The 68,380-nt window shown below is 49.8% G+C and overlaps 3 protein-coding genes and 2 long non-coding RNA genes across 15 annotated transcripts; 2 read left to right on the top strand and 3 right to left on the bottom strand.

Moving 5' to 3' along the window:
- Positions 1 to 7,865: 7,865 nt before the first annotated feature.
- LOC111941995 (maestro heat-like repeat-containing protein family member 6) lies at positions 7,866 to 15,208 on the bottom strand. Of its 2 annotated transcripts, none has more exons than XM_086898093.1 (16): positions 13,107 to 15,208; positions 12,790 to 12,854; positions 12,520 to 12,672; positions 12,242 to 12,349; positions 12,017 to 12,165; positions 11,612 to 11,759; positions 11,218 to 11,405; positions 10,998 to 11,135; positions 10,595 to 10,709; positions 10,285 to 10,422; positions 9,876 to 10,052; positions 9,588 to 9,743; positions 9,335 to 9,436; positions 8,906 to 9,008; positions 8,565 to 8,625; positions 7,866 to 8,253 (listed from the first exon to the last, which is right to left on the bottom strand). In XM_086898093.1, the coding sequence occupies exons 1-15, from the start codon at positions 13,222 to 13,224 to the stop codon at positions 8,567 to 8,569; spliced, it is 1,917 nt and encodes a 638-aa protein (XP_086754219.1). In that variant the 5' UTR covers positions 13,225 to 15,208; the 3' UTR covers positions 7,866 to 8,253; positions 8,565 to 8,566. The 2 variants fall into 2 exon arrangements, with proteins under 2 accessions (XP_086754219.1, XP_086754218.1); XM_086898092.1 differs by having other exon boundaries at positions 12,242 to 12,352; positions 13,107 to 13,498.
- Positions 15,209 to 20,033: 4,825 nt separating this feature from the next.
- Positions 20,034 to 28,113, bottom strand: LOC147652152 (maestro heat-like repeat-containing protein family member 7). Of its 2 annotated transcripts, none has more exons than XM_086898091.1 (16): positions 25,340 to 28,113; positions 24,963 to 25,027; positions 24,693 to 24,845; positions 24,415 to 24,522; positions 24,190 to 24,338; positions 23,785 to 23,932; positions 23,391 to 23,578; positions 23,171 to 23,308; positions 22,763 to 22,877; positions 22,453 to 22,590; positions 22,044 to 22,220; positions 21,756 to 21,911; positions 21,503 to 21,604; positions 21,074 to 21,176; positions 20,733 to 20,793; positions 20,034 to 20,421 (listed from the first exon to the last, which is right to left on the bottom strand). In XM_086898091.1, the coding sequence occupies exons 1-15, from the start codon at positions 25,455 to 25,457 to the stop codon at positions 20,735 to 20,737; spliced, it is 1,917 nt and encodes a 638-aa protein (XP_086754217.1). In that variant the 5' UTR covers positions 25,458 to 28,113; the 3' UTR covers positions 20,034 to 20,421; positions 20,733 to 20,734. The 2 variants fall into 2 exon arrangements, with proteins under 2 accessions (XP_086754217.1, XP_086754216.1); XM_086898090.1 differs by having other exon boundaries at positions 24,415 to 24,525; positions 25,340 to 27,783.
- A 299-nt stretch (positions 28,114 to 28,412) lies between these two features.
- On the top strand, positions 28,413 to 35,156 carry LOC111922511 (uncharacterized). The gene is made up of 4 exons (XR_015289351.1): positions 28,413 to 29,116; positions 30,594 to 31,651; positions 32,513 to 32,568; positions 34,487 to 35,156. It is a non-coding gene; the product is annotated as an uncharacterized LOC111922511 (long non-coding RNA).
- Positions 35,157 to 38,840: 3,684 nt separating this feature from the next.
- On the bottom strand, positions 38,841 to 45,291 carry LOC111945374 (maestro heat-like repeat-containing protein family member 7). Of its 9 annotated transcripts, none has more exons than XM_086896599.1 (17): positions 44,776 to 45,291; positions 44,441 to 44,611; positions 44,053 to 44,117; positions 43,663 to 43,935; positions 43,465 to 43,572; positions 43,240 to 43,388; positions 42,835 to 42,982; positions 42,438 to 42,628; positions 42,218 to 42,355; positions 41,834 to 41,948; positions 41,525 to 41,662; positions 41,116 to 41,292; positions 40,827 to 40,982; positions 40,566 to 40,667; positions 40,067 to 40,169; positions 39,730 to 39,786; positions 38,841 to 39,412 (listed from the first exon to the last, which is right to left on the bottom strand). In XM_086896599.1, the coding sequence occupies exons 2-16, from the start codon at positions 44,556 to 44,558 to the stop codon at positions 39,758 to 39,760; spliced, it is 2,010 nt and encodes a 669-aa protein (XP_086752725.1). In that variant the 5' UTR covers positions 44,559 to 44,611; positions 44,776 to 45,291; the 3' UTR covers positions 38,841 to 39,412; positions 39,730 to 39,757. The 9 variants fall into 9 exon arrangements, with proteins under 9 accessions (XP_086752725.1, XP_086752720.1, XP_086752721.1 ...); XM_086896594.1 differs by having other exon boundaries at positions 43,465 to 43,575; positions 44,776 to 45,213; XM_086896595.1 differs by having other exon boundaries at positions 43,465 to 43,575; positions 44,441 to 44,649; positions 44,776 to 45,208.
- A 4,241-nt stretch (positions 45,292 to 49,532) lies between these two features.
- Positions 49,533 to 50,475, top strand: LOC111945434 (uncharacterized). The gene is made up of 2 exons (XR_002871653.2): positions 49,533 to 49,607; positions 49,904 to 50,475. It is a non-coding gene; the product is annotated as an uncharacterized LOC111945434 (long non-coding RNA).
- The last annotated feature ends 17,905 nt before the right edge of the window (positions 50,476 to 68,380 follow it).

Below are 68,380 nucleotides of genomic sequence, written 5' to 3'. Positions count from 1 at the left end.
AGACTAAAGCTATTATTTCAGCTTTCTGTGCAGAGGTGTTTGTTGGGAATGATCCAGACTCTATTCCCTCTCGGCTTGTGGTAACTGCATACCCAGCGTGCCTCTTTCCATTGATAATGTAACTGCTTCCATCAGTGAACCAGGTCTCAGCATTCTCAAGAGGAGTATCCCTCAGCTCAGGGTGACTGGAGTAGGTGGCTTCAGTGGTCTCCAGGCAGTCGTGGATCACCGGTTCTCCCATGCTCCCGCTGAGGAATGAAGCTGGGTTCACAGTGTTAGTTACCACAATCTCAACATCATCCTGTTCTACCAATATGGCTTGATATTTCAGGAACCCCTGTGGGGAAAGCCAATGTCCCCCTTTTGCCTCCAGTACTGCAGATACTGTGTGGGACACTGGCACAGTCATCTTCTGGCCCAGGGTGAACTTGCGTGTCTCTTGAAGATTGACTGCCACTGCTGCGACGGCTCGGAGGCATCCCGGCCACCCTTTGGCTGCCGTGGCCAGCTGCTTGGAGAGGTAGGCGACTGCTCTCCCGTATGGGCCTAGGCTCTGTGCCAGTATTCCCAGGGCCATCTCTTGTTTTTTGTGAGAAAACAGAAAGAATGGTTAACTCACTTCTGGAAGTCCCAGGGCCGGAGCTGACACGAGGGCCTTTTTCAGCTCATCAAAGGCTCGCCTTGTTTCTTTTGTCCATTGAAGATCCTTGACCCCCTCCGTAATCAAAGCATACAGAGGTTTAACAAGCAACCCATAGTTATAAATCCACAGCCTGCACCACCCTGTCATACCAAAAAAGGTTCTCAATTCCTTCACCATCTGGGGCTTCGGGGTTTGGCATATTGCTTCTTTGCCATCTTGCCCCAAAGGTCTTTGTCCAGCACTCACTTCATATCCGAGATAAATAACTCTTTGTTTTACCATTTGGGCTTTCTTCTGGGATACTCCATGCCCTTGCTGGACCAAGAAATTCAGAAGGCTTACTGTCCAGTCCACACATGCCTCTTGGCTCCTGGTGGCTATTAAGAGATTGTCCACGTCCTGGAGTAGCTGTCCTTCTCCCGATGGGGGGTCCCATTCGTGAGCCGACCTCCAAAAATAGTAGGGGAATTCTTGTACCCTTGTGGCAGCACTGTCCATGTGAGCTGAGTTTTTCACCCAGTCTTGGGGTTTTCTCATTCAAATGCAAAAATTTTCTGGCTGGCTTCATGGAGAGGGAGGCAAAAGAGCGCATCCTTTAAATCGAATCATAAACCAGGATAATTCAGATGTGAAATGGGTTAACAAGGTATAGGGATTGGCAAGCACCGGATACAGATCCTCAGTTATCTTGTTAACAGCCCTCCAATCTTGTACTAACCTGTACGACCCATCTGGCTTCTTCTTCACTGGCAGAATAGGAGTGTTAAAATCAGATTGACACTCCTTCAATAGCCCTATTTGTGAAAAGGTTTCAATAATTGGGCTAGTTCCTTCTTTATCCTCCATCCTCAGGGGATATTGTTTGACCCTCACTGGATATATTTTCTCTTTCAACTTATTTTGGACCGGTGGTGCGTTCTTTGCTCTTCCTGGTGCATTAGAAGCCCATACCCCAGGAAATACTTCATCCATTATTTTTCTAAAATTTTCCTCTTCATTATCCCCTTTAATTTCTTTAGTTATTAGCATTAAACTTAGCAATCCCACATACTGTCGGTCTTTTACCTGCAAGCTAATTTCTCCATTTTGAAAAACTATTCTTGCTTCCAACTGCTTCAACAAATCTCTGCCTAAGATGGTAGATGGAGCATTTGGCATATATAGAAACTGATGACTTGCCCATTGTTTTCCCAATTTATACTTCAAAGGTTTACAAAAATATGCTTTTTCAGATTGACCAGTTGTCCCCCTTACCATCACATAATCTTTTGTTACAAGTGTTAGGGTTCAGGAACACACATAATCACAGAATGATTATATGAAGGTGCTTTATTGAAGAGCTCTGGGTGTCAGGGGTACACATACCCAAATCTGACCCAACTTGGTTTTGAAATTAACATGTTTTATACTCTATCATTATATAACTTACATCTTAATTATTAAACTTCCATTGTTCTATTGTATGCATTGTTTTTACCCAAGCAAGGATTACTCATGATAACCCCCAGCCCCCTAACATTGTTTCTTATGTTCTATAAACAATAATAATTTCTAATCACATCTAACAATTGTATCATTTATCATATATTGATTACACTGGTGCAGTTTGACATGATCTTTAGCAAGCACAAGGCCTAACATTTCCCAGGGCCTACTTTTCCCGAGGCTTGCCAAGCCTAACTTTCTTTCCAAGTCCCTGAATTTTCTAAGATTTTAAAACCTTTTACTATCACAGGTATTAGAGCCTTATTCAACACTGAAAATGTTGCTCCTGTATCTCTTAGAAATCCCACTTCTTTTTCTTTATTCCCTCAATTGGGAGCTATAACCAGAGGGTCCCCTAGGGTAGGGCACTCTGGTCCTCTTCAGTCTTCTTTTACATGAGCAACCTCCCCCTTTCCTTTCCCATCATTTCTCCTCTGTTCATCACTTTTTCTTACTTCTGGGCACTGATTTTTGCAGTGTCCAGATTTCTTGCAAAATGCACATTGATCCCTTCCCAGTTGGGGTGGTCCTCTGTCGTGGTTTTAAAACAGTAACTAAAAAATTACTTATTTCTTGCTGTGAGATATGGATTAGAGTAAGAGCAAAACAGGCTTAAAACTTTAAAAGGAATAAAGAAAGTTTATTAACAAACTACAAGAATAAGAACACCAGAATAAACTTCCAAAAACCCCTTTTTATCCCCTGCTATCCACCATTCTTTTGTTCACATGACAACATTGAGACAAAAACTTTGGAACTTTGGTGTTTAAAACAGTCCCAATTCCTGCTAGAGTCTTTTCATCAGTCTTTGTAGAGAAACAGAAGTCTTCTTCTGCTAATCTATGGAGTTTCCCACAAGAAGCTATTTCTGTTATAGCTTTCTATTTTTCTGATGCCGGCTGCCCAGAAATCTTGTCAACAGTTCACTCCTCCCATTTCACATCACTCTGATGTGTGTATGGGCCATGAGTCTAGGGATGTCATTTTAAGGATGAGTTATTCAAAGGCAAAAGTTCTCTTCATCTCTCTCTGTGAGCTTCTCTGGAAACAGTTTTCTCATTGTCTCTCAAGGCCTCAAATCTTCAACTATTACTCTATCTCACTCTGTTCCAGCACCTTGCTGTATCACAATTACTCCACCTTTTGCTCAAAATCCAAACTTTGAACACTCTATTCCTCTCTATATACTCTGTCATGAATTAAAGGAGTTTTTTCAAGACCCTATTGTCTATCTCCATAGCTTTAACAGAAAAATATTTCAGCTAATAAAGCATCTCCTTATTCTCTACCTTTTCTGAAGCTTAATTCTTTTCTTTACTGTCTCTGATAGTATATAAAGTCTATTTACATGTTGATTACTCTCTTTTTCTCTCTCTGGATAAAAGGATTAATCTGCAAGTCTCATCTGGGTAATGAAAGGGTTAAAATCTTGCCCAGGCTTTGTAGATGGTTCTGTGCTCTCTGACCGAGCAGGAGCTGGAGTTGTCTGCAATGGAAGATTCTTCATGGCTGCTCTGGAGAGTGTGGTCACTGTCTCAGCTTGCTGCAGGTCCAGAGCTTTTTTTCTTTTTTACTTGGCAGTCTCTGGTGAATTCAGTCACAGCAAAAACTGCAGCCGAGCCAGGGACCAGCCTGGCCCGGCCAGAGCCCGGGGCAAACCCCGCAGGCCCCATCTCCCGGCCGGGAGCCGCGGCAGGCCCAGCCCGGCCCCTGCCCGGACTGCATGGTCTGGGCAGGGAACGGGAGGCCAGCTGGAGCTCTGGTACCTTTCACAGCCAGGAAACAAAGAGAACAAGAGAGCTCTGGCTTTACATCTTAAGGGGATGTTCACAGGTTGACTTAACTTTTTAATGGTCAAAACTGCAGTCAATTCTTAGAAATGACTGATAATTGGTCAGGAGAAAAGACTCCCATCAGCCACCAGCAGTTTCAACTTCCTTAGCTCCCAAAGCTATCTTAAAGGTAAAGCCACCCCATGACCTCCGCATTTTGGTGGACCTTGCTGACGTTTTTCTTTCTCCCCCTCCTTCACTAATGCCACCAATTTTCTCATCCCCTGTTTATATCCTTCTTCTCAATTGCTAAAGACCCTCCAGGCGCCATCCACCAGGGTTTCCAGATTCTGGCTCTCTGGGACTCTGATCTTCTGGAGCTTCCTCCTGATATCTTCTGTGGATTGTCCTAAAAACAAATTTATTAGCTACTGCATTCCTTCACTCCATCCTGGGTCCAGGCTGGTATGTTTCCACATTGCATCGCGCAGTTGATCTAAAAATTCAGAAGGTGTTTGAGAAGGACTTTGTTTAATAGCATATAGAGCTGATTAATTGATAGTTCTGGGAATTGCTCTTTCCAGCCCTTTCACTGTAATTCCTGATAACCTTGTAACTGTCTTAGTCCCCCTTGTTCATTGGGATTCCAGCCAGGATCTTGAAGGGGAAATACATCCTTAACATCCTCCTGTGTTGTCCTACAATCATCCTCAGCTAGGTCTTTAGCTACCTTTAATACTAATGGTTTTTCTGTCTCTGTCAGGGCATCAAGCAGTGGCTGTAAATCTGCCCAATCTGCTGAATGCTGCTCAACCATAAACCTCAGTTTCTTAGCAACGCCTACTGGATCACTCCGATAACTCTTAGCAATCTTTTCCCAAACCTCCAAATCCATTGTAGAAATGGACTAATGGACTAATTGACTAATCTTGTTGTTCCCTCAGGGGTCATTGCTTCTCTCAGAGGTGCTTGTATAATCTCTTTAGCCTGCTTTTGGGTCCTGGATGCTACAGGGCTTGGTGGGGGAGACTTAGAAGTTTTGGTACTTGATGAGGAAGGCCCAGGCTCCTCATCCTCACTGTCACTGCTCAGCAATGGTGGTTCTGAGCCTGCTTCCTCTTCCACCTCCCCCCTCTCTCTAACATTCTAAGAGGTGGTCTTAGTAAGTTTGCTGTTTCCCATTCCAAAACCTCTGTTTGGTATACTTTATCAGGGTGAGGGCATCTTTGATTAATTGAGCATGTTCTACAACACCATTTACGCTTTCCCCCTTTAGCTTTGTTACCTTTCTCCAGGGCCAATACCAAGGGATCAGACGGTGGGGTCTAATCCCACAATCTCTCTGCCACTCGGGGTGGCCACAGAGGGTAAAAACCATATCAGCAGAAGTCACTTCCAGCCACCTGTGTTCATGCTGGAGGAAAAGCATTAACTGCAATAAGGTTTCATAGTCCAGCCTACCATTTACTGGCCACCTCACACGCCATCCAGCCTATATAGTGGCTACCATTGTGTACAGAACTTAACAAGCTCCCTCTTGCTTTCTGCATCAGCATATCCCACTAGTTCTTTCCAATGTGTTAAAAGCCATCCCAAAGGACTACTCCTAGGAATTCCTTTACTCCCATTTGCTCCCATCCTGGAAGTTCTTTGTCTCACAATGTTTCTTTATCCCAGCTTCGGAGTTTCATTTTTTAATATTCAGGTACCCAATTATCTTGGGCACACTCAGCCCTAAGAATGTCAGTTGGTTCCTTTAGGGTCTCTGAAACTCCGTTCTCTAATAACTCAAATATCTCACTGCTGCCATGGGTTACTTTACCAGTTCCTAGTAAGATTTTTATCGCTATCTGGGTGGCTTTATTTTCTTTATTCTCTTTTGTGTTACAAAGGAAACAGACTCCCCACTTGGGGATCCTCCACCTAAATACCCGTCGGAGCCAAGGCTTTTGACAGACTACACAACAAAACACAATCCAAGGGTTACAATCACAACCTTTCTTTAAAAAGAGAAATTCTTTCTCCATGGCTCTCCAATGCCCCTGATTCCTAGGCATGTAAGCTTAATTAAGAAACGGTAACATTCAGCAGTTTAACTCCTGTCACTAGATGGTGGCATCTCCTCAAAAATGCTTATCACAACCCAACCACGGGGAGACGGGGAGATTTTATTAAAGGGGTTTCATACAATCAAACACACACCCCAATCACCCTGTCCTTTTCTAGCTGCTTGCAGTCGCCCAGAGCGAATCCACAGATTGGGATTCCCCACTCGCCCTGTGCTGATAGCACGTCTCAAACACGCACTTCCTCTGGCCTTACAGGGCACGCACACACACACGCAATTTATGTCTCATGCTACGCACATTACTGGCTCTGCCACTCAAGCCTCTCCTGGTTCCAAGCCTCTCCCATTTCAGAATGTTACAAATGAAATTCAGCCTCATTTTATCAATAAGGATTTTATTGAAAAATCTGTAAAATCGAATTATGGAAACAACCACAATCACTGTCAGCGTCGAACCCGGGATCGGCAATGGGTGAACTTTGAATCAGCCTGTGCCACACTGATTCCCACAAGTTCACAACTTGTCTTTGGGAGAGCGGTGTTTTATACAGGTTTTTTCAGCTTGAGGCTATGCAGTTTCAGTTTCTTTCTTTTTCTTGTGTTGTTACATATTCCTATTTCTGCTGCTGGACTGCTGATGAGTTTTCTGAGAAGGAGATGATGTTTGAGTGGTTTTTCAGGAAGAAGGCTTTGAGATGTAGAATCGTGGAGAGCTTTTTTTTTTAGTCTGTGTAGTTTTTTTTGGGAAACCGACACAGAGATGTATGGTCCTGGAGAATCACATCAGGTCGGTATCAGGCGTTAATCACCAGGTCCTTAGAGCACTTATTTTGCTTGGGTTGGCCCAGCTCTTTTCAGTGTTATCTTAATTGCTGGGTTGTTCTCTTGCAAATTCCTGGATTTCCAGCAGCTGCTTTTGCAATCTTAAGCTGCTTGTGGTTTTTGTTTTACATAAAACATGCTTTTATACTTGATTTTCTATGTGTACAATAAAACACAAATTATCCCAACATATATTACACAACCATACACTCCACTGCCCAAACCCTGTCCCTCTTCTCTTACCCACACTCAAACATGTGTCCATTTTTCACTCACACGTGCTCCAAACACCATGGGTTTTTGTGCTCTGGGCATCCCATCCTCATTGCCAAGAACATCATGGGTGCTGGAAGATGCCCGTGCACAAAATTGCAAAGCAACTCTTATTTTATTAGTTGCTGTTGCAAATAAAACCTACCAACCCCTGGATTGCTGAAAAGCCACTGGGCAGCGGCAGGAGATGGAGCATGGTGTTCCAATGGGAGGGGCAGGCAGGCCATGCACCTTCAGGACATGCCCTGCATCAAAAGGCGTGCATTTTGTCCTTCTTGCCTCTCCTCTGCAGAACCAAGCCTCCTATCTTCTCCCCTGGAGTGGAATTTTCCCAGTCACCATGTCATCTCACCCTTGGCCAGTACATGAGGTAAGGTCACCATGCCAATAACAGCCTCATTATTACTGTTCCTCTTTCACAGGTTAACTTCCCATCAATTGATCAATCCATTGTTCCTCTTAAGGGTCAAATTCCCAGCAGTTAACCCATAAGGTTTCCTTCAAAGTCTGTTCTTCGCCATCCTGTTGACGTGCACAACAGAGGACAGAACACGGCAGGGCCTTAGACACAACTTTGGTCCCTGACACACCCAGGCTCCTTGTCCCACTACTGGCCTTCAGTAACACCTTGAACTCCACAATGCTGTGGAGCCGGGCCTTCAGCACAGGGACCTTTCCAGCCTGATCTGCGCTCCTTCCTCTGCGTCTCTGCACAAAACACGGTGCAGGAGAGAACGGCAGGAGGGGCCTGTGTGTCACAGTGCTCTGGATTTGTGTCCCTTCAACTCCAGACAGATGCAGGTTAAGTGAAAAAGGCAAACTGTTTATTAATGCAAGGTGAAGCAAAGGGATGAGCTGGAAAGGGAAAGAAGGGGATGGGCATGGACTGAGGGCTGGAGGTAAGGAGCTGTCAAAAGGGAGGAAGAATAGAGGGAAAAAAGGGGATGGGCACAGTCTGAGGGCTGGAGGGAGCTATCTACAGGCTGGGAGAGGGCTGAAGCCCCGTGAAAATCCCACAGGCTCAGCTGTGCCAGTTGTCAGCTGTGCCTGGATCTCCAGTGGCACTGGGAGGTGGTGTCCTCTTCAGTGTCTCCTGCTGCTGTTCTTGGGACACTTGTTCACTGGCAAACCGAGCTTGGATATTCAGGTTGCTGTGGGATGGAGTGGTGTCTTTGTCGGGGCTTCAGTGGCTGGAAGAGAGAGGACAAGAGGCACGGTCAGGGCATGCATCTGCAGGGATCCTAGGAGACATTCCTGCCAAGGACATTCCACCTGGCTCTTGCAATGGCCACAAGAGAGAACCAGACAACAGGATCAGCCAGAAGGTGCTGGCCACAACTCCCACCCCTGTCCCTGAAATCTCTCTGCTCTCTGCCCACACCGCCCTCACCCAGACAGGGAACGAAGCACTCTGCAGCTGGGCCAGGGATTGCAGCTCCCGTCCCAGGCATTGCAACTGCCCCCTGCCAGCCCCCAGTGCCAGCCCGCTGCTCTCACTCACCCTCACTGAGGGTCTGCAGCTCTTCCTTGTGCGCCCTTGTGCATGAACATCCTGGCCATCCCTGGGAACACAGAGCCTGTCAGGGCCCTGGCAGCACAGCTCCCTGCCAGCGGCGCTGCCAGCCCTGGGGCCACACGGCCTCCCGCCCCGGCAGGGCTCAGCCCCAGCCCTTGCCGCATCCTGACTCAGCCCAAGGGCACGGCTGCCAGAGGCCGGCAGCAGCCCCGAGGGCAGCCGGGGCTCCAGGGCGCCGGGCCCGGGTGCCGCTGCCGGGACAGCAGCAGCCGGGGCCGGGGCCGAGCTGCGGCGGAGTGGGGAGCCAGCCCGGGCCCGTGGCTCACCGATGAAGCTGACGGCCGCCTCTCGCAGGGACTCCTGTGGGCTGTCAAGATACGGCAGTGCCCGGCTCAGGTGCTCGGCCGCTCGGCTCTCGTCCTGTGCCAGCTGCAGGGAGCGGCAGGAGGGAAGGGTCGGTGCGGGCTCTGCCCCTCGGCCGGGCGCTGCCTGCGGCCAGCCCCGGCCTCCCGTGCCCGCCCAGCCCTGAGGCACCGGGCAGCAGCCCCACTGGGCTGGGGCTCCATCGGCACCCGGCTCAGGGCCACAGGAGCCTGAAGAGGAACCCGTGTGTCCCAGGGAAGGGAGCAGTGTGTGGGGCACAGGCTGGCTCCCATGGGTGCAGCACTGGGCCACAGCTGCCAGCCCCACACACTGAGCCCCGGGGACAGGGAGCTTCTCCAGGCTGAGGCTGGGGTTTCCAGGCCGTCCTTTACCACACATTCGGTGATCTTCGACAGATCCTCTGTTGGCAGCACACACAGGAGCTCTGTGTTCTTTAAGAAGGTGGCAGCACAGTGCAGCGTTTCCCGGGAGGCCTGGAGAGATGCAGAGATGCCATTGCTGCCCAGGGCACAGGAGTTGCATCCCTGTGCCAAGGCCAGGAGGAGGCCGCAGCCTGGGAGGCAGCAGGGCAGGAGGCAGCCCAGCCGCCTCCCAGTGGTCCACCAGCATCACACAAAAGCTCACATCGGCCACGCGCTGGTTGTCGTCGTGGCAGTGCAAAATGAGCGGGAGCAGGCTCTGCTTCACAATTCCCTCCATTGCATTTTTTCCCTCTTCCAGTACCAGGTTCATCGTATTGCGGAAGAGGTGAATGGAGAGCACCTGCACGTGGCTTTTGTCCTGGAGGAAGGAAGGAGGAAAAGATCTCAGCGCCAACTTCTCCAGCCCACCTGGGCAAAGGCCTGAAAATCCACAGGCCCAAAGTTTGTGTGGGCAGTAGCCAGTGCCCGTGGCCGGGGCACAGAGCCTTACATGGTCAAAGAGGAGCACAAGTGGCTCAGCAAGCTTGGGGGCAGCAGTCCTTGATAAATGAAAACTTTTTCTCTTCAGCACATTCCTGAGCACAGACAGAGACATGCCGACCACTTCTCCGTCTGCGTCACTCAGCAGCTGCAGGAAGCTTTGACACAGGCGGCGTATAGGTGTGGCCTGTGTGGAACACAAGGCTGTGCTGGGAAGCCCTGAATGGCTGCAGCGCCAAGACCGCCCTGGCACTGCAACCCCACCCTGCTGCTGCCGGGCCCAGAGGCCAAAGGCCTGTCCCAAAGCACTGAGGCAGGTGAGGCAGGAGAGCTGGGAGCAGCTGCCTCAGCTCCTGAAGCCCAGCCAGCCCAAGGGGCTGCTTTGCCCAGCACAGCTTCAGCTGCTGCCCTGTTCTCACCATCGAGGGTTCCTGGCTGAGCACCACGAGGCCTCTGAGCGCCAGGCGACGCCTCTGCCTGCACTCGCTCTGCAGGTGCTTTGATGTGATCTCAAGGACACAGTACCCACAGTCACTCAAGTTCAGGCAATCCAGGACCTGAAAGGCACAGGGCAGTGACAGAGGAGCTGGCTGGCAGGAGCCTGGAACTGCACAGGGCTGGGCCCAGGCAGCAGCACAGGGCGCGGGCACCGTCCCAGGCAGCTGTGGCTATGCAAGGGGACAGGGCTGGCAGGCAGCTCAGTGAGGTAGTGCTGGCCATGGGGCTCACCTCCACAAGGAATGCCAGGGAGGACAGATCCCAAGGTGCCTCCTCCCTGATGAGCCTCCGGACAAATTGGTGTGCCACATGGTAACACAAGGGCGTCAAGTCACGGCGCATCACCCTGGAAGGAGGGAAATGGCACCAAGACACAGAGGTGGGGGGTGGGGGGAGGCCAAACCTCTCCCAGGGATGACTCATGGAGATCTGGCCTTTCCCCAGCATCCCTGGGGGGGACCATGGGTGTTTTGGGACCATGGGGCTCCTTCTGGGCACCCTCCTCTCAGACTTCTCTAGTCTGCTCAGCCATCCCTCAATGGCAAAGCCCTCTGGCCAGGACCACAGGGACTGTGGTAGGGCACCCTGGGCACAGGGCACACATTTCAGAGGCAGTGGCGAGAAGGGGTCTCACCTGGCCAACAGACCCACGGCATAGTGCTGGGTGTCAGCATGGAGCAGCGTTTCCCAGCCACACTTGCGCTCCATGGCCATCAACTCGTTGTCATAGTGCAGAAAGCAGAGCAGAGCCTTCATGGCCTGCACTGCAAAGCTGTGTGCAGAGCAAAGGCCAGGTCACATTGGGTGCACTGGTGTCAGCCACAAGGGCATGGGAAGGACAGGAGGACTGGCACCTGTTGGGTTCTCCGGGAAGGCGGTGTTGCTCCTGGCATTCTCTCCAGAAGTTATCAACTTCTGCTGGCATCAGCTGTGTGGTGGTGAAAACGTGCAACAGCAGAGCCGCAAAGAGAGAGTCGGAATAATGCATCATGGCCTCATGGCTCTGAGGCACTTGCATAATCACCCAGAGCACCAGAGTTGCCTGCAAAAGAATCACACCAAGACAGCGCTCAGTGCTAAGGCGTCCATGGGGCAGGGCCCGAGGGGAGATACACGGGGAGCAGCGGGCCCGGTGCCCCCTGAGCCTGCCCCTAGCCCAGGTTTCAGCCCAGCCTGAGGCAAGGAGAGGATGAAGAGCTGCTGGAGAAGCAACCTAGGGGACAGGCAAGGCCAGTTCCAGAAACTCACAGCCAGAGCAAAAACGTCCTTGTTGTCCTCATCAGAGGTGCAGATGCTGCAAAGGGGCCAGTTCTCCATCACATGGAGCAGAGTTGGCAGCACCTTCTCCATTGCTGGTCCTGATGAGGCTATGGCTTGCCACATCATGGCAGCAGCTCTGTGGGATCAGAGCTCTGTGTCAGGGGTGTCTCAGTCACAGAGCCATGCCCTGTGTAGCTGTGGGGTCCCAGGTGACAGAGCCCCAGTGCCCTGAGGGGCAGGGAGGGAGCACTGGCAGCAGCCTCAGGAAACAGAGGGGCCCGAAGCTCCTGGACCTCTCTGCCTGTTGGGCAGAGCCCATTGGACAGGCTGTGCAGGGCGATGGGCCCTAAAGGCCGCTGAGCCCTGAGCTCTCAAGGCACGTGGGCCCCATACCTGTCACACGATGGGGCACAGCGCAGGAGGGTCAGTACCACATCGTCCGGGTGTTCTTCAGCCAGCTTCACCATGTTAGTTGGCAGCCTGGCATCCACCGTAACGGAGCACATTAGATGCTGGTGGATGCTCCGTACAATAGCTGGCACCTAGAGTAGGAATGGGGAAGACTTGGAGCGCTGTCCAAGGCAGCAACTTCCCCAGCTTCTCCCAAGAAGTGCTTACCGTCCCATCACACTCTGCTGGCCTCAAAGGCTGAGGGGGCCCTGTGGATGTGGCTTGAAGTGGCACAGGATCCTGGGAGACCTCCAGTTCCGGCCCCTGGCTGGCTACCTGCTGGTCAGAAGGAACAGTCCCCTTTCAAAAAAATCCATATTAGGTGCATGACTCATGGTGGGAGGGGGCACAGTGTCAGTATTTGTGATGCCCTGAGTCTCTCTGGGGTTTGGAATGGCCATGTCCTCAATCAGTACCATATCAGAGTTTGCCCTGTCATCACTCACCACAGCATCCGAGTCTTGTGAGGGCGCAGCTGAATCTGGGCTGACATCAGGCTCTGCCTGGAGCTCGGTCAGCCCAGAGTCAGGCTCAGCTGTGCCCTCAGTTCCTAGGGGGCTGATCTTTCTATGCCGACTTGGCAGGAACTGGCGGAACCTCTGTGCAGAATGAAGAAAGGACAGGGAAGAGAGGCATGTTCCATGGAGTGCTGCAAGTGCAGAGCTGGCCTGAGCAGTGACAGCAGGCCCAGCCCAGGTGGGGATGGCTGCAGGTACCTTCAGCGTTTTGCGGAAGCGGCCATGGGCAGGCTCCTGCTCTTGTCTCTTGTCCATGGCTGCATCTGGAAAAGAGCAGCCAGAGCTGAGGGACTGCGGGAGAGGCCGGAGAACACAGCCCAGCCTTGCACTCCCCAGGCAGGGACAGCCCTGGGGTGGCTCAGGGGATGGAGCACGGTCACAGGCGGGGGTCAACCCCAGCCCCTCTTCTCTCCTGTCCTTGGGCATGTCCACATGGGATGGGATGGGATGGGACGGGATGGTGCAGGGCCCAGCTGGCTGCAGCTTCAGCCCTGCGGCCCAGCTCTGCCACTCACCATCCTGCCCTTGCTGGAACTGCTCCGGCTCTTCAGGGTGTTCTGCTGGGGCAGCTCCACGGTCTGTGCTTCTATTCCGTCGGAACACCCTGAATAGCCTGAAGAATCTGCCCGCCATGACAAAATCGGGCCTTGGGAGCACCTTCTAAAGAGATGTTATCGGGAAGCTCCGGCTCACCAATTCCCACAGTCTGCTCACAATGTGAGCTGTAGGAATTACGCCTTGGAAAAGCTCCGGGTCAGGCACTAACGAGTGGGCTGTGTGGGGGCACCTCACAGCACCGCTCTGGCGTGTCCTGTCCCGTCGCATGCACCAGGCATACTGGTGTGGTCTTGTCACCGCCAGCTCTTGTCCATTCCACCGTTCCATTCCACGGTTACCAGACTGCACCGTGTCACTAACGGCCCTTGCACGCCCTGCCACCTTCCTAGTTCTGCCCCATCCCCCCAGCGTGGCCTACGTTGGAAGGAATCCCTTGCCCAAAGTGTCTAAGACAGGATCTTTAGGAACACCTCAAACCATCAGCAAACACTGCCCTGCTCTGCAGGCTCAGGGCAGCAGAAGGAGCCCCCAGGGCTGCCGACGCAGGCGCAGCAGGAAGGGCACGGGGCCTTGCACAGAATCTGTACAGGGTCCTGGCAGCACTGAAATCAGCAGGTGTGGCAGAGTCCCCACCGAGGCAGACCTGCCACCCCAGCCGAGCCCTGGCAGTGCTGGTGCCCTTCTCCTGCCCCAGAGATCTGTGCCCCTGGGGGGTTTCTGTGCCAGAGGGCCAAAGCCAAAGCCCACATGCATTGGGGGCTGGGCTCCTTCCTGTAGGGGTCTTGGCAGGAGCTCCTGGAGCTATTGCTGGCCACTCTTGCTATCTGTCAGATGATGTTGCTCCTTCCTGGAATGATGTTTTTCATGGAAGGGGTTTGCAGTAGCACAAATGTTCAAGGCCACAGTTGCTGCTTGTCTGTCTGTGTTACAGCTGATGCAAGTCAAACATTTCCTCCAGACATAGAATCCTGCTTGAACAGTCATAGAGCTACATCTATTTTTACATTATGTTTGTAATTTTAATATTTTTTAAGTTTTCCAGAACCTGCTGACTGTTTTCAAGGTTTTCTCTCTATCCCCAGTGCACATTCTCCAGAAATTGTGCTCTCACATCCTTTTGCATTTATTAAAGTTACCTGCAGTGACCAGTCAATCAAAGCCCTGGGAAAACTTTAAACTTCAGGTTGAACCCAGACAACATATTTATCTCCCACAACTGAAGCCATGAATTGCCAAGTACTGTCCCCAGTACACCTGTAGGTGTGCTGATGCCATTTCAAAGGGGTTGCCAATGAAAACAAATTTTAATATTTTTGTAGTTTCCACATTGGAATTAAAATCCCTGACTTGAAAAATCACATGTCAAAATTTTTAGGACTCTTACAAACCAAAGCTGTCATTTTCACCCTGCATTTTAGAGTCTCTGAACAGTCACACAAGGTTTTAATTCTACACTAGTTTAGACACTACAGAAAAAGTCCTTGGTGTTCGGCTATAACTTTACATCAGCATATATTCCTGATGATTATTTTAGGCAGGAGCAGCAAACTCAAGAATGAGCCAAACAGGCTGTTCCTGTGTTCTCATGTCCTGAGTCTCTCTCTCTCCGTGTCACGATGGCACCAAGGCCGCTGCCTTGGGACACTGGAGTGTGGAAGGCGAGCCCGCCCTCAAGCACGGCCATCCAAGTCAGTCACGGGCGCAGGCTGCAGCTGAAGCTGCCAAGCGTTGCTGTGAGGCTGGCAAGTCAAGAGAAAGCCATTGTGGCCAATTCTGCTGAGGCCTTTTGCCAAACCAAAGGCAGCTGTGCCCACAGCCTCCCCCTGTCTGGCAGCCGGCTGCTGCGGACGCCTCAGTTCGCAGGTGCCGACGCTGGGGCTGCTGCTGTTCCTGTGCACACTCTGCTGCTGTTTCTGTGGGCTCCAGAGCCGCTTGGGCAGCAGCCACTGGGCAGCCCTGCTGGAGGAGACACCACCGCCCTCCCCATGGTGGCAGCAGCTCTGCGGGCCCCGAGCTCTGTGTCAGGGGGGCCTCGGTCACAGCAGCGTGGCCTGGGCAGCCGCGAGGGCCCGGCCTGGCCGCCAGCCCTGCCTCTGCCCACTGCCCCTTATGGCAGGCACCCAGTGGCCGTGGCCTGGCAGCACCCCCTGCCCTCCATGTCCCCAGCCAGCCCAGGCTGAGCACACCTCGGGCTGACCCCACCCTCCTGGAGGTGTACTGTCCCAGCCCCAAGGGCTTCTGCTGCAGGCCTGGCAGACATTTTGGGGAAGCGCCAGAACAGCCGGGTGTCAGGAACCAGGCGGCTGCCCGGGGGCTGCTTATGGCCTCTGACACCCAGTTCCTCAGGTCTTCCCACCACCCCGGCCCCTCAGGGGCCTCCTGTCCCCTTGGAGTCTCCTGACACCCACTCCCTCACACATCCCCCTTGTGCCTTCCCACGGCCTTGTCCCGTCAGGGCCTCCACAGCCCCTCATCCCTTCATGGCCTCCCAGCAGCCTGTTCCCTCAGGGTCTCCCCCAGCGTGGCCCGCCAGCAGCGCCACAGCCCCACAGGAGCTCCAGAGGAGCTGCATCAAGAGGCACCTGGGAGCCCTCAGCAACCCAGCCAGCACCACACGGGCACGAGGACACAGATGGCGCTTCCTGGCTGGGACAGGGCTTGTGCCTTCAGCAGGACCACCAAAGGCCAAGGGGTTTCTGGCCATTTTCCCTGCACCACTGCACACCCTGGCAGGTTGCTGAGCACGAGCACCCCTTTCCCTCTCTTCTCTGGTATCCTGCAGAACTTGGGCAGCAAAAGAAAGCTCTTGGGAATCTGTATATTTAGAACCTATCCTATATTTACATAGTAAACAAAAACAAAAACAAGGAAAGAACAATTTTGCAGAAAAATAAAATCCTGGCTGGCTCAGGTGGCCCCAGCAGACAGAGCCTCCCAGATCAGCTCTCAGCAGAGCTCCAGCAGCGCATCCAGTCAAGGCCTGAGAGATGAGACCGTGTCCTCTATGCCATGTGGAGCTGATCTTGCAGGTTTCCAAAGATGGAATATTGAGTTCTCTCTACTGCCTGGAGGATATAAAATTTTTGAATTGCCAGGCTTCTGATGGCGGGGCTGATGTTGTGTGCCATAATTCAAGGGCTGGAAGAGAGGAACAGAGATGTTAGCATTCAGGAACACACATAATCACGGAATGATTATATGAAGGTGCTTTATTGAAGAGCTCTGGGTGTCAGGGGTACACATACCCAAAGCTGACCCGACTTGGTTTTGAAATTAACATGTTTTATACTCTATCATTATATAACTTACATCTTAATTATTAAACTTCCATTGTTCTATTGCATGCATTGTTTTTACCCAGGCATGGATTTCTTGTGATTCTCCCCAGCCTCCTAACATTGTTCCTCTTGTTCTATAAACAATAATTATTTCCAATCACATCTAACAATTTATCATCTACTGACTACACACGTGCAGTTTGACATGATCTTTAGCCTAACATTTCCCAGGGCCTACTTTTCCCAGGGCTTGCCAAGCCTACCTTTCTTTATAAGTCCCTGAATTTTCTAAGCTTTTAAAACCTTTTACTATCACAGGTATTAGAACCTTATTCAACCCTGAAAATGTTGCTCCTGTATCTCTTAGAAATCCCACTTCTTTTTCTTTATTCCCTCGATTGGGAGCTATAACCAGAGGGTCACCTGGGGTAGGGCACTCCGGTCCTCTTCAGTCTTCTTTTACATGAGCAACCTCCCCCTTTCCTTTCTGATCATCTCACCTCTGCTCATCTCCTTTTCTTACTTCTGGACACTGATTTTTCCAGTGTCCAAATCTCTTGCAAAATGCACATTGATCCCTTCCCAGTTGGGGTGGTCCTCGTTTTGGTGGACCTCGCTGACATTTTTCTTTCTCCCCCTCCTTCACTACTGCCACCAATTTTCTCATCCCCTGTTTATATCCTTCTTCTCAATTGCTAAAGACCCTCCAGGCTTCATCCACCAGGGTTTCCAGATTCTGGCTCTCTGGGACTCCGATCTTCTGGAGCTTCCTCCTGATGTCTTCTGTGGATTGTCCTAAAAACAAATTTATTAGCTACTGCATTCCTTCACTCCATCCTGGCTCCAGGCTGGTATGTTTCCACATTGCATCGCGCAGTTGATCTAAAAATTCAGAAGGTGTTTGAGAAGGACTTTGTTTAATAGCATATAGAGCTGATTAATTGATAGTTCTGGGAATTGCTCTTTCCAGCCCTTTTACTGTTAATTTCTGATATCTTTGTAACTGTCTTAGTCCCCCTTGTTCATTGGGATTCCAGCCAGGATCTTGAAGGGGAAATACATCCTTAACATCCTCCTGTGTTGTCCTACAATCATCCTCAGCTAGGTCTTTAGCTACCTTTTAAACCATCCAGTCTATATAGTGGCCACCATTGTGTACAGAACTTAACAAGCTCCCTCTTGCTTTCTGCATCAGCATATCCCACTAGTTCTTTCCAATGTGTTAAAAGCCATCCCAAAGGACTACTCCTAGGAATTCCTTTACTCTCATTTGCTCCCATCCTGGAAGTTCTTTTTCTCACAATGTTTTTTTATCCCAACTTTGGAGTTTCACTTCGTAATATTCAGGTACCCAATTATCTTGAGCACACTCAACCCCAAGAATGTCAATTAGTTTCTTTAGGGTCCCCAAAATTCCATTCTCTAATAACTCAAATATCTCACTGCTGCCATGGGTTACTTTACCAGTTCCTAGTAAGATTTTTATCGCTATCTGGGTGGCTTTATTTTCTTTATTCTCTTTTGTGTTACAAGGGAAACAGAGTCCCCACTTGGGGATCCTCCACCTAAATACCTTTCAGAGCCAAGGCTCTTGACAGACTACACAGCAAAACACAATCCAAGGGTTACAATCACAACCTTTCTTTAAAAAGAGAAATTCTTTCTCCATGGCTCTCCAAGACCCCTGATTCCTAGGCATGTAAGCTTAATTAAGAAACGGTAACAGTCAGCAGTTTAACTCCCGTCACTAGATGGTGGCATCTCCTCAAAAATGCTTATCACAACCCAACCACGGGGAGACGGGGAGATTTTATTAAAGGGGTTTCATACAATCAAACACACACCCCAATCACCCTGTCCTTTTCTAGCTGCTTGCAGTCGCCCAGAGCGAATCCACAGATTGGGATTCCCCACTCGCCCTGTGCTGATAGCACGTCTCAAACACGCACTTCCTCTGGCCTTTCAGGGCACGCACACACACGCAATTTATGTCTCATGCTACGCACATTACTGGCTCTGCCACTCAAGCCTCTCCTGGTTCCAAGCCTCTCCCATTTCAGAATGTTACAAATGAAATTCAGCCTCATTTTATCAATAAGGATTTTATTGAAAAATCTGTAAAATCGAATTATGGAAACAACCACAATCACTGTCAGCGTCGAACCCGGGATCGGCAATGGGTGAACTCTGAATCAGCCTCTGCCACACTGATTCCCACAAGTTCACAACTTGTCTTTGGGAGAGCGGTGTTTTATACAGGTTTTTTCAGCTTGAGGCTATGCAGTTCCAGTTTCTTTCTTTTTCTTGTGTTGTTACATATTCCTATTTCTGCTGCTGGACTGCTGATGAGTTTTCTGAGAAGGAGATGATGTTTGAGTGGTTTTTCAGGAAGAAGGCTTTGAGATGTAGAATCGTGGAGAGCTTTTTTTTTTAGTCTGTGTAGTTTTTTTTGGGAAACCGACACAGAGATGTATGGTCCTGGAGAATCACATCAGGTCGGTATCAGGCGTTAATCACCAGGTCCTTAGAGCACTTATTTTGCTTGGGTTGGCCCAGCTCTTTTCAGTGTTATCTTAATTGCTGGGTTGTTCTCTTGCAAATTCCTGGATTTCCAGCAGCTGCTTTTGCAATCTTAAGGTGCTTGTGGTTTTTGTTTTACATAAAACATGCTTTTATACTTGATTTTCTATGTGTACAATAAAACACAAATTATCCCAACATATATTACACAACCATACACTCCACTGCCCAAACCCTGTCCCTCTTCTCTTACCCACACTCAAACATGTGTCCATTTTTCACTCACACGTGCTCCAAACACCATGGGTTTTTGTGCTCTGGGCATCTCATCCTCATGGCCAAGAACATCATGGGTGCTGGAAGATGCCCGTGCACAAAATTGCAAAGCAACTCTTATTTTATTAGTTGCTGTTGCAAATAATACTTACCAACCCCTGGATTGCTGAAAAGCCACTGGGCAGCGGCAGGAGATGGAGCATGGTGTTCCAATGGGAGGGGCAGGCAGGCCATGCACCTTCAGGACATGCCCTGCATCAAAAGGCGTGCATTTTGTCCTTCTTGCCTCTCCTCTGCAGAACCAAGCCTCCTATCTTCTCCCCTGGAGTGGAATTTTCCCAGTCACCATGTCATCTCACCCTTGGCCAGTACATGAGGTAAGGTCACCATGCCAATAACAGCCTCATTATTACTGTTCCTCTTTCACAGGTTAACTTCCCATCAATTGATCAATCCATTGTTCCTCTTAAGGGTCAAATTCCCAGCAGTTAACCCATAAGGTTTCCTTCAAAGTCTGTTCTTCGCCATCCTGTTGACGTGCACAACAGAGGACAGAACACGGCAGGGCCTTAGACACAACTTTGGTCCCTGACACACCCAGGCTCCTTGTCCCACTACTGGCCTTCAGTAACACCTTGAACTCCACTATGGCTGTGGAGCCGGGCCTTCAGCACAGGGACCTTTCCAGCCTGATCTGCGCTCCTTCCTCTGCGTCTCTGCACAAAACACGGTGCAGGACAGAACGGCAGGAGGGGCCTGTGTGTCACAGTGCTCTGGATTTGTGTCCCTTCAACTCCAGACAGATGCAGGTTAAGTGAAAAAGGCAAACTGTTTATTAATGCAAGGTGAAGCAAAGGGATGAGCTGGAAAGGGAAAGAAGGGGATGGGCATGGACTGAGGGCTGGAGGTAAGGAGCTGTCAAAAGGGAGGAAGAATAGAGGGAAAAAAGGGGATGGGCACAGTCTGAGGGCTGGAGGGAGCTATCTACAGGCTGGGAGAGGGCTGAAGCCCCGTGAAAATCCCACAGGCTCAGCTGTGCCAGTTGTCAGCTGTGCCTGGATCTCCAGTGGCACTGGGAGGTGGTGTCCTCTTCAGTGTCTCCTGCTGCTGTTCTTGGGACACTTGTTCACTGGCAAACCGAGCTTGGATATTCAGGTTGCTGTGGGATGGAGTGGTGTCTTTGTCGGGGCTTCAGTGGCTGGAAGAGAGAGGACAAGAGGCACGGTCAGGGCATGCATCTGCAGGGATCCTAGGAGACATTCCTGCCAAGGACATTCCACCTGGCTCTTGCAATGGCCACAAGAGAGAACCAGACAACAGGATCAGCCAGAAGGTGCTGGCCACAACTCCCACCCCTGTCCCTGAAATCTCTCTGCTCTCTGCCCACACCGCCCTCACCCAGACAGGGAACGAAGCACTCTGCAGCTGGGCCGGGGATTGCAGCTCCCATCCCAGGCATTGCAACTGCCCCCTGCTAGCCCCCAGTGCCAGCCCGCTGCTCTCACTCACCCTCACTGAGGGTCTGCAGCTCTTTCTTGTGCGCCCTTGTTCATGAACATCCTGGCCATCCCTGGGAACACAGAGCCTGTCAGGGCCCTGGCAGCAAAGCTCCCTGCCAGCGGCGCTGCCAGCCCTGGGGCCACACGGCCTCCCGCCCCGGCAGGGCTCAGCCCCAGCCCTTGCCGCATCCTGACTCAGCCCAAGGGCACGGCTGCCAGAGGCCGGCAGCAGCCCCGAGGGCAGCCGGGGCTCCAGGGCGCCGGGCCCGGGTGCCGCTGCCGGGACAGCAGCAGCCGGGGCTGGGGCCGAGCTGCGGCGGGGCGGGGATGGAGCCCGGGCTCGTGGCTCACCGATGAAGCTGACGGCCGCCTCTCGCAGGGACTCCTGTGGGCTGTCAAGATACGGCAGTGCCCGGCTCAGGTGCTCGGCCGCTCGGCTCTCGTCCTGTGCCAGCTGCAGAGAACGGCAGGAGGGAAGGGTCGGTGCGGGCTCTGCCCCTCGGCCGGGCGCTGCCTGCGGCCAGCCCCGGCCTCCCGTGCCCGCCCAGCCCTGAGGCACCGGGCAGCAGCCCCACTGGGCTGGGGCTCCATCGGCACCCGGCTCAGGGCCACAGGCGCCTGAAGAGGAACCCGTGTGTCCCAGGGAAGGGAGCAGTGTGTGGGGCACAGGCTGGCTCCCATGGGTGCAGCACTGGGCCACAGCTGCCAGCCCCACACACTGAGCCCCGGGGACAGGGAGCTTCCCCAGGCTGAGGCTGGGGTTTCCAGGCCGTCCTTTACCACACATTCGGTGATCTTCGACAGATCCTCTGTTGGCAGCACACACAGGAGCTCTGTGTTATTTAAGAAGGTGGCAGCACAGTGCAGCGTTTCCCGGGAGGCCTGGAGAGATGCAGAGATGCCATTGCTGCCCAGGGCACAGGAGTTGCATCCCTGTGCCAAGGCCAGGAGGAGGCCGCAGCCTGGGAGGCAGCAGGGCAGGAGGCAGCCCAGCCGCCTCCCAGTGGTCCACCAGCATCACACAAAAGCTCACATCGGCCACGCGCTGGTTGTCGTCGTGGCAGTGCAAAATGAGCGGGAGCAGGCTCTGCTTCACAATTCCCTCCATTGCATTTTTTCCCTCTTCCAGTACCAGGTTCATCGTATTGCGGAAGAGGTGAATGGAGAGCACCTGCACGTGGCTTTTGTCCTGGAGGAAGGAAGGAGGAAAAGATCTCAGTGCCAACTTCTCCAGCCCACCTGGGCAAAGGCCTGAAAATCCACAGGCCCAAAGTTTGTGTGGGCAGTAGCCAGTGCCCGTGGCCGGGGCACAGAGCCTTACATGGTCAAAGAGGAGCACAAGTGGCTCAGCAAGCTTGGGGGCAGCAGTCCTTGATAAATGAAGACTTTTTCTCTTCAGCACATTCGTGAGCACAGACAGAGACATGCCGACCACTTCTCCGTCTGTGTCACTCAGCAGCTGCAGGAAGCTTTGACACAGGCGGCGTATAGGTGTGGCCTGTTTGGAACACAAGGCTGTGCTGGGAAGCCCTGAATGGCTGCAGCGCCAAGACCGCCCTGGCACTGCAACCCCACCCTGCTGCTGCCGGGCCCAGAGGCCAAAGGCCTGTCCCAAAGCACTGAGGCAGGTGAGGCAGGAGAGCTGGGAGCAGCTGCCTCAGCTCCTGAAGCCCAGCCAGCCCAAGGGGCTGCTTTGCCCAGCACAGCTTCAGCTGCTGCCCCGTTCTCACCATCGAGGGTTCCTGGCTGAGCACCACGAGGCCTCTGAGCGCCAGGCGACGCCTCTGCCTGCACTCGCTCTGCAGGTGCTTTGATGTGATCTCAAGGACACAGTACCCACAGTCACTCAAGTTCAGGCAATCCAGGACCTGAAAGGCACAGGGCAGTGACAGAGGAGCCGGCTGGCAGGAGCCTGGAACTGCACAGGGCTGGGCCCAGGCAGCAGCACAGGGCGCGGGCACCGTCCCAGGCAGCTGTGGCTATGCAAGGGGACAGGGCTGGCAGGCAGCTCAGTGAGGTAGTGCTGGCCATGGGGCTCACCTCCACAAGGAATGCCAGGGAGGACAGATCCCAAGGTGCCTCCTCCCTGATGAGCCTCCGGACAAATTGGTGTGCCACATGGTAACACAAGGGCGTCAAGTCACGGCGCATCACCCTGGAAGGGGGGAAATGGCACCAAGACACAGAGGTGGGGGGTGGGGGGAGGCCAAACCTCTCCCAGGGATGACTCATGGAGATCTGGCCTTTCCCCAGCATCCCTGGGGGGGACCATGGGTGCTTTGGGACCATGGGGCTCCTTCTGGGCTAACCCTCCTCTCAGACTTCTCTAGTCTGCTCAGCCATCCCTCAATGGCAAAGCCCTCTGGCCAGGACCACAGGGACTGTGGTAGGGCACCCTGGGGGGCACAGGGCACACATTTCAGAGGCAGTGGCGAGAAGGGGTCTCACCTGGCCAACAGACCCACGGCATAGTGCTGGGTGTCAGCACGGAGCAGCGTTTCCCAGCCACACTTGCGCTCCATGGCCATCAACTCGTTGTCATAGTGCAGAAAGCAGAGCAGAGCCTTCATGACCTGCACTGCAAAGCTGTGTGCAGAGCAAAGGCCAGGTCACATTGGGTTCACTGGTGTCAGCCACAAGGGCATGGGAAGGACAGGAGGACTGGCACCTGTTGGGTTCTCTGGGAAGGCGGTGTTGCTCCTGGCATTCTCTCCAGAAGTTATCAACTTCTGCTGGCATCAGCTGTGTGGTGGTGAAAACGTGCAACAGCAGAGCCGCAAAGAGAGAGTCGGAATAATGCATCATGGCCTCATGGCTCTGAGGCACTTGCATAATCACCCAGAGCACCAGAGTTGCCTGCAAAAGAATCACACCAAGACAGCGCTCAGTGCTAAGGCGTCCATGGGGCAGGGCCCGAGGGGAGATACACGGGGAGCAGCGGGCCCGGTGCCCCCTGAGCCTGCCCCTAGCCCAGGTTTCAGCCCAGCCTGAGGCAAGGAGAGGATGAAGAGCTGCTGGAGAAGCAACCTAGGGGACAGGCAAGGCCAGTTCCAGAAACTCACAGCCAGAGCAAAAACGTCCTTGTTGTCCTCATCAGAGGTGCAGATGCTGCAAAGGGGCCAGTTCTCCATCACATGGAGCAGAGTTGGCAGCACCTTCTCCATTGCTGGTCCTGATGAGGCTATGGCTTGCCACATCATGGCAGCAGCTCTGTGGGATCAGAGCTCTGTGTCAGGGGTGTCTCAGTCACAGAGCCATGCCCTGTGTAGCTGTGGGGTCCCAGGTGACAGAGCCCCAGTGCCCTGAGGGGCAGGGAGGGAGCACTGGCAGCAGCCTCAGGAAACAGAGGGGCCCGAGGCTCCTGGACCTCTCTGCCTGTTGGGCAGAGCCCATTGGACAGGCTGTGCAGGGCGATGGGCCCTAAAGGCCGCTGAGCCCTGAGCTCTCAAGGCACGTGGGCCCCATACCTGTCACACGATGGGGCACAGCGCAGGAGGGTCAGCACCACATCGTCCGGGTGTTCTTCAGCCAGCTTCACCATGTTAGTTGGCAGCCTGGCATCCACCGTAACGGAGCACATTAGATGCTGGTGGATGCTCCGTACAATAGCTGGCACCTAGAGTAGGAATGGGGAAGACTTGGAGCGCTGTCCAAGGCAGCAACTTCCCCAGCTTCTCCCAAGAAGTGCTTACCATCCCATCACACTCTGCTGGCCTCAAAGGCTGAGGGGGCCCTGTGGATGTGGCTTGAAGGGGCACAGGATCCTGGGAGACCTCCAGTTCCGGCCCCTGGCTGGCTACCTGCTGGTCAGAAGGAACAGTCCCCTTTCAAAAAAATCCATATTAGGTGCATGACTCATGGTGGGAGGGGGCACAGTGTCAGTATTTGTGATGCCCTGAGTCTCTCTGGGGTTTGGAATGGCCATGTCCTCAATCAGTACCACATCAGAGTTTGCCCTGTCATCACTCACCACAGCGTCCGAGTCTTGTGAGGGCGCAGCTGAATCTGGGCTGACATCAGGCTCTGCCTGGAGCTCGGTCAGCCCGGAGTCAGGCTCAGCTGTGCCCTCAGTTCCTATGGGGCTGATCTTTCTATGCCGACTTGGCAGGAACTGGCGGAACCTCTGTGCAGAATGAAGAAAGGACAGGGAAGAGAGGCATGTTCCATGGAGTGCTGCAAGTGCAGAGCTGGCCTGAGCAGTGACAGCAGGCCCAGCCCAGGTGGGGATGGCTGCAGGTACCTTCAGCGTTTTGCGGAAGCGGCCCTGGGCAGGCTCCTGCTCTTGTCTCTTGTCCATGGCTGCATCTGGAAAAGAGCAGCCCGAGCTGAGGGACTGCGGGAGAGGCCGGAGAACACAGCCCAGCCTTGCACTCCCCAGGCAGGGACAGCCCTGGGGTGGCTCAGGGGATGGAGCACGGTCACTGTCGGGGGTCAGCCCCGGCCCTTCTTCTGTCCTGTCCTTGGGCATGTCCACATGGGATGGGATGGGATGGGATGGGATGGGATGGGATGGGATGGGATGGGATGGGATGGGATGGGATGGGATGGGATGGGATGGGACGGTGCAGGGCCCAGCTGGCTGCAGCTTCAGCCCTGCGGCCCAGCTCTGCCACTCACCATCCTGCCCTTGCTGGAACTGCTCCGGCTCTTCAGGGTGTTCTGCTGGGGCAGCTCCACGGTCTGTGCTTCTATTCCGTCGGAACACCCTGAATAGCCTGAAGAATCTGCCCGCCATGACAAAATCGGGCCTTGGGAGCACCTTCTAAAGAGATGTTATCAGGAAGCTCCGGCTCACCAATTCCCACAGTCTGCTCACAATGTGAGCTGTAGGAATTACGCCTTGGAAAAGCTCCGGGTCAGGCACTAACGAGTGGGCTGTGTGGGGGCTCCTCACAGCACCGCTCTGGCGTGTCCTGTCCCGTCACATGCACCAGGCATACTGGTGTGGTCTTGTCACCGCCAGCTCTTGTCCATTGCACCGTTCCATTCCACGGTTACCAGGCTGCGCCGTGTCACTAACGGCCCTTGCACGCCCTGCCACCTTCCTGGTTCTGCCCCATCCCCCCAGCGTGGCCTATGTTGGAAGGAATCCCTTGCCCAAAGTGTCTAAGACAGGATCTTTAGGAACACCTCAAACCATCAGCAAACACTGCCCTGCTCTGCAGGCTCAGGGCAGCAGAAGGAGCCCCCAGGGCTGCCGACGCAGGCGCAGCAGGAAGGGCACGGGGCCTTGCACAGAATCTGTACAGGGGCCTGGCAGCACTGAAATCAGCAGGTGTGGCAGAGTCCCCACCGAGGCAGACCTGCCACCCCAGCCAAGCCCTGGCAGTGCTGGTGCCCTTCTCCTGCCCCAGAGACCTGTGCCCCTGGGGGGTTTCTGTGCCAGAGGGCCAAAGCCAAAGCCCACGTGCATTGCGGGCTGGGCTCCTTCCTGTAGGGGTCTTGGCAGGAGCTCCTGGAGCTATTGCTGGCCACTCTTGCTATCTGTCAGATGATGTTGCTCCTTCCTGGAATGATGTTTTTCATGGAAGAGGTTTGCAGTAGCACAAATGTTCAAGGCCCCAGTTGCTGCTTGTCTGTCTGTGTTACAGCTGATGCAAGTCAAACATTTCCTCCAGACATAGAATCCTGCTTGAACAGTCACAGAGCTACATCTATTTTTACATTATGTTTGTAATTTTAATATTTTTTAAGTTTTCCAGAGCCTGCTGACTGTTTTCAATGTTTTCTCTCTATCCCCAATGCACATTCTCAAGAAATTGTGCTTTCACATCCTTTTGCATTTATTAAAGTTACCTGCAGTGACCAGTCAATCAAAGCCCTGGGAAAACTTTAAACTTCAGGTTGAACCCAGACAAAATATTTGTCTCCCACAACTGAAGCCATGAATTGCCAAGTACTGTCCCTAGTACACCTGTAGGTGTGCTGATGCCATTTCAAAGGGGTTGCCAATGAAAACAAATTTTAATATTTTTGTAGTTTCCACATTGGAATTAAAATCCCTGACTTGAAAAATCACATGTCAAAATTTTTAGGACTCTTACAAACCAAAGCTGTCATTTTCACCCTGCATTTTAGAGTCTCTGAACAGTCACACAAGGTTTTAGTTCTACACTAGTTTAGACACTACAGAAAAAGTCCTTGGTGTTCGGCTATAACTTTACATCAGCATATATTCCTGATGATTATTTTAGGCAGGAGCAGCAAACTCAAGAATGAGCCAAACAGGCTGTTCCTGTGTTCTCATGTCCTGAGTCTCTCTCTCTCTCCGTGTCACGATGGCACCAAGGCCGCTGCCTTGGGACACCGGAGTGTGGAAGGCGAGCCCGCCCTCAAGCACAGCCATCCAAGTCAGCCACGGGCACAGGCTGCAGCTGAAGCTGCCAAGCGTTGCTGTGAGGCTGGCAAGTCAAGAGAAAGCCATTGTGGCCAATTCTGCTGAGGCCTTTTGCCAAACCAAAGGCAGCTGTGCCCACAGCCTCCCCCTGTCTGGCAGCCGGCTGCTGCGGACGCCTCAGTTCGCAGGTGCCGACGCTGGGGCTGCTGCTGTTCCTGTGCACACTCTGCTGCTGTTTCTGTGGGCTCCAGAGCCGCTTGGGCAGCAGCCACTGGGCAGCCCTGCTGGAGGAGACACCGCCGCCCTCCCCATGGTGGCAGCAGCTCTGCGGGCCCCGAGCTCTGTGTCAGGGGGGCCTCGGTCACAGCAGCGTGGCCTGGGCAGTCGCGAGGGCCCGGCCTGGCCGCCAGCCCTGCCTCTGCCCACTGCCCCTTATGGCAGGCACCCAGTGGCCGTGGCCTGGCAGCACCCCCTGCCCTCCATGTCCCCAGCCAGCCCAGGCTGAGCACACCTCGGGCTGACCCCACCCTCCTGGAGGTGTACTGTCCCAGCCCCAAGGGCTTCTGCTGCAGGCCTGGCAGACATTTTGGGGAAGCGCCAGAACAGCCGGGTGTCAGGAACCAGGCGGCTGCCCGGGGGCTGCTTATGGCCTCTGACACCCAGTTCCTCAGGTCTTCCCACCACCCCGGCCCCTCAGGGGCCTCCTGTCCCCTTGGAGTCTCCTGACACCCACTCCCTCACACATCCCCCTTGTGCCTTCCCACGGCCTTGTCCCGTCAGGGCCTCCACAGCCCCTCATCCCTTCATGGCCTCCCAGCAGCCTGTTCCCTCAGGGTCTCCCCCAGCGTGGCCCGCCAGCAGCGCCGCAGCCCCACAGGAGCTCCAGAGGAGCTGCATCAAGAGGCACCTGGGAGCCCTCAGCAGCCCAGCCAGCACCACACAGGCACGAGGACACAGATGGCGCTTCCTGGCTGGGACAGGGCTTGTGCCTTCAGCAGAACCACCAAAGGCCAAGGGGTTTCTGGCCATTTTCCCTGCACCACTGCACACCCTGGCAGGTTGCTGAGCACGAGCACCCCTTTCCCTCTTTTCTCCGGTATCCTGCAGAACTTGGGCAGCAAAAGAAAGCTCTTGGGAGTCTGTATATTTAGAACCTATCCTATATTTACATAGTAAACAAAAACAAAAGTAAGGAAAGAACAATTTTGCAGAAAAATAAAATCCTGGCTGGCTCAGGTGGCCCCAGCAGACAGAGCCTCCCAGATCAGCTCTCAGCAGAGCTCCAGCAGCGCATCCAGTCAAGGCCTGAGCGATGAGACCGTGTCCTCTATGCCATGTGGAGCTGATCTTGCAGGTTTCCAAAGATGGAATATTGAGTTCTCTCTACTGCCTGGAGGATATAAAATTTTTGAATTGCCAGGCTTCTGATGGCAGGGCTGATGTTGTGTGCCATAATTCAAGGGCTGGAAGAGAGGAACAGAGCTGTTAGCATTCAGGAACACACATAATCACGGAATGATTATATGAAGGTGCTTTATTGAAGAGCTCTGGGTGTCAGGGGTACACATACCCAAAGCTGACCCGACTTGGTTTTGAAATTAACATGTTTTATACTCTATCATTATATAACTTACATCTTAATTATTAAACTTCCATTGTTCTATTGCATGCATTGTTTTTACCCAGGCATGGATTTCTTGTGATTCTCCCCAGCCTCCTAACACGTCGAGCCACACAGTGCTCACCTGGTTCTCCACTCCTGCCGCCGACGCTTGGCACAAGCTAGCCGGGGCGTGAAGGGCCGAGCGGGCAGCGACATTTGCTGACATTTTTCTTTCTCCCCCTCCTTCACTACTGCCACCAATTTTCTCATCCCCTGTTTATATCCTTCTTCTCAATTGCTAAAGACCCTCCAGGCTTCATCCACCAGGGTTTCCAGATTCTGGCTCTCTGGGACTCCGATCTTCTGGAGCTTCCTCCTGATGTCTTCTGTGGATTGTCCTAAAAACAAATTTATTAGCTACTGCATTCCTTCACTCCATCCTGGCTCCAGGCTGGTATGTTTCCACATTGCATCGTGCAGTTGATCTAAAAATTCAGAAGGTGTTTGAGAAGGACTTTGTTTAATAGCATATAGAGCTGATTAATTGATAGTTCTGGGAATTGCTCTTTCCAGCCCTTTTACTGTTAATTTCTGATATCTTTGTAACTGTCTTAGTCCCCCTTGTTCACTGGGATTCCAGCCAGGATCTTGAAGGGGAAATACATCCTTAACATCCTCCTGTGTTGTCCTACAATCATCCTCAGCTAGGTCTTTAGCTACCTTTAAAACCATCCAGTCTATATAGTGGCCACCATTGTGTACAGAACTTAACAAGCTCCCTCTTGCTTTCTGCATCAGCATATCCCACTAGTTCTTTCCAATTTGTTAAAAGCCATCCCAAAGGATTACTCCTAGGAATTCCTTTACTCTCATTTGCTCCCAACCTGGAAGTTCTTTTTCTCACAATGTTTTTTTATCCCAACTTGGGAGTTTCATTTTGTAATATTCAGGTACCCAATTATCTTGGGCACACACAACCCTAAGAATGTCAATTAGTTTCTTTAGGGTCCCCAAAATTCCATTCTCTAATAACTCAAATATCTCACTGCTGCCATGGGTTACTTTACCAGTTCCTAGTAAGATTTTTATCGCTATCTGGGTGGCTTTATTTTCTTTATTCTCTTTTGTGTTACAAAGGAAACAGAGTCCCCACTTGGGGATCCTCCACCTAAATACCTTTCAGAGCCAAGGCTCTTGACAGACTACACAGCAAAACACAATCCAAGGGTTACAATCACAACCTTTCTTTGAAAAGAGAAATTCTTTCTCCATGGCTCTCCAAGGCCCCTGATTCCTAGGCATGTAAGCTTAATTAAGAAACGGTAACAGTCAGCAGTTTAACTCCCGTCAGTAGATGGTGGCATCTCCTCAAAAATGCTTATCACAACCCAACCACGGGGAGACGGGGAGATTTTATTAAAGGGGTTTCATACAATCAAACACACACCCCAATCACCCTGTCCTTTTCTAGCTGCTTGCAGTCGCCCAGAGCGAAACCACAGATTGGGATTCCCCACTCGCCCTGTGCTGATAGCACGTCTCAAACACGCACTTCCTCTGGCCTTACAGGGCACGCACACACACGCAATTTATGTCTCATGCTACGCACATTACTGGCTCTGCCACTCAAGCCTCTCCTGGTTCCAAGCCTCTCCCATTTCAGAATGTTACAAATGAAATTCAGCCTCATTTTATCAATAAGGATTTTATTGAAAAATCTGTAAAATCGAATTATGGAAACAACCACAATCACTGTCAGCGTCGAACCCGGGATCGGCAATGGGTGAACTCTGAATCAGCCTCTGCCACACTGATTCCCACAAGTTCACAACTTGTCTTTGGGAGAGCTGTGTTTTATACAGGTTTTTTCAGCTTGAGACTATGCAGTTTCAGTTACTTTCTTTTTCTTTTTTTTGTTTTTGTGTTGTTAGATATTCATATTTCTGCTGCTGGACTGCTGATGAGTTTTCTGAGAAGGAGATGAAGTTTGAGTGGTTTATCGGGAAGCAGGCTTTGAGATGTAGAATCGTGGTGAAGTTTTTTTTTTTAGTCTGTGTAGTTTTTTTATGGAAACCGACATTGAGATGCATGGTCCGAGAAAATCAGATCAAGTCAGCATCAAGCGTCAATCACCAAGTCAGTAGAGCACTTATCTTGCTTGAGTGGACCCTCCTCTACCCGATGTTACCTTAATTGCTGAGTCATTTTCTTGCAAATTCCTGGTTTTCCAGCAGCTGCTTTTTCAATCTCAAGTTGCTTCTGTTTTTCACAGAAAACCTGTTTGTATACTTCATTTTCTATGTGTACAATAAAACGCAAATTATACTAACACATATTACAAGAACAACCAGCCCAACAGCGCACCGGCTGCTGCAAATCACCTCTGCTGAGCCTCTCTCAGCTTGTGACACAAATCACTCTGCCCAGCCCCCCTCGGCCCTCGCCTAGCCACACAAATCCCCAGCAGCTAATACCGCTTCCTGCTACCTTTGTCACTCCACACTTTCAGCATAAATTCCTGGGACCCAAAATCAACCTTTACAGCTCTCACCAGGACCTTTCTTGTCCCTGAACCTGTGACCAAAACCACAAACTGCGACCTACCAGGCCGCTTTTTAATCACAAATCAAACAAAATGGGAGCCTCCATGGCTCCCAAAACACAGCAAACCAGCAATCCTGTTGTTAACACATTTTCACCTCAAGACACAAACTATTAACTCCCAGTGCGCTCCTGGCACTGCTTAAAACACAAACCACCGGCAGCTTACGCTGCTCCTCCTGCTCAAAACTGAAGAGCTCACACTCTTAAAACAAATTTTTCTGTGGAAACATACAAACAAAACCACAAATACATTTGTTGCACGTAAGGATTAATTTTAATTTAGGCTTTAGCTTTTCTAATATCTTAAATTCTGCAAAGTTTATGTTTCAGCCTGAGAGAAGAACAAATTTCAGAGGACTGGGAGCACCTTTTGGAATGGCTGCAGGTAAAAAGACGGCACTCAGTTGCCAAAGATTTTTACAAAGAAGCTCTTGCCGACAGCTGGCCTGTCACCAAGGAAATGTGTAAAACTTGCATATCAGCCTGCAAGCAATGTCACAGATGACTGCAAAGCCATCCTTGAGAAGATGACCTATGCACTTAAGAAAGGGTAAAGGCTTATGGGATGCGTGGCAGGTGGATTATATTTGTCCCTTGAAGAAGTCAGGTGGTAAACACTTTGTGCTGGTAGGAGTGGAGATTATCCAAGCCCAAGCTTTGAAAAGAACTACAGGAGATAATACTGTCAAAGCATTGCAAGGGTGGTTTGGAATTTTCCCAAAACCACAAGAAAGTCAATCTGATAACGGGTCCCACTTCACTGCCAAAATTGTACAGGATTGGGCAAATGGTGAAAGAATAAAATGGACTTTTCACACCCCTTACTGCCCTCAAGATAACGGGATTGTAGAAAGAACCAATGGTTTCCTGAAGTGGCTCCTTAAACCACAGGAGGGAAGTTGGGCTCTTTGGCTAAGGGAAGCTGTAAAAAATGTAAATGACAGATGGGGATTAAACAGGTGTCCCAAAATCACTGCCTTTTGTCCAAAAGCCCCAAGCATAATTCCCACTCTATGAGGACCAAGTGACCCAAAGGATCCAGCACACTACCCTGGACAACCTGCCCTGGTGGACCTTCCTAGTGTAGGGCAAGTACCACTAGTACTAAAAACCTCTCCAAATAAATATGCATGGGTGCCCTCCGACACTCTGGGAAAAAAGCATTGGATCAACACATGCTGGGTAATTCCATCATTTTAAGTTTCTGCCTTTTGGGGGCAGACTCTGTTGTGTTCACTTTCCACAGAAGAACACCGAGGGCCATGAAGACCAGATAAACCATGATAATACTAGTATTAAATAGTAAGTACTTACTATGGTAAGATACTTGTCTGCATCTTACCACAACACCATGGCCAAAACTCGGCTGAGTGGCCGTGGTCTGAAGCTACCATCAGGTACACCTGATGTGTTCTAGGATCCTACCCCAGAAGCCGTCACCCAAACCTAGTGACCGTAGTACTACACGACTCTTGAGGTACATACCGTCAAAATGACTGGGGTTGGGACCGAAAAGATTGGCCCAGAGTGATAACTGGAACAATTGGTGAAGAAATTAAGGTAGGATGCAGAAAAATGGAAAAGTCTCCTTATGAGAAAGCTTCCACCGTTGCAATCGTTGGAAATTTTCTAGAATCAGATGTGACAAGCAATTTGCACCCAACATCATGGCAAAACTCTGCGCCACAGCAGTGTGGTCATGGAACAAATAATTCCCCCTCATACCGTGTTGTCATCAGAAAAATATTAGTTACTATACCCTGGACCCCTGTACCAACAAGGTGGAAATTACAAAGCTTTGTAAAAACCAATCTATTGACTGTTGGTATCATTTCACTTGAACCAAATCAACCTCTGTAACATGTAATTGGCAAAATGACCTGACACATCAGTCAGGTCTGAAAGGTCTAATTCATAGACTCAAAATCAATGCAGTGGCACTGAGTGCAGTAATCACATACTGGTGTAAGCACCCCCCAGTGCTGGATGACAAACATAATGTTTTCCCTCCCTTTATGGGAATGCAAGGTGATGATGTGACAATAACCTGAAAATTAATTGCTGAATCCTCATTGAACCTGTATACAGTTATGGCACGGGACCTCATGGCCATGTTCTGTTTTGTGAAATTCAAAATCAGAATTGTTGGCTAAAGCTGACTGACGTACAATTTTCCCATCAAATCGTGTGTGGGAAAAACAATACCAAATACTGGGGAGAACTTGATGTCAATGTTGTAACACCTACACCTACCACAACCCAACCTTCGGTTATACTGAGCCCAAGAAATTTTGAAATCGGGCCATGTATAATCAGAAAAACTGGCCAACAACAAATATTGTTTAATCTGGCGTGGTCTCTTAACCAAGTAAATTTTACCTGTGACCCCAGCACAAACACAGCCACAGCCTTTGTACTGACTATACGGAATGCTTCAGCGCATTCAATATTCCCTGTCATTGCATTAGGGCTGAATCATGATGGAGCTGCTCTCCATCCTTTTGAGCACAAGGAATGGGCTCATCAAATTGGTGAGAAGTGGCAAACTGTTGGTTTGGAAACTTCATTAATAATTAATTCACTGTTAATTTGGAAACTGTATTTTCTGGGAACAACAAGGGTTTATCTGTGAAAGTAATGCAACCAGAGCTCAAGATATTTGTTTGGACATGGAACAAAATATCTGCAACTCTGAAATCCATCGTACCGAGACTTCTGAAACTACTTGTGCATATAGGACGTGGATGTGCATGTTTGAGAACTGCTTGTGATAGTGTACTTCTAGAAATCTTAGTAGTGAATACAAAAAAATCATTCAAATTTTTGTGTTTGTAATTTTACTAAGATTGCAGGAGGTGATTTTTCTTATATAGTCCCAGTTATTTCTTACCACCTTTTACAGTCCATTTACACACTGATCCACCATTTATTGCCTACCTCTATTGGGATGAACCTCACTCAGGTAAAGCAACTGTTGCTTCAGTAGGATTTAATTGAAATTTTGGAAAAGTAAAAATAGGAAATTGTCCCTCGTGATAAAGAAATTGCCTGAAATTGTTTATTTGGGTTTTATTTGATTAATTGAAATTACTTATTCTTTGTAATAAGAAGTTGAATGTTTATTTTAATTGAAAATTGATTCTTTACTTTTGTCTTTCCCTTTTTCTTGCCCTTATCTTTTTCCTACTTTTCTTTTTCTGTCTGATTTTCTGTTTTCCAGGGTACTCTACCAGCCTTTGAGGAGACATGAAGACTTTGTAACAACACTACAAAGGAGCCCTCTTGACGCTGATCGTGAGTCACGGGGTGGTGTAAGAGACGGTCTGAAGTTTCCCTCATTTGCCTCACGAGCATGGCAAGAACAGAGACCAAGACCCTGAGGAGCCCAGGGGACTTTGTGCAGGGGTTCTGGCCTGGTTGAGGTGGATGCTTGCTAAGCCATTGTTTGAAGGGGTGCTCGACCTACAGCACAAGAGTGATTGTTTGCAGGTGTTTGCTGTGCTGCCACGGTACACTGCCTTCGTTCCTGCTGCTGAGCAGGGACTTGTGAGGAGCGGGGCCTGTTCAGTACCTCACACCTGCTTCCCACAGCAACGGGTCACACCACAATAGCCTATACATCTCCCCACCTTTTGGCCAACTGCCCTCACCTTGGAACTTGAGACTCTAAAGGTGACTTTTCTAAGTTGCTTTTGGAGAGAGAGTTCCCCACGGAAGAAGACACTGGCGACCCCATCTTGTCCATTGGTAGCGATACCTCCCCCCCGTATTCTCTCTTTACTTTGCCTCTTTATTCCTCTCTCTCTCTCTCTTTCTCTCCTTCTCATCTATTGCATAACCCATGATGCTGGCACTAAAATAAAGATGCATTATTGCTGTTGTGATTTAAACTGAAATCCCTTGGTGTCCTTTTTGCATTCTGAGATCAAACGAACCTCTCACGACACCCGCCTGTGTGAGCAGATTGTGACACATGTATACTTCAATGTGTGCACAAATGATGAATCAGACGATTTCTAGCATCTGTGTTGTTCATCAGGCCAGGGGAGATGTTAGGAAGGATGAGAATTTAACAGAAAACTTTCACAGATATGAATGCTTACAGAAGGTTCTATAGAAATGAAAGCAAGCATGGATATATAAAAAGACATTTGTAGGGCCACTTATTGCTGCAACCACCGAGAGAACAAAGGTTTAGTCAAGCTGGAAGGTTTAGAACAGAGGTTTAGTCAGTTAGAAGGAGGTTTTATGGCTGAAGTCCAACAGCTTTAAGTGGCCTTCAAACAAAGCATGTTTTCTACGAAGTGAAAAAGCATAGGCAGACAGAATGACGTTTTTTACCAAAGCAAAAAGAATTTTCCACTGCAAAACAACTTTCAGAGTTTACCATCTAATTACTAACTCAAATGATTAGGTAGTCACTAACATATATGGTAATTTCAGCAGTTTTGATAGGATATATGTACATGTAAAGGTATTGTGTATGATGCTGATTGGTTGTTATGCAATGATACACACAGCAAAAGAAAGAGATATAATGCACTGTAAGCAGAACTAAGTGGGCTTCAGGACACAGGGCTTGCCTGTAGCCAGCAGCTGTAGGCTGACCCACGACCCCCTGCTGTAATCTAGTCGATAGAATAAACAGCATTGTAAAGAAGAGCCATCTGAAGTCCCCATCTCTCTGCTGGCTCTAAGAGTTCTGCCCTCTTCCTGATCCTGTGCAGGGATGGAGCATTGCTGTGCTTTCAGGAAGCTGTTCTAGAAAGCCTCAGGCATTCCAAGCTCCTTTGCCCTCTGTGCATGCTTGCCACAGAATCCCTCACAGCCGGGTTCTGGGCATACTCAGCTTGGCTCTTCCAAAATCCAAGGCCTTCAAGGTGCTCAGCAAGACCTTTAACTCCACAATGCTGTGGAACTGGGCCTTCAGAACAGGGACCTTTCCAGCCTGATCTGCGCTCCTTCCTCTGCGTCTCTGCACAAAACACGGTGTTGAAGCAGGGTCTAGCGCTTGGAAGATATCGGGTTGTAAGGGAAAGATAGTAACCCCCCTCCTCCACAGTGTATGGTAAGGCCCCCTGCAATTGGCCAATAGCACCTGGCTGTGATGAAAGCAGATGGGAGTAACACAGGGACCCTAGGTTATAAAATGTCAAATTCTCCAGCAATAAACACCATTTGCCATCCATCACATTGATGTCTGTGTGCAGTGGACCGAGTGGCCTGGGTGTTGGTCACCGTGCTGGCTCCTGAACCAGGCAAGGGGTCTGCCTTGCTTTAAAAGACAACATTTGGTGCTGAAACCCGTGAGAATTCAAAAAGCGGGATTCAAACCCAGAAAGCGAGGGTTGCCTGGAATACAGGAGCAGCGGTCAGGACCAGCTGGACTAGTCCTGGCGAGGGAGACGTCCCTGTGTCCAGAAGGAAGATGAAAGCCTTGATAAAGGTCAGATTGCAATTAAATTGTAAACCTAATTCTTTTACTCTTGCTACTGCAAGGCTTTTGTATATTGGGGTCATAAATCAGCTAGTAAAGTTTATCCACCCTAAGGTGTGGGACAGATGTACTAAAACCCTTGCCAAAGAGACCTGGAGGGCGGCAAAAAACTGTCTGTTGGCCACCCCAAATTTTGGGGTCAGAGCAGCCACTCAGGCTTCACAGCCTCCACACAAGAGCAGCTCAGCTGAGCCAAAAGGGGCCCAAGAGGGCGACACATCTCCTCAATCCCCAAATCCTTATCTGCTCTCAGAGAAACAGCGAAGAGCAGAAGCCTTTTGGAGAAAGTTAACAGAAGAAGCTAGGGGTGCCGTGGGAAAAGCCCGGAGGGAAACATCCTCCCTGGTGCCTAAAAATGGCGCTGAGCAAAAAGACATAAAGCGGGAAAGAAATATCCTTAGTGAAAACAAAGAACAAACGCTGGCATTGAGAGATGGACATGGTCAGGAGGTTGGAAAAGATAAGGAATGTGAAGAAGAAAGATGCGGGGGAAGTGTATGGAGGGAGAAAGATAGGAATGTAAAAGAATATGAGGGAGAGAGGGGGAGCAGAAGGAGGAACAGAAGGTGGGGTGAAAGGCGGAGTGAAAGGTGGAGTGAAGGGAGGAGTGAAAGGTGGGGTGAAAGGCAGAGTGGAGGGTGGACTGAAGGGCGAGGAGAGCCAAGAGGGAGGGAACAGCCTGCCCACAGGGGTGGTAGGTGGGGCCGGAGCCCAACAGAAAGGTACGGGAAATGGGAAGTGGCTAGCCAGTCGAGCTCTGACTCCGATGGAGACGCTAGCGAGGAATGGTCGGAGGCTGAGTCCTCGGAAGAGAAAACAATAAAGATAAACAAGAATATCCCTCTCCACACTAAAAAAGAACAGAGAGTGGATACCCCTCTCACAGACTGGGGACAGATAAAAGCTCCATATGCCAGCTGGGTCCCTTCAGCTGCGCTAGCGTTCCCAGTCCAGGTGACAGAGGGGAGACAGAGAGTTCTCTCACCAACAAATCCTAAACGGCAAGGCTCCAGCCTGCAACAGCTGATAAGCACAAACGAGACAATGATGACCACATGCCTATCAGTTTATAACTTCGCTGTTTCTAACGATTTTTCTGTGCAAGTTGTGATTGTTCCCAGGGTCCTGTACCACCTGGATAAAGAGTTGAGCCTGCAAGCAGAGAGACCCACCCGGCTTCAGAAAACAGAACTGGTGACAGGTGTGACCATAGCGATGCTGCTTAACCTGGGAGCAACTGGTGCTGCCACAGGTGTCTCTGCCATCGTCACCCAACAACAGAGACTGTCTCAGCTACAAATGACAACTGATGAAGACTTGCAGATAATTGAAAAACCGTGTGTTTTAAATAAGCTTGTATCTTTTGTTTAGAGCCGACTAGAAAGAGTCAACATTCTGTTTGTAGAAAGGCAACAGATGCTCTAAAAATACACTTAGTCACTGCGTGTGCCTTATGCTTACTAATGAAAACCTGCAGTATCTATTTTATAAGTTTTAGCCTTTTAGTTAAGTATAGTGTACCCTATATTTTACTCAAGTTTATAATATCTGCTTTTAAAACTTTTTATAATATAGATAAGTTAGGCAAAGTGTTTAGAAATAGATATATAGAAAATAACGTTAGAACTTTTTAAGACTAATACACCTTATATTCTAGCAAATTAGTTATGCATAGAGAGGGGGGAATATGTTGAAGTAGGGTCTAGCGCTCGGAAGATATTGGGATGTAAGGGAAAGATAGTAACCCTCCCCCCCCCCATCTTTAGTGTAGTAATTAGCCCTGCAATTAGCCAATAGCACCTAGCTGTGATGAAAGCAGATGGGAGTAACACAGGGACCCTAGCTTATAAAATGTCAAATTCTCCAGCAATAAACACCATTTGCCATCCGTCACATTGATGTCTGTGTGCAATGGACCGAGTGGCCTGGGTGTTGGTCACTGTGCTGGCTCCTGAACCAGGCAAAGGGTCTGCCTTGCTTTAAAAGACAACAACACAGTGCAGGAGAGAACGGCAGGAGGGGCCTGTGTGTCACAGCACTCTGGATTTGTGACCCTTCAACTCCACAGAGATGCAGGTTTAGTGAAAAAGCAAAACTGTTTATTGATGGGATGCGAAGCAAAGGGATGAGCTGAGGGGCAAAAAAGGGGATGGGCAAGGTCTGAGGGCAGGGGGATGGAGCTGTGAAAAGGGATGGAAACTAGTGGGAGAAAGAAAGGATGGGCAGTGTCTGAGGGCTGGAGGCATGGAGCTATCAAAAGGGAAGGAGAATGGAGGGAAAAAGAAGGGATGGAAAGTGTTTGAGGGCCACAGGGAGGGAGGTATTCAAAAGGGAGGGAAACTGAAGGGAAAAAGAAGGGATGGGCAGTTTCTGAGGGCTGCAGGGACAGAACTATCTACAGGCAGGGGGAAAGGGCTGAAGCCATGCGAGCTTCCCACAGGCTCAGCTGTGCCAGTTGTCAGCTGTGCCTGGAGCTCCAGCTGGTCTCTTCTGGTTTCAGCGTAGTCTCGTCTTCCATGGCATCTTATAGGAAGACTGGTTCTCCTAAAGCAGCAGACGAGTGAACTTCTGCTGTTCTTTCAATAAATGTCTGCTGAAAAACTGTGCTCCTCTGAGAAGGGTTGTCATCTCTTCTCAGGGCCTGAAGTGCTGCAAGAGAGGGGAACAGAGCCACGATCAGAGCCCGGATCTGTGGCAATCCTAGGAGAAAGTCCTGCCAGAGCCATGCCAGCCTGCTCTTGCTGTGGCCACGAGAGTGAAGAGGCCAAAAGGATCAGCTGCAAGGTCCTGGTCACCCCACCCAAATCTGCCCCCCATGTCCCTGAAATCTCTCTGTGATATTCCCACACAACCAAGGTGTCCACACAGGGAGAGAAGCCGTCCGAAGCCGGGGCACAGATTGCAGCTCCCTTCCCGGGCATTGCAGATCCCCCAGTACCAGCCCCTCACTGCCAGCTCTCACTCACCCTCGATGAGGGCCTGCAGCTCTTCTTACTATGCCCTCAGGTGCTTCCTGGCCGTCCCTGGGAACACAGAGCCTGTCAGGGCCCTGGCAGCACAGCTCCCTGCCAGCGGCGCTGCCAGCCCTGGGGCCACACGGCCTCCCGCCCCGGCAGGGCTCAGCCCCAGCCCTTGCCGCATCCTGACTCAGCCCAAGGGCACGGCTGCCAGAGGCCGGCAGCAGCCCCGAGGGCAGCCGGGGCTCCAGGGCGCCGGGCCCGGGTGCCGCTGCCGGGACAGCAGCAGCCGGGGCCGGGGCCGAGCTGCGGCGGGGCGGGGAGCCAGCCCGGGCTCGTGGCTCACCGATGAACCTGATGGCTGCCACTCGCAGGGACTCCTGTGGGCTGTCCACGTACGGCAGGGCCCGGCGCAGGTACTCGGCTGCTCGGCTCTCGTCCTGTGCCAGCTGCAGAGAGCGGCAGGAGGGAAGGGTCGGTGCGGGCTCTGCCCCTCGGCCGGGCGCTGCCTGCGGCCAGCCCGGGCCTCCCGTGCCCGCCCAGCCCTGAGGCACCGGGCAGCAGCCACTGGCGCCGGGCTCTGGAGGGGGCAGAGGGCCGGCTGCTGCCCGGGGAGCCGCGCTGCCCCCCAGGCCCGCAGCCCTACAGGGCTGGGGCTCCATCGGCACCCGGCTCGGGGCCACAGGAGCCTGGAGAAGAAGCCGTGCAGCCCAGGGAAGGGAGCGGTGTGTGGGGCACAGGCTGTCTCCCATGGGTGCAGCACTGGGCCACAGCTGCCAGCCCCACACACTGAGCACTGGGGGCAGGGAGCTTCTCAAATTTGGGCTTCTCCAGGCCGTTCTTACCAGACAGTCAGCAAACTCCCACAGCTGCTCTTTTCTCAACAGCTGCTTGAGATTCCTCCTCTTGAGGAAGTCGGCCACACGGAGCAGCGTTTGCTGAGAGGCCTGGAGAGCAGCAGAGATGCAGAGATGGCACTGCAGCCAAGGGCACAGCACTCTTGTCTGGCTGACAGGGCCCAGAGGAAGCTGCAGCCTGGGAGGTTCCACGACAGGAGGAAGCCGATGCCCCTCCCAGGGATGCACCGGCATCACAGCAAACCTCACCTTTGCCACACGCCAGTTCTCATCATAGCAGTGGATGAAGAGTGGAAACAGGCTCTGGTTCAAAATCTTCTCCAGAGGCTTCTTTCCCTCATCCACTACCAAATCCATTGTCATGAAGAAGAGGTCAAGGGAGAGCAACTGCATGTGGCTGTGGCCCTGGAGGAAAAGAAATGAAAAATACCTTAATACCTATTCCTCCAGGCTCGACTGGACAAAGACCCAGAAATCTGTAAGACACAAAGTTTCTGGGCAGCAGCCAATGCCCATGGCTGGGGGCACAGAGCCTTACGTGATCAAAGAGCAGCATGAGTGCCTGAGCCAGCTTTGGAGCAGTGGTGCTGCATACCACGATGTCTTTATTCTTGAGCATATTGATGAACACACGGAGGGTCATGCCAACCACATTTCTATCTGCATCACCCAGCAGGTCCTGAAGGCGTTGAGACAGGCTGCACATCCTTATGGCCTGTTTGGAACACAAGGCTGTGCTGGGAAGCCCTGAACGGCTGCAGCGCCAAGACCACCCTGGCACTGCAACCCCACCCTGCTGCTGCCGGGCCCAGAGGCCAAAGGCCTGTCCCAAAGCACTGAGGCAGGTGAGGCAGGAGAGCTGGGAGCAGCTGCCTCAGCTCCTGAAGCCCAGCCAGCCCAAGGGGCTGCTTTGCCCAGCACAGCTTCAGCCGCTGCCCCGTTCTCACCATCGAGGGATCCTGGCTGAGCACCACGAGGCCTCTGAGTGCCAGGCGACGCCTCTGCCTGCACTCGCTCTGCAGGTGCCTTGACACCATCTCAAGGACATCCTCACCGTATGTAATCAAATCTAAGTACTCGAGGACCTGAAAGGCACAGGGCAGTGACAGGGGAGCCGGCTGGCAGGAGCCTGGAACTGCACAGGGCTGGGCCCAGGCAGCAGCACAGGGCGCGGGCACCGTCCCAGGCAGCTGTGGCTATGCAAGGGGACAGGGCTGGCAGGCAGCTCAGCGAGGTAGTGCTGCCATGGGGCTCACCTCCACAAGGAATGCCAGGGAGGACAGTTCACAGGGTGCCTTATCCCTGGCGAGTGCCTTGAGCAGCTGGATTGCAATGCGGGAACAGAAGCGGACCAATCCATGGCGCATCTCCCTGTCAGGGGGAAAACAGCACCAAGACTTGAGGTGTGGAGGGGCAAATCTCTGCCATGAATGACTCACAGAGATCTGGCCTTTCCCCAGCATCCTTGGAGGGATCATGGGTGCTTTGGGAGGTGGCTTCTTTTGGGCACCCTCCTCTATCAGCCGTTTCCAGTCTGCTCAGCCATCCCTCAGTGATGAGGCCTTCTGGCCATGACCATGGGGACTATGAGGGGCACAGGGCACACATTTCAGACGCAGTGGGGGGGAAGGGGCTCTTACCTGGCCAGCAGACCCACGGCATTGTGCTGGGTGTCAGCACAGAGGAGCGTGTCCCAGCCACCCTTGCGCTCCATAGTCATCACCTCTTTGGAGCACCCCAGTCGGCAGAGCAGAGCCTTCATGGCCTGCACTGCAAAGCTGTGTGCAGAGCAAAGGCCAGGTCACACTGGGTGCACTGGTGTCAGCCACAAGGGCATGGGAAGGACAGGAGGACTGGCACCTGTTGGGGTTGCTGGGAAGTTGGTGTTCCTCCTGGCATGCTCTCCAGAAGCTGTCAAATTCCTCTGGTGGCATCTGCTGTGTGGTGATGACAACTTGGAACAGCAGAGCCACAAAAAGGCGAGGGGTATAAATGAGCATTGCCTCATGGCACTGAGGCATCTGGACCATCACCCAGAGCACCAGAGTTGCCTGCAAAAGAATCACACCAAGACAGCGCTCAGTGCCGAGGTGTCCATGGGGCAGGGCCCGAGGGGAGATGCAGAGGGAGCAGTGGGCCCGGTGCCCCCTGAGCCTGCCCCTAGCCCAGGTTTCAGCCCAGCCTGAGGCAGGGAGAGGATGGAGAGTTCCTGGGGAAGCAAGCTGCAGGTGATCAAAGGTCAGCTCCAGAAACTCACACTCAAGGGAAAAACATCTTTGTTGTCCCCATCAGAGGTGCAGATGTTGCAAAGTGGCCAGTTCTCCATCACACAGAGCAGTATTGGCACCACTCTCTTCACTGCTGGTCCTGATGAGGCTATGGCTTGCCACATCACTGCAGCAGCTCTGTGGGATCAGAGCTCTGTGTCAGGGGTGTCTCAGTCACAGAGCCATGCCCTGTGTAGCTGTGGGGTCCCAGGTGACAGAGCCCCAGTGCCCTGAGGGGCAGGGAGGGAGCACTGGCAGCAGCCTCAGGAAACAGAGGGGCCCGAGGCTCCTGGGCCTCTCTGCCTGTTGGGCAGAGCCCATTGGACAGGCTGTGCAGGGCGATGGGCCCTAAAGGCCGCTGAGCCCTGAGCTCTCAAGGCACGTGGGCCCCATACCTGTCACACGATGGGGCACAGCACAGGAGGGTCAGCACCACATCAATAGGGTCTTCTTCAGCCAGCCTCACTATGTCGGTTTGCTGACTGGCATCCACAGGGACATGGGACACCAGACTCTGGTAAATGTTCCTCACAATAGCTGGCACCTGGAGGAGGCATGGGGAAGACTTGGAGCGCTGTCCAAGGCAGCAACTTCCCCAGCTTCCCCCAAGAAGTGCTTACCGTCCCATCACACTCTGCTGGCCTCAAAGGCTGAGGGGGCCCTGTGGATGTGGCTTGAAGGGGCACAGGATCCTGGGAGACCTCCAGTTCTGACCCCTGGCTGGCTACCTGCTGGTCAGAAGAAGCAGCTCTCTTGTCAACAATGTCAGAAGAAACACAAGCTTCCTTGAAATAATCCCATATGAGCTCTTGGCTTACAGTGGGAGTGGGTGTCCTGTCAGCATTTGCGATGCCCTGAGTCTCTCTGGTGTCATCATCTGGAATGGCCACGTCCTCAGTCTCTGCCATGTCAGCCTCTGCCCTGTCATTCTTCACTTCAGTCTCAGAAACTTCTGAGGGCTCAGCTGAATCTGGGCTGACATCAGGCTCTGCCTGGAGCTCCTCCAGCCCAGAGTCAGGCTCAGCTGTGCCCTCTGTTCCTGCTGTGGTGGTGTTCTTTCTACGCCGAATGCGCAAGAATTTGCGGAACCTCTGTGCAGAATGAAGAAAGGACAGGGAAGAGAGGCATGTTCCAAGGAGTGCTCCATGTGCAGAGCTGGGCTGAGCAGTGACAGCAGGCCCAGCCCAGGTGGGGATGGCTGCAGGTACCTTCAGCGTTTTGCGGAAGCGGCCCTGGGCAGGCTCCTGCTCTAGTCTCTTGTCCATGGCTGCATCTGGAAAAGAGCAGCCAGAGCTGAGGGACTGCGGGAGAGGCCGGAGAACACAGCCCAGCCTTGCACTCCCCAGGCAGGGACAGCCCTGGGGTGGCTCAGGGGATGGAGCACGGTCACTGGCGGGAGTCAGCCCCAGCCCTTCTTCTCTCCTGTCCTTGGGCATGTCCACATGGGATGGGATGGGATGGGATGGGATGGGATGGGATGGGATGGGATGGGATGGGATGGGATGGGATGGGATGGGATGGGATGGGATGGGATGGGATGGGATGGTTCCTAACTGGCTGCAGCCATCAGCCCTGTGGCCCAGCTCTGCCACTCACCATCCTGCAGTGGTTGGAACTGCTCCAGCTCTTCCGGCTGTTCTGCTGGGGCAGCTCCACGGTCTGTTTTTCTGTTCCGTCGGAACACTTTGAACAGGTTGAGGAATCTGCCTGCCATGATGGAATCCTGCCTCAAAGGCACCTTAAAGCGAGATGCCTTGGGAAATCAAACTGAGAAAACAAACTGTGCAGTTGAGCCTTGAATGCACCTGTGAGAGAGAAGCCTCAGGAAGGCTACAGGACAGCAAGTCCTGCAGTCTGGTCTCGAGGGCTCCGGCCACAATGACTTGAGGCTCCTTGTAAATGACTGTGGTCACCAGGTCCCACAGTCTCACCTTTAGGACAGAGGTCAGAAGGATGGGAGATGCCTCAGAAAAGCTCCAGGTCACCAAGTACCGGAGTCTGGCCTTGAAGGTACCTGCAAAAGAAAAGTCTTGGGAAGGCCACGGGCCAGCAAGGCCCACAGTCTTGCCCCGCAGGCACCTGCAAAAGAAAAGCCTCGGGAAAGCCACAGGCCACCAAGGCCCGCAGTCTTCCCCGTGGGGAGCTGCAAAAGAAAAGCCTTGGGAAAGCCACGGGCCACCAAGGCCCGCAGTCTTGCCACGAGGTCACCTGTAGAAGAAACGCCTTGGAAAATCTCCGGGTTAGACACAAACGAGTGCGCTGTGTGGGGGCTCCTCACAGCACCGCTCTGGCGCGTCCTGTCCCGTCGCGTGCACTGAGCACTGGGGCATGGCCCTGTCACCGCACTGGGACAGCCCCTATGTCACCATGTGTCACAAAGGGCCCTTGGACACCCTGTCCCTTTCCATTCCACGGTTACCATTCTGCACCGTGTCACAAAGGGCCCTTGCACACACTGCCACCTGCCCCGGTTCCGCCCCCATCCCCCCCAAAGTGGCCCAGGTTGGAAGGAATCCCTTGCCCAAAGTGTCTAAGACAGGATCTTTAGGAACACCTCAAACCATCAGCAAACGCTGCCCTGCTCTGCAGGCTCAGGGCAGCAGAAGGAGCCCCCAGGGCTGCCGACGCAGGCGCAGCAGGAAGGGCACGGGGCCTTGCACAGAATCTGTACAGGGGCCTGGCAGCACTGAAATCAGCAGGTGTGGCAGAGTCCCCACCGAGGCAGACCTGCCACCCCAGCCGAGCCCTGGCAGTGCTGGTGCCCTTCTCCTGCCCCAGAGACCTGTGCCCCTGGGGGGTTTCTGTGCCAGAGGGCCAAAGCCAAAGCCCACGTGCATTGGGGGCTGGGCTCCTTCCTGCAGGGGTCTTGGCAGGAGCATCTGGAACAACTGCTGGTAACTCTTAGTCTTGGTCAGATTAATTACATTAATTGGAATTATTTTCCAATTGAAGTCATTTCATGCACCTCAAAAAACATCTTTGTTGGGAAGGCACAGAAGGATCTGGCAGACTTCACCAATTAATTGGAGTGGCCGGAGAATGTGAAAGATGTGCAAGTTTGCTTCCCATCTCAAAGCAGCAAGTCCTTTGCCTTAACATCATCCTTTGAGAGTCACATTACAAAATATAACACAGCACAGAGGCTAAAAAAAGGCCATTCTTTGATTTGCAAACCTTTGCTTTTCTATGGAGGGATGATAATATCCTAATTCTCTGAAGGATTAAAGCTCTCAAGGAAACAAAGTCCACTCAGTATTACAAAAGTAGTCCAAACAATTGAGTCGACTGCAAAAAGGCTAATCCTCCCCCTGGTACAGATATCTAGGTGGCCAATAAATTTCAGCTCTCCCCTCTTCTTTTTTGCATGAGAACCAGGACCACTAACAGGAAAAGTCACACATATTCCTTATGTCCTCCATAAGCAAGGCTGTGCTAAACCACAGATGATGCTGTTAAACTGACTCAAATTCCAGCCTAGACCTCTCACTTCCAGGCAACTCCTTCCCCAACACACCCACCAATACCAACACCCCCCAAAACATGCTCACAGAACTCCTCAACACCCCACCAGGACCCCCAGCTGTTCCCATCCCTCCACAGAGCTTTCCCACCCTCCAGCAGAGCCCCTGGTTCCCTGCACATGCCGTGGCATGACACTCAGCAGGATCTGCTCCAAGGCCTTCCACGGTAGCAAGCTCAGGCTGCCAGGCCAATGGTTCCTGGATCATCCTTCCCACTGATCCTTCCTGTGCACGGCTCTTCCATTTACACATTTGAGCTCAGCTTGGACTTCTCCCCTTAAGCAGGATTGCTGGGAAAGGATGGAGAGCAGCCTGGCAAGCTCTTTCTCCAGCTCCCTCTTTACTCTTGGGGCAGCTAGAACATTGCACAGGAAAGCAACTGGTGCCACAAGGAGCGGGTGACGTCAGGGGAGATCACTCAGGACTGCTGTATCCTGAGGGAACACCGCTGGGCTTGGCCTCTGGGTACCTGCACAAACGTCAAGTCAGCTGCCTTAGTTTCCAGGACAGCCCTGTGCGGGCCAGCATCCTGATGTGGATGCAGGACTGCTGCAAGGCGCTGCTGGGAGCCAGCAGGACAGGACTGGCTGTCTTGTTTACATGTTGAAAATGAGTGAGATTGTATTTAGCTAGAAATTTAGGGATCCCTGAATTTGATAAGGAGCTGAGCCATTATAAACTAAGAATTTATTTTTTTTTTATTCTGTATTTTAGCTAATTTTTAGCATTTGATTTTGTTTCAACACAGCAAAGTAGAGGCCCTTCTTTTGGTTTCGATTCTTTGGGGAATTGTTTCCCATCTGAAAGGAAGACTCTGTGAAGGCAGCGGTTGTCCGGGCCACAAATACAGGTCATGAAGAAACAAAAGACGTGGCCGAGACCTCCTACATCCCACACTAAGGAGTCAGCCAAGGGAAAGGAGCTTTTGGGAGTCGTGCCTGGGGGAGGAGGGACAGGCAGTGGGGTTATGGCTGTCTCTTAGCTGGGGGACACGGCTCAAAGGGCAGATGGTTGAGGTTTTGGTGTTGGACTGCTGCTGCCCAGAGGATCCACTGCTACTGCAGAACTTTTCCATCTCTGTGTCTCTTTAATGTGGGTGAGCCTCTGCTCCCAGGTGTGGCCATGTAACTGGGTCCTTTCAATACCCAATCACTCTGGGAGGGATCCTCACCATGTGCTTGGGTGCCTGAGGGGAAAACAGGGACCCCGACCACCTCTGTAAGGGAGCGTTTCAAGGCTGCTTGTGGGAGCCCAGCAGCTGCTGCTGTTGCCAGGGCATTACACAGGTGACAGCCAGGGAACACCCAAAAACAAACCCCCCCTCCACCTTTTTTTAATCCTTCCAGGGCTGCCCAGACCCTGCTGTTTCTGCTGCTGCTCTGGATTTTTAGTACACTTCTAGCTCAACATCTCTGGGTCTGCCCAGCCTCATGCTGCTCCTGCCACAGCTTTGAGCTCATTGCTAAACTGTTTGCCACCCCGGGCCTGCACTCCTCTGCAGTTCCATCCTGGCCCCTCCAGCTTCCTGCTATAGTCCATTTCACCAACTTTATATCGCCCCACATTTGGGTGCCTAAACGACTGCAGTGGGTCGACCCTGGCTGGGTGCCAGGTGTCCACTGTCGCTCTGTCTCTGTCTTTCCCACTGGGACGGGGAAGAGAATAAGACAGAGAACAGCCAGCAGGGTGAGATAAGGCAGTTTTATTACAGTAAAATAAAGAACTAAGCAGAGATCTGTGCTTGCATGGGCTGAAGAGAAAAAAGTCACTCTCTACTTCCCATCAGTAATCATGTTTGGACATTTTCTGAAATGAAGGGCTTCAGCATGCGTAACGGGTCCTCCAGAAGGCAAACACTGAAAACTCAGAAATACCCGCCCCCTTCCTCCTCTCTCTCTTAGATTACCTCTCTGAGCTGTTGTCATAAGGTATGGAATATCCCTTTGGCTACTTTGGGTCAGTTGGCTTGGTTGTGTCCTCTCCCAGGATCTTGCCCACTCCCATCCCCTTTGATGTGGGAAGGAATGTCAGAGGGACAGCACTGCCAGGCAGTTGCCAAAACACTGGTCTGTTCTCAACACCCACCCAGGTACCAATGCATAGCACAGCACTGGAAGGGCTGTGAACTTTACCTTGGTCAGAACCCATACAGGTGCTATGGAAAGTTTTGGATTCTGGCATGTGAGTGCCCTTCTGCACCTCAGACCAGACCATCCTGACAAAACCCATTAAACGACCAGCAGAATTGCATATTCTTAAAACAGGGGAACCTACCTCAACCCCTCCATACTCAGCTAAGAATATCTGCTGCTGCTACAAAAATTGACTACTTACCAACAAAACACAAACGTGCAGATGAAATGATCCCAGCCTCTGCAGAAAGGATTCTTAATGTGTTAAGACCTTTTCTGAGAGGGACCCCAACTGAACTAAGAGATTGTTTAGTTGGGAGATGACACAAAGTCCGGGAAGATGTAGTGCGCAGCGATGCTTTGAACAGCCTGCAAACCCCAGGAAAATCAATCCCAACATGGGGAAACCTCCTGTATCTCATGATGTCTCATTTACCGACACCTGAGCCAAACACATGAAGTTGTGTAAAGCTGAAGGTGGAGAGCTGTCACTGTGAAAACAGGAATGGAAACAGTAGAAGGAAATACAAAGGTAGAGGGGTGAGTGTGAGAAAGAAGCAAGGCTGAAAGTGCAGAAGACTGCTGGGAAGCCTGGAAGAAAGTAGATTACACACTATCTGAGAACAGGAAAGGCGTCCTGTTTCTTCCCAGCTTGCAAGCCTTGAGAAAAGTAACAAACTGTCAGGCCCATGGATTTATTAGAGGCCTGCAGCCGTGTTGCTTGTGAAGGACCGAAGAGATTGTCCCACTGTTGAACGCCGTCAGCTTCATGGGTGAGCCACGGGCCCGGGCTCCCTCCCCGCCCCGCCGCAGCTCGGCCCCGGCCCCGGCTGCTGCTGTCCCGGCAGCGGCACCCGGGCCCGGCGCCCTGGAGCCCCGGCTGCCCTCGGGGCTGCTGCCGGCCTCTGGCAGCCGTGCCCTTGGGCTGAGTCAGGATGCGGCAAGGGCTGGGGCTGAGCCCTGCCGGGGCGGGAGGCCGTGTGGCCCCAGGGCTGGCAGCGCCGCTGGCAGGGAGCTGTGCTGCCGGGGCCCTGACAGGCTCTGTGTTCCCAGGGATGGCCAGGAAGCACCTGAGGGGGGCGCAGGAAGAGCTGCAGGCCCTCATCGAGGGTGAGTGAGAGCTGGCAGTGAGGGGCTGGCACTGGGGGAGCTGCAATCCGTGCGTGAGCTGCAGAGAGCTTCTGTCCTCGTGTGCACACCTTGGTTGTGTGGGAATATCACAGAGAGATTTCAGGGACATGGGGGGCGGATTTGGGTGGGGTGACCAGGACCTTGCAGCTGATCCTGTTGGCCTCTTCACTCTCATGGCCACAGCAAGAGCAGGCTGGCATGGCTCTGGCAGGACTTTCTCCTAGGATTGCCACAGATCTGGGCTCTGATCATGGCTCTGTTCCCCTCTCTTGCAGCACTTCAAGCCCTGAGAAGAGATGACAACCCTTCTCAGAGGAGCACAGTTTTTCAGCAGACATTTATTGAATGAACAGCAGAAGTTCACTCGTCTGCTGCTTTAGGAGAACCAGTCTTCCTATAAGATGCCATGGAAGACGAGACTACGCTGAAACCAGAAGAGACCAGCTGGAGCTCCAGGCACAGCTGACAACTGGCACAGCTGAGCCTGTGGGAAGCTCGCATGGCTTCAGCCCTTTCCCCCTGCCTGTAGATAGTTCTGTCCCTGCAGCCCTCAGAAACTGCCCATCCCTTCTTTTTCCCTTCAGTTTCCCTCCCTTTTGAATACCTCCCTCCCTGTGGCCCTCAAACACTTTCCATCCCTTCTTTTTCCCTCCATTCTCCTTCCCTTTTGATAGCTCCATGCCTCCAGCCCTCAGACACTGCCCATCCCTTCTTTTTCCCACTAGTTTCCATCCCTTTTCACAGCTCCATCCCCCCGCCCTCAGACCTTGCCCATCCCCTTTTTTGCCCCTCTGCTCATCCCTTTGCTTCGCATCCCATCAATAAACAGTTTTGCTTTTTCACTAAACCTGCATCTCTGTGGAGTTGAAGGTCACAAATCCAGAGCGCTGTGACACACAGGCCCCTCCTGCCGTTCTCTCCTGCACCGTGTTTTGTGCAGAGACGCAGAAGAACGAGTGCAGATCAGGCTGGAAAGGTCCCTGTGCTGAAGGCCCCGTTCCACAGCATTGTGGAGTTAAAGGTCTTGCTTAGCACCCTGAAGGCCTTGGATTTTGGAAGAGCCAAGCTGAGTGTGCCCTGAACCCGGCTGTGAAGTGTTGCACTATATTAGAAACGGCGAGATATATGACACAGACTCTCTGGCTGGGTTGATCAAGAGAGAGATTTATTATTTTTGATCTTCATTTATAGACATCTTTGAGAATGTCCGAGTGGTAAAACTCTTACTGGGCATTAAACTTACACATCATTATCATTGGACAAGTGTAACACCACCCCTTGACTGCTTCTTGCAAGCAAACAGCAAGGATCCTGAACAACACCTACAAAGATTGTTGTCTTTCTCCACGGATTGTTTGGATTCTTCCTTATGCTTCCTCAGGCCAGAGTGAGAAGCTTGTGTGACCTAGTTCCACACAGGCTGTGTTCCCTGCTTGCTTTTTGCATTTAGCAGCCACAGCTCCTCTTTTTCCTTTTAGGGCAGAAAGTCAGCATTTGGAATGTCCTGCTAGGCCCCTGCAGGAAAGAGAACAAGCACAGCATCAGAGGTCCCTTTAGTAACTTGTTGATTACCAGATGGAACCTGAATTGGACACTGACTTAGAATGGTCAGGGAAGTTCTCTGGCACATGCTGTCGAATCCTTTATGCATTACCATCAAGTCCTGTTGTTCATTCTTGCAAGGAATCAGTTCAACTTGGCAACTTGGAGTTGATTTACTAAAATATGGGTATGATCTAGTATCAGAATCCAGCTATAACAGAGAAAGACTCTTTAACTGATTACGGTTAAAAAGTGTGTGTTTATTGGCAGTGCTGGGCCGATGGGCAGGGTCACCCCTTAATACACAGGCAGTGCTGGGCCGATGGGCAGGGTCACCCCTTAATACACAGGGCCACGAGTACAGGTGAACACAGGCTTTTATTTACCGAGATATTGAATATAAATACATATTCATAACTCAGTCACTCCTCACTCCCCGGTTCCTATGCCAATTAAGAAAGAAGCAATTAAGCATGCACAGTTTGTTCCTTGAAATGAGTTGATGGTCTTCTTATGGGAAGTGGTCACAAAAGGAGGAAGGAATATATTTCTTCCTTATTGTGACCTTTCTACCTTTTCAGTCCAAAGTGAACACAAGGTCGACAGACAATTAGTTATTGGCTAATGATTACCTCCTCATTCTAGTAGTGCCGCTCTATTAAATTTAACAGGGATTAGTTTTTTATTAGATTTAACAAAAATTAGTTTTAATTAAGGTCTTAGCTTTTTGAATATCTTAAATTCTTCAAAGTTTATGCTTCATTCCCCACTTCCTCTTAAAAATGAGTGAATTCTTTTACTCAATATACAGACTCTTCATCCATCAAGGCTGTATGGCCAGCGTCTTTCAAGACTAAGCCATATGCTGTTGATAGTCATGTCAAAGCTGTCACATTTCGTAGTATCTTCCATTTCCAAACAAGCATTGCAATAGATAAAATCAAACTAACGCCTACTAAAATAAGCAAAACGACAATAGGGGGAATCAGGGTGTTAAGTATACCAGTTGCTGTTGGTGACCATCCAAAAAGCACATCCCACCACTGATGAGACAAGTGTTCTTCAAATCACTTAAAACTCTTTTGATTGTCTCAGTATCATGGTGTATAGTAATCAAGGTCTTTTTCCCTGCATCTTGAATTTCTTTTAGGAAATCTTTCAATTCTTGATGTTTTAACAATTGGGTGAGTAAGGCCAAATTCATTCCTATAGGCACAGGTGATATTTCTTGCACTGTTGCCAAATTTGCCTTTAGGTATTGCTGTGACACTGCAGGGGCTTGATAGGAAAAATCACAGCCTTCAATTTCAACAAAGTTACAAGCACACAAGTTAAACTGAGTTTCATTCCCTATTTGATTGTCTACCATTATGGTGGGACATGCTGTCCTGAGACAGACACAACCTTGTCCTACATATGCAAGCAAGGTGGTTTGGTTCACTGAATGCATTTCAAAGTGACAAGTGCTCTGATCTGCGTCTAAGCAAGTGTCTTTATCATCTGCCAAAATTCCTTCACATATGGACCCTAATTGTTTCCTCATAGAACAGGCTTTCAAATCGATGGTCCATCACTTTCCCTCAACCTCTCATGCCCACATTCTGTGTTCTGAAGGATATAACACTGCTTTCTCATGATTTCCTCCTAGGGCCACTACTGAATAGATTAAACTCACTGACACATCAGACATGGTCAGGACAAAGGCTGTCACCACACTTACCATAAAATCATAGGTGAAATTAACTAAAACCCACCAGGCTTGCAGTTCCCTTTCCGTATTGGAAGCATTGTCCCAAACAATTTGACGAATTTCAACAGGGAATATCCCCTCTCCTCCTTCTCTAATGACTGCAGCAGCCACTGAGTGCATCCACAGCGGTGCCTGTGTGCAGCCAAGAGCCAAAGAAATGTCTTTACTAGCTCTGCCTAGTGCCTTAATCATCCATTCATGGTCTCCTTCTTCTGTGTTTTCCCATTCGGGCAACACTTTAGTCAGCTCCCAATGCTTCTTGCCCAACGCCAACAAGGACGATTGCAGAGGCTGCTGTAATTTGACTAACTCACTCCCTACTGTAGTCAGCTTATTCGTTAATAATTCTGATTCTACAGTGTTCAAAGCTCCTAATCCTGTCCAGTTAGCTCCTAATAGTCCAGTGAGGTCTCTTTTTCTTTTAGGAGACATATGTTTTTGAAGCCAATTGATCCAATCTATGAAAGAATTTTGAGAAACGGGGCACACTCTGGCCAAACAGCAGAGGCATTTACTTGCATTCCCATTCTTATGCTTTTCAGGGACCATTTTGCGTTTGTCAGCAGCCTTTGAACTCCTGTCTTTTTAATGGCATATGGTCCAATCTTTGTGATCATGGGTGTTATTTGTTGTTTTTCTTCTTTTTCTGAAATTTTTGGCACTTGGGTGCTGTCGTGGTTTTGTCAGGAAAATTAATCCACGAACACCAGAGGTTTATGTCCAAAAAGGAGACAGAGGAGTCCTTTTTCTTTATTCAAATAAAGGGAGAGGCCATGGGGCATTCCCCTGGGGTCTCTCAAATTTTTGGAGGGTGCAGCCTCCTTTTTATCCTAATTCCCGGTCGCTTGTCCCTTCTCTCTTTCCCCATAGGCTGAGGTACTTGAGAGGTACAGGCTTCCCGGAATGCCTGACACCTGGGGTACCTTCCCTCCCCCACCCCCAATGCATAATCCCTTCTTAACTTTTATGGAATTCATAGTGTTCTTTCAGTGCCTGTTTGATCTTCTACCGGAATCCATCCCATTGTTTCTGTCGTCTCTCACTGATAGCTACATCTTATCAACTGACCCACAGCTTGTTTGTAAAGACAAACTCATCATTCCTCTCAATCCCTCCTCTTTTAATTTTTGTTAATAATTGTCTTTACAAACCTTAGTTACCATTGACCTAATTTCTTGTTCTTGGGTTCTTTTTGGCTTTGCAATTATTTGCAGTGGCATTACTTTCTGCCCTTTTGTAGCTATCTCTGGATCAGTAGGCACAGCTACTGCCTGCATTCTTTTGATCACATGTTGAATGAGTTGTATTAAGCAAGGGATCATGCATGGTAAAAAGATTAGAGTTGCTACAACACATGAGAGGAAAAAAAGCATTTGTTTGACCCATAGGCCACCAGGTAACCATGAAAACATGTCCCATTCCCATCTTTTCCATGTTTGGACCGGTACATGGGCTTTCTTATTTCTTTTGTTATTTGTTTCACCACTTTTCCATTGTCATCTATTTGCAAACAGCAGTTTGAGTCATTCAATTTTCCACACCCCCCCCCCCCACCTTCTTCTGCTAATAAATAGTCTAATACCATCCAATGTTGAAATATTGCATTTCTCATCTGAGTAGACTGGTCAGCAAGAAGGTCAAGAGCTGTAGCTGTCTGGTTGATTATTATTTCAAAGACAGCTTGCAACTTAATTATCCGATTTAGATTGTAAATGGGTTCTCTGGCACCTGATATTAATTCATTTGGGTTCCAGGTAGATGGGCCATAGTGTTGTATGATTCGTTCAGGTGGCCATTCATCTTTTCCCCACTTTTGGGTGCTCCTTCCAACCAGGGATGTATCAATGGACCGCTTCTCTCTAATTAGATCATCATATACTTTGATTCTTAACTGATTTCCTTGAACTTGTGGTAGCAGAAAGAACAATGGTCTAATATACCCCATATAACATATCCCTGTTTAAGGTTAAAGGCCTTTGCTACTTGTTCTCCTAAAGTAAAAAAAATATTTTCCCACTTTAGACCCCAACTTAACTGAAAATATAAAGGTAAAATTATTAAGAGAAACATTCTAATAGTGTTATAATCTAATTTCTAATTTTCAATTTCACGGTGTCTTCTACACCACCTGTGGCAAGTGAAAGCACAGAAAGAGCTTAGCATAAAGAAAGCAATGACAGCATGGATTGGCTCCCAGTGTCTGGAGATTTGAGAGTAGGGATGCCCATACAGGCTATTTCAGCAGGCAGTCTGTGGGTAGGCACTCAGGGCTTCCCCCGATGTCGACGCACCAGCTACTGCTCCAGTCCACTCCTGCGGAGTGTCAGTCGCGGCTTCCCATCCTTCTCCTCCAGCTGAGATGTCCAAACCTCTGGGGCCTCAGAGACCTTGACTCGTGTTCAGCTCTCTTGACGGCTGTTTCTGTGGTCAGCAACAGCTGGAAAGGTCCACGCCACTTAGCTACCAGTGGTGCTTCTTTCCACTCTTTAACTAGGACTTAGTCTCTTGGTTCTCACTTGTCCAAAGGCAGGGTCTGTGCCAGCAGAGTTTCCTGTCGAATGAATTTCACAAGAGACGGTATCCGAGCCACATACTGTTTTAGATATACATCACTTATCTCTACCCCCACCCCAGGCTGAGAATTACAAGGATAAGGAATTCCAAACATCAGTTCAAAAGGAGACAGTTGAATATCTTCCCTGGGTCTGGCCCTTATTCTTGCTAAAGCTAGTGGTAAGAGCCGCAGCCATGGCATTTTCGTTTCTGTCACTAGCTTCAGAAGATGTTTTTTTATTTCTCCATTCATCCGTTCAACCCGGCCTGAGCTTTGGGGATGCCAGGGAGTGTGGAGGTTCCATTGTATCCCTAAAGTAGTCATTACTCCTTTAAGAACTTTTCCAGTAAAATGAGTTCCTCTATCTGAGTTTATCGCTTCCACCATCCCATATCTTGGGATTATTTGTTCTAAAAATACTTTAATAACTGACCCTGTAGTTGCTGAAGCAGCTGGGAAGGCTTCTGGCCACCCTGTTAATTGACATACTATTAGCAAAAGGTATTTCAATCTCCCCACCCGGGGCATCTCAGTAAAATCCACTTGGCACCTCTGGAAGGGACGTACAGCCCAAGGCCTCCCGCCCCTGGCCAGTTTCTTTGTAACTTTGTTATTTGTCTTAGCACAAATCAAACAACCATCAACAGCTCGTTTTGCCAGAACAAAAAGACCCACAGCAGCATACATTTTGAGGAAGGCTTCTGCTATCCCTCGGGAGCCCCAATGACTCCCTTCGTGGAGCTGTTTTAGCAGTTGGGAGGCTAAAGCTTTTGGTATCCACTGCTTACCATCTCTTGTAAACCAATCACCCCCTCTTTCTTCTGCCCCACTCTTTTTAACTATGTCAAGTTCTTCTGGTGGAAAAGACAGCTTTTCTGGCAAGGGGGCAGTTACTGGGAGCAAGGGAAGTAACTTAGAGATTTCTGGCAACAATGCAGCTTTCCAAGCTTCTTCATCAGCCAGTCTATTTCTTACTGCCTCTTCCGAGCACCCTGCCTGGTGTCCCTTGATGTGTATTATTGCTACCTTTTTTGGTAAATTCACCACCTCCAATAGGCGGGAGATTAAGTTCTCATGAGCCAACGTTTTTCCTCTGCAGGTTAATAAACCTCTCTCTTCCCACAGTTTCCCAAATGCGTGTATCACACCATATGCATATTTAGAATCAGTAAAAATATTTACTGTCTTGTCTTGGTATAACTCGCAGGCTCTCACGAGGGCATACAGCTCGGCCGTCTGAGCTGACCAGCTGGCTGGTAACCTCCCCCCTCCCTTTAATTGCTTTCCATTCATGACAGAGTATCCTGTAAATCTTCTTCTTTCTATCACCTTTGAAGACCCATCAATAAACACGTTTTCCCCCTCAGGCCATGGGATGTCTCTCAGATCATTCTTTGCCCTAGTTTGTAGATCTATTACTTGAATACAATCATGGAATTTTCCTTGGCTCCCTTCCTCAGGGCCATTCAAACAGGAGGCTGGGTTAAAACTTTCCTTGCTTCTAAATTCTAAATCTTCCTGTTCTAATAGACAAGATTCATATTGTAGCAACCGAGAGCTGGTCATCTACTTAGAGGCTCTCTCAGTTAACAACGCTTTAATCTGGTGTGAAACTTCAACAATCAGATAACCCCCCCTTGTCAGCTTTCGGGCCTCAGCCACCATCAGAGCTGTGGCTGCGCAGTTCTGCAGACAATGGGGACAGATTCTGGCCACTGGGTCTAACATTTTAGAAAAATAGGCAACAGGTTTCTGTGTTCTCCCATGCTCCTGAGCTAAAATTTCTTTTGTGTGACTTTGTATAAACATGATTTAGTTCAGCAGCAAGTAATGCCACTGCTTCAAGCCAATTCCATTACATTTCTTTATTTATTTTTTTTCCTTTTAGTAACTAACCACTCCTTATCTTAATTTTTGCATTAAGTCCATCTTAGGCATAGGGAGATGACTAACAAATTAACTTCCATTAAGGAAACTCTAATATTTATAACATTTTATAACTTTTAACATTTAAAACTTTTATTAAGGAAAGAAACAAAATACTTTCCTTTAAAGTTTTCCCATAGCTTCCACAGAGGAAGTGCATGGCAAATACCCAGGCCTTCCATAGGACACTATTTTTACAAGGTTGCAGTTACAGAATTTGCTTTAGGGCTACAACAAACCACAGACTGGTGGGGAATGTTCCCCACAAGGTATGACTTGCAGCATTGGCTTCATAACTGAAATTTGCCAATTTTGGCTTTTTACAACAAAACATACAAAAAGCAGAGGGTTTGTTCCCCTCCAAACTGGAGCCATTCTGCCCAAAACTTCATGTAGACAAATTAATTAAATCTCCAAATTAATTTACTACAATTTTTACAATTCTTTCAAAGAAAGATGGTTAAACTTCTGAGCCCACAGAAGAAACTACAATTCTCACAACTCTTTTGAACGATTAAAAAAATTCTTTAGACAATTTTCCCCCTCGGGGATAAAAATTAAGGTGAATCGAGAGGTCTTTGTTTTTACTAAGACACACACCTCTCCTCGATCCAGACCCACTTTAAAAGTTGATAACGGCTCTAGGTTGGTGGATATAATGAGAGCTTTTGACACTCTTAACAATCCATTTCTCTTATCTTCTGGACTTTCTCGGCAGTCCAGCTGTTCTTGGCTTTATTTTTTTTTTTGCAGACATTGCCGTTTTCAGTGTTGTACGCCCTGAAGACAGCACACTGATCCTTTCCCAGACACTGTTTGGCTTGGGTCTCCCTTGCTGGGGAGAGAACGCCTCTGCCACTTCCTTGTGGCCGATCCCGTCCCCTCTGTCCCGGGGGACCCCTTGGACCTTGCGGTTTTTCTTTCTCTGGCCTGAAAAAGGCCATCACCTTCACCTTTCCTCCTTGTGCTCACTCTATTTACCACACACCGAATACCAGAGCCAGTCCCTGTCCTGCCACATTGTCCAAACAGCTCCTCCCCACTCCAGTGCTCCCGGCGGGCACGGCCGGCAGCACCACAGGCGGCCAGGGCGTCCCGCAGCCTCAAAGGGCCGGCAGCTGCTGCTGCCCCTGCCTGGGGCCGGTGGGGTCAGGCACTGCCCAGTGCTGAGTCCCAGCAGCCTCACAGGCCCCCCAGCCTGTGCTCCTGGTCCTGCACCTCCACTCCTGGTCCCTGCTTCAACCATGTCTCTCCACACTCTCCATTAACCAATTCTGTTAAAGCACACAAACACAACCCATCCATCTCCTGCTGCCAAAGACTCTTTCTTGACTTCCTTTATTGCCCCCCCACCCCGGGCGTGGATTCTCGAGATCCCTTCTAGTTCCAGGCACTGATATGATATGCTGCTCCCTTCCCCCTACACCACTGTTGTTCTCAGGTGGAGCTGTAGGGACAGCACTTCCCTGATCCCTTTGCCCTGGAAGGTGAGGATACAGGGACCTGCAGCTGGCCTTAGGTCAGCTGGTACCACCGGAGGACAAGACGGGGGAAGGTGCGGAAAAACATTTTAATCTTCACTGTTTTCTTCTTCCCCACCCCCCGTTTTTCCTCTTCTCCTTTTTTTTTTTCTTAACACATAGATTTCTTTTGTTGTTTGTTTAAACCATATCAATCCACATTCCCTTTTAATTCATTTTTTCCCAATTCTCCTCTAGATACCTTCACAGAACTCAACACAAATGAATTCTGTTTTCTAAGGTGGCCATACAAGTCCATTTGGCATCTTATACTCTGGCCATACATAATAACAATATTTTACCATCATCTCCATAGTTACCTCTGTGTGAATGCATAATGTGTCCCAAGATCTCAGCATTCTCCCCAAGGGACTCTCCGGGGGTATTGTGGGATCGTCATCCCTTTTGCCGAGACCCCTTCCCACAACCCTCCATGGGTGCTCTGTTTGACCTGTGCGACCCTCCCTGGGTGCCCTCCCAGGCTTGCCTGTGCTACCCTCCCTGGGTGCCCTCCCAGGTTTGCTCCCCGAAGATCCCATTTTACTCACTGGTGAGGTTTTCAGTGGTCCTTCCCTGTGGACTCTTCACGGACCCCCCTGGTCCGCCACTCGTCTGTCTCCTGGACAGTCTCGGGAACCCAATCGATCGCCCGGTGCCGGCCGCCACCAAGGGGAGCTGATCACCGAAACTGGGTGAGGCGCGCCTTCAGCTCCGCTCGCTGCCCGCCGCCCCGGATGGTGGAAATATCCCGGACCGAGCCCCCAAAAATATGTCAGAAAATTAATCCACGAACACCAGAGGTTTATGTCCAAAAAGGAGACAGAGGAGTCCTTTTTCTTTATTCAAATAAAGGGAGAGGCCATGGGGCATTCCCCTGGGGTCTCCCAAATTTTTGGAGGGCCCAGCTTCCTTTTTATCCTAATTCCCGGTCGCTTGTCCCTTCTCTCTTTCCCCATAGGCTGAGGTACTTGAGAGGTACAGGCTTCCCGGAACGCCTGATACCTGGGGTACCTTCCCTCCCCCACCCCCAATGCATAATCCCTTCTTAACTTTTATGGAATTCATAGTGTTCTTTCAGTGCCTGTTTGATCTTCTACCGGAATCCATCCCATTGTTTCTGTCGTCTCTCACTGATAGCTACATCTTATCAACTGACCCACAGCTTGTTTGTGAAGACAAACTCATCATTCCTCTCAGTTTTAAACTAATAACTAAGAAAATTAGTTATTTTTTTGCTGTGAGATATGGATTAGAACCAGAGCAAAACAGGCATACAGCTTAAACGGGAAAAAAAAAGAAAGTTTATTGACAAACTACAATAATAAGAACACCAGAATAAACTTCCAGAAAAACCTTTCCATCCCCTATCTACTCACTATTCCCTTGTTCACATGACAACAGAGACAAAAACTCTGGAACTTTGATGGTTAAAACAGTCCCAATTCTTGCTACAGTCTTTTCATCAGTCTTTATAGAGAAACAGAAGTTTCTTCCTGTTAATTTATGGTGTTCCTCACAAGAAAACTATTTTTGTTATAGTTTTCTATTGCCCTAATATTAGCTGCCCAGAGCTGCTATTATTAGAGCTCACTCCTCCCATTTTCACATCACTCTGAAGTGTGTATGGGCCATGAGTCTAGAGATAGCATTTTTAAAGATAAGTTATTCAAAGGCAAAAAAAAAAGTCTTCTTCATCTGTTTCTGTGAGCTTCACCAGAAAACAGTTTTTCTCATTGCCGCTCAAGGCTTCAAATCTCTCAACAGTTTTCTCATTGCCTCTCAAGGCTTCAAATCTCCCAGCACTTCACTATACCATAATTACTCTACTTTTTACTCAAATTTACACTTTGAACACTATTTCTCTCTAGATCCTGTATCATGAATTAAAGGAGTTCTTTTCAGGACTTCATTGTCCATCTCCATAGTTTTAACAGAAAGATATTTCAGCTTAATTAAAGCATCTTCTTAATTCTCTACCTTTCCTGAAGCTTCTTTTCTTTCCTGTCACTGGTAGCTTATAAAGTCTCTTTTCATGTTGATCACTCTCTTTTTGTCTCTCTGGATAAAAAGATTAATCCGCAAGTCTCATCTGGGTAATGAAAGAGTTAAAATCTTGCCCAGGCTTTTGTAGAAAATTCAGTGATCTCTGCTGAACAGGAGCTGGAGCCGTCTGCGATGGAAAGTTCTTCATAGCTGCTTTGGAGAGTGTGGTCGCTGCTCCAGCCTGCTGTAAGTCCAGGGCCTCTCTCTTTCTTCACTGGGCAGTTTCTAGTGAATGTAGTTACAGCAAAACCTGCAGCCGAGCCAGAGATCGGCTCGGCCCGGCCTGGGCCCGAGGAAAACCTTCCCCAGCCCCCCCCGCCCCCATCTCCCGGCCGGGAGACGGGGTAGGCCCAGCCCGGCCCCGTCCCCGCCCGGCCGCATGGCGTGGGCAGGGAACGGAGGCCTGGATCTCCACCACTCTTCAAGCCAGGAAACAAAAGACCCAAGAGAGCTCTGCTTTTACACTTTAAGGTAGGGTTCAAAAGTTGATCTTACTTTTCAATGGCCTAAACTGCTGTCAATTCTCAGCAATGACTGATAATTGGTCAGGAGAAAAGACTCCAAGCACTTCCCAGCAACTCCAACTCCCTTAAAGGTAAAGTAACTCCATGACAGGTGCTCACAGTCTTTCTCAGCACTTTGGGGGTGGTTTTGGCCTTGCTTCCAGGGCCAACACATACCTGGGTGATATTAAAATCAATATCATACCTCTTCACTGAACCCCCTTCTATCTTCATTCTGAACTCAGGACACTTGGACAAGCATTTGTCACAACACTCAGGACCCATCCGGATGATTTTCATGGGTGGGTGATGAGCCTCATGAAACCCATCTTGCACAAATTCGTACTCACACCCCCGAACATTTCTCCCTTCCCACAAACTCGCCTTTGTGACTTTTAGCATCATGCTCAAAGCTTTACGTGCATGAGGATTGTATGCTTTTCCGTAGCAGCCGTTTATCTCAGTTATATTGTGTCTACGTGGTGCTGTTCAATAGTAGCTGCGGCCAAAATGACAAAAGTCCCAACTTTCCACATTATGTGCATAATGACTAAGAGTTTGTTTACTCAGTGTTCTGAATGAGTTTCGGCTTCAACTCTTCTTCACCTGGTGTGACTTTCCAGATTCCTTTGGGGGCTTTCTTCACTTGGGAGTGATGAATCCAGGCTTTCTGTTCCTTGATCTTGATTGCAGTGAGGGTGGTGAGGAGCAGCTGGAATGGTCCTTCCCACTGAGGTTCTAGGGTCTTTTCTGCAAAAGACTTAACATACCCATAATCCCCAGGCTGTACATCATGCACTGGCCCATCTAATTCCCTGTTCTGGGCTCCAGCCACACACTTTCCAGTTTCCTGAAGTTGTTTATTCAAGGCCACCATGTAGCTGTACAAGGTTTCTTCCCCAACTTGAGTAGGTGTTGTTCCCTCTTGGACTGCATGTGGCCTCCCACACAATATTTCAAATGGACATAGTTTTAGTTTGGCTTTTGGTTTTGTCTGGATTCTCAATAATGCCAGTGGAAGAGCTTGAGGCCAGGTTAAATTTGCTTCTTGTCCCAACCTCACGATGTGTTGCCTAATCAAATGGTTCATTTTTTCTACTTGGCCGCTTGATTGAGGATGATGTGGAGTATGCACTTCCAAATCTATTCCCAAATGGTGGCTGATTTGTTGTCCAATTTTTGAAATTAAGTGGGGCCCTCTATCTGAGGAAATGGTGGCTGGAGCTCCAAAACGTGGTATTACTTCTTGCAATAATGCTTTGGTTACCTCTTGAGCTTTAGCTGTCCTAGCAGGGAAAGTTTCTGGCCACCCTGAAAAGGTATCAGTTAGCACCAATAGGTATCGATACCCCGCTTTGCTGGGCAATTCTGTCAAGTCAATTTGCCATTGCTGCCCAGGTCCACAGCCTTTCCCAATTTGTCCAATTTTAGGTTTTGGGATATTCTTGGGATTAGTTTGGAGGCAAAGACTACATTGGTGAGTTACTTGTATCACCATACCCTGGAATTTTCTGGCTATAATTCTTTCTTTCAAGTAATTATATGGGGCATCTACTTGCCAATGTGTTTTCTCATGTTCTTTCTGTGCTAGTGCTCACAACAGGTAAGAAGGTACCACAAGTTTCCCTTCTGTTGTTATAGCCCAGCCCTCTTGATTGTAACTTGTGCCCTCTGCTTTAATAAGTTTTTTGACTTTTTTATTATACACTGGCTTACCTTTAATGGAAATTTTCCCATCCGGTATTAATGTTGCCTCAACTGCTTCTTTAAGTACCTTTGGCTGCATCTTTTGCCTCTCTGTCCACCATTTCCTTCTTCCAATTCAGAGCTCACATTTTGGTGTGCTTTGATAAGCAGGATGGCCACCTTTTCAGGTAGCTCTACTGCATCTAACAGTCTCCGTATTTCTTGGGCATGTTTGATATTTTTCCCCTGTGAGTTCAACAGTCCTTTTTCTCTCCAAACAGCTCCGTGTGCATGGACTACCCCAAATGCGTACCTTGAGTCAATGGAGATGTTAAATTCTTTTCCTTTTGCCAGCTCCAAGACCCAGACTAAAGCTATTATTTCAGCTTTCTGTGCAGAGGTGTTTGTTGGGAATGATCCAGACTCTATTCCCTCTCGGCTTGTGGTAACTGCATACCCAGCGTGCCTCTTTCCACTGATAATGTAACTGCTTCCATCAGTGAACCAGGTCTCAGCATTCTCAAGAGGAGTATCCCTCAGCTCAGGGTGACTGGAGTAGGTGGCTTCGATGGTCTCCAGGCAGTCGTGGATCACCGGTTCTCCCATGCTCCCGCTGAGGAATGAAGCTGGGTTCACAGTGTTAGTTACCACAATCTCAACATCATCCTGTTCTACCAATATGGCTTGATATTTCAGGAACCCCTGTGGGGAAAGCCAATGTCCCCCTTTTGCCTCCAGTACTGCAGATACTGTGTGGGACACTGGCACAGTCATCTTCTGGCCCAGGGTGAACTTGCGTGTCTCTTGAAGTTTGACTGCCACTGCTGCGACGGCTCGGAGGCATCCCGGCCACCCTTTGGCTGCCGTGGCCAGCTGCTTGGAGAGGTAGGCGACTGCTCTCCCGTATGGGCCTAGGCTCTGTGCCAGTATTCCCAGGGCCATCTCTTGTTTTTTGTGAGAAAACAGAAAGAATGGTTAACTCACTTCTGGAAGTCCCAGGGCCGGAGCTGACACGAGGGCCTTTTTCAGCTCATCAAAGGCTCGCCTTGTTTCTTTTGTCCATTGAAGATCCTTGACCCCCTCCGTAATCAAAGCATACAGAGGTTTAACAAGCAACCCATAGTTATAAATCCACAGCCTGCACCACCCTGTCATACCAAAAAAGGTTCTCAATTCCTTCACCATCTGGGGCTTCGGGGTTTGGCATATTGCTTCTTTGCCATCTTGCCCCAAAGGTCTTTGTCCAGCACTCACTTCATATCCGAGATAAATAACTCTTTGTTTTACCATTTGGGCTTTCTTCTGGGATACTCCATGCCCTTGCTGGACCAAGAAATTCAGAAGGCTTACTGTCCAGTCCACACATGCCTCTTGGCTCCTGGTGGCTATTAAGAGATTGTCCACGTCCTGGAGTAGCTGTCCTTCTCCCGATGGGGGGTCCCATTCGTGAGCCGACCTCCAAAAATAGTAGGGGAATTCTTGTACCCTTGTGGCAGCACTGTCCATGTGAGCTGAGTTTTTCACCCAGTCTTGGGGTTTTCTCATTCAAATGCAAAAATTTTCTGGCTGGCTTCATGGAGAGGGAGGCAAGAGAACGCATCCTTTAAATCGAATCATAAACCAGGATAATTCAGATGTGAAATGGGTTAACAAGGTATAGGGATTGGCAAGCACTGGATACAGATCCTCAGTTATCTTGTTAACAGCCCTCCAATCTTGTACTAACCTGTACAACCCATCTGGCTTCTTCTTCACTGGCAGAATAGGAGTGTTAAAATCAGATTGACACTCCTTCAATAGCCCTATTTGTGAAAAGGTTTCAATAATTGGGCTAGTTCCTTCTTTATCCTCCATCCTCAGGGGATATTGTTTGACCCTCACTGGATATATTTTCTCTTTCAACTTATTTTGGACCGGTGGTGCGTTCTTTGCTCTTCCTGGTGCATTAGAAGCCCATACCCCAGGAAATACTTCATCCATTATTTTTCTAAAATTTTCCTCTTCATTATCCCCTTTAATTTCTTTAGTTATTAGCATTAAACTTAGCAATCCCACATACTGTCGGTCTTTTACCTGCAAGCTAATTTCTCCATTTTGAAAAACTATTCTTGCTTCCAACTGCTTCAACAAATCTCTGCCTAAGATGGTAGATGGAGCATTTGGCATATATAGAAACTGATGACTTGCCCATTGTTTTCCCAATTTATACTTCAAAGGTTTACAAAAATATGCTTTTTCAGATTGACCAGTTGTCCCCCTTACCATCACATAATCTTTTGTTACAAGTGTTAGGGTTCAGGAACACACATAATCACAGAATGATTATATGAAGGTGCTTTATTGAAGAGCTCTGGGTGTCAGGGGTACACATACCCAAATCTGACCCAACTTGGTTTTGAAATTAACATGTTTTATACTCTATCATTATATAACTTACATCTTAATTATTAAACTTCCATTGTTCTATTGTATGCATTGTTTTTACCCAAGCAAGGATTACTCATGATGACCCCCAGCCCCCTAACATTGTTTCTTATGTTCTATAAACAATAATAATTTCTAATCACATCTAACAATTGTATCATTTATCATATATTGATTACACTGGTGCAGTTTGACATGATCTTTAGCAAGCACAAGGCCTAACATTTCCCAGGGCCTACTTTTCCCGAGGCTTGCCAAGCCTAACTTTCTTTCCAAGTCCCTGAATTTTCTAAGATTTTAAAACCTTTTACTATCACAGGTATTAGAGCCTTATTCAACACTGAAAATGTTGCTCCTGTATCTCTTAGAAATCCCACTTCTTTTTCTTTATTCCCTCAATTGAGAGCTATAACCAGAGGGTCCCCTAGGGTAGGGCACTCTGGTCCTCTTCAGTCTTCTTTTACATGAGCAACCTCCCCCTTTCCTTTCCCATCATTTCTCCTCTGTTCATCACTTTTTCTTACTTCTGGGCACTGATTTTTGCAGTGTCCAGATTTCTTGCAAAATGCACATTGATCCCTTCCCAGTTGGGGTGGTCCTCTGTCGTGGTTTTAAAACAGTAACTAAAAAATTACTTATTTCTTGCTGTGAGATATGGATTAGAGTAAGAGCAAAACAGGCTTAAAACTTTAAAAGGAATAAAGAAAGTTTATTAACAAACTACAAGAATAAGAACACCAGAATAAACTTCCAAAAACCCCTTTTTATCCCCTGCTATCCACCATTCTTTTGTTCACATGACAACATTGAGACAAAAACTTTGGAACTTTGGTGTTTAAAACAGTCCCAATTCCTGCTAGAGTCTTTTCATCAGTCTTTGTAGAGAAACAGAAGTCTTCTTCTGCTAATCTATGGAGTTTCCCACAAGAAGCTATTTCTGTTATAGCTTTCTATTTTTCTGATGCCGGCTGCCCAGAAATCTTGTCAACAGTTCACTCCTCCCATTTCACATCACTCTGATGTGTGTATGGGCCATGAGTCTAGGGATGTCATTTTAAGGATGAGTTATTCAAAGGCAAAAGTTCTCTTCATCTCTCTCTGTGAGCTTCTCTGGAAACAGTTTTCTCATTGTCTCTCAAGGCCTCAAATCTTCAACTATTACTCTATCTCACTCTGTTCCAGCACCTTGCTGTATCACAATTACTCCACCTTTTGCTCAAAATCCAAACTTTGAACACTCTATTCCTCTCTATATACTCTGTCATGAATTAAAGGAGTTTTTTCAAGACCCTATTGTCCATCTCCATAGCTTTAACAGAAAAATATTTCAGCTAATAAAGCATCTCCTTATTCTCTACCTTTTCTGAAGCTTAATTCTTTTCTTTACTGTCTCTGATAGTATATAAAGTCTATTTACATGTTGATTACTCTCTTTTTCTCTCTCTGGATAAAAGGATTAATCTGCAAGTCTCATCTGGGTAATGAAAGGGTTAAAATCTTGCCCAGGCTTTGTAGATGGTTCTGTGCTCTCTGACCGAGCAGGAGCTGGAGTTGTCTGCAATGGAAGATTCTCCATGGCTGCTCTGGAGAGTGTGGTCACTGTCTCAGCTTGCTGCAGGTCCAGAGCTTTTTTTCTTTTTTACTTGGCAGTCTCTGGTGAATTCAGTCACAGCAAAAACTGCAGCCGAGCCAGGGACCAGCCTGGCCCGGCCAGAGCCCGGGGCAAACCCCGCAGGCCCCATCTCCCGGCCGGGAGCCGCGGCAGGTCCAGCCCGGCCCCTGCCCGGGCTGCATGGTCTGGGCAGGGAACGGGAGGCCAGCTGGAGCTCTGTTACCTTTCACAGCCAGGAAACAAAGAGAACAAGAGAGCTCTGGCTTTACATCTTAAGGGGATGTTCACAGGTTGACTTAACTTTTTAATGGTCAAAAGTGCAGTCAATTCTTAGAAATGACTGATAATTGGTCAGGAGAAAAGACTCCCATCAGCCACCAGCAGTTTCAACTTCCTTAGCTCCCAAAGCTATCTTAAAGGTAAAGCCACCCCATGACCTCCGCATTTTGGTGGACCTTGCTGACGTTTTTCTTTCTCCCCCTCCTTCACTAATGCCACCAATTTTCTCATCCCCTGTTTATATCCTTCTTCTCAATTGCTAAAGACCCTCCAGGCTTCATCCACCAGGGTTTCCAGATTCTGGCTCTCTCGGACTCTGATCTTCTGGAGCTTCCTCCTGATATCTTCTGTGGATTGTCCTAAAAACAAATTTATTAGCTACTGCATTCCTTCACTCCATCCTGGGTCCAGGCTGGTATGTTTCCACATTGCATCGCGCAGTTGATCTAAAAATTCAGAAGGTGTTTGAGAAGGACTTTGTTTAATAGCATATAGAGCTGATTAATTGATAGTTCTGGGAATTGCTCTTTCCAGCCCTTTCACTGTAATTCCTGATAACCTTGTAACTGTCTTAGTCCCCCTTGTTCATTGGGATTCCAGCCAGGATCTTGAAGGGGAAATACATCCTTAACATCCTCCTGTGTTGTCCTACAATCATCCTCAGCTAGGTCTTTAGCTACCTTTAATACTAATGGTTTTCTGTCTCTGTCAGGGCATCAAGCAGTGGCTGTAAATCTGCCCAATCTGCTGAATGCTGCTCAACCATAAACCTCAGTTTCTTAGCAACGCCTACTGGATCACTCCGATAACTCTTAGCAATCTTTTCCCAAACCTCCAAATCCATTGTAGAAATGGACTAATGGACTAATTGACTAATCTTGTTGTTCCCTCAGGGGTCATTGCTTCTCTCAGA

This window comes from Cyanistes caeruleus, chromosome 7 (assembly GCF_971803275.1).
Source record: "Cyanistes caeruleus chromosome 7, bCyaCae1.hap1.1, whole genome shotgun sequence".
Taxonomy (NCBI): Eukaryota; Metazoa; Chordata; class Aves; order Passeriformes; family Paridae; genus Cyanistes; species Cyanistes caeruleus.
The sequence above is the reverse complement of the archived record's forward strand: the minus strand, read 5'-3'. Positions and strand labels throughout refer to the sequence as shown.

Excerpts from the sequence above, each read along its gene's own strand:
- LOC111941995 (XM_086898092.1), bottom strand. The coding sequence starts at position 13,224 with ATGGCGGGCAGATTCTTCAGGCTATTCAGGGTGTTCCGACGGAATAGA. Across the intron at positions 10,423-10,594 it reads CCCTGGCATTCCTTGTGGAG|GTCCTGGATTGCCTGAACTT; the intron begins GTGAGCCCCATG and ends TGTGCCTTTCAG. Across the intron at positions 9,744-9,875 it reads TTGTGCTCCTCTTTGACCAT|GACAAAAGCCACGTGCAGGT; the intron begins GTAAGGCTCTGT and ends TCCTTCCTCCAG.
- LOC111945374 (XM_086896594.1), bottom strand. The coding sequence starts at position 44,558 with ATGGCAGGCAGATTCCTCAACCTGTTCAAAGTGTTCCGACGGAACAGA. Across the intron at positions 43,936-44,052 it reads GCTTCCGCAAAACGCTGAAG|AGGTTCCGCAAATTCTTGCG; the intron begins GTACCTGCAGCC and ends CATTCTGCACAG. Across the intron at positions 42,983-43,239 it reads TGTGCCCCATCGTGTGACAG|AGCTGCTGCAGTGATGTGGC; the intron begins GTATGGGGCCCA and ends CTGATCCCACAG.
- LOC147652152 (XM_086898090.1), bottom strand. The coding sequence starts at position 25,457 with ATGGCGGGCAGATTCTTCAGGCTATTCAGGGTGTTCCGACGGAATAGA. Across the intron at positions 23,579-23,784 it reads AGGACGTTTTTGCTCTGGCT|GCAACTCTGGTGCTCTGGGT; the intron begins GTGAGTTTCTGG and ends ATTCTTTTGCAG. Across the intron at positions 21,605-21,755 it reads ACAACCAGCGCGTGGCCGAT|GCCTCCCGGGAAACGCTGCA; the intron begins GTGAGCTTTTGT and ends GCATCTCTCCAG.